The 56,913-nt window shown below is 39.6% G+C and overlaps 2 protein-coding genes across 3 annotated transcripts; one reads left to right on the forward strand and one right to left on the reverse strand.

Moving 5' to 3' along the window:
* Nucleotides 1-17,939: 17,939 nt before the first annotated feature.
* Nucleotides 17,940-41,490, forward strand: LOC125466100 (uncharacterized). 2 transcript variants are annotated; one of them, XM_048560238.1, is made up of 6 exons: nucleotides 17,940-18,197; nucleotides 20,458-20,573; nucleotides 32,647-32,746; nucleotides 37,703-37,821; nucleotides 40,758-40,869; nucleotides 41,345-41,490. In XM_048560238.1, the coding sequence occupies exons 1-6, from the start codon at nucleotides 18,075-18,077 to the stop codon at nucleotides 41,399-41,401; spliced, it is 627 nt and encodes a 208-aa protein (XP_048416195.1). In that variant the 5' UTR covers nucleotides 17,940-18,074; the 3' UTR covers nucleotides 41,402-41,490. The 2 variants fall into 2 exon arrangements, with proteins under 2 accessions (XP_048416195.1, XP_059494828.1); XM_059638845.1 differs by lacking the exon at nucleotides 41,345-41,490 and having other exon boundaries at nucleotides 37,703-37,768; nucleotides 40,758-40,868.
* Nucleotides 41,491-56,095: 14,605 nt separating this feature from the next.
* Nucleotides 56,096-56,598, reverse strand: LOC125466361 (10 kDa heat shock protein, mitochondrial). Its single transcript, XM_048560762.2, has one exon. The coding sequence runs from the start codon at nucleotides 56,507-56,509 to the stop codon at nucleotides 56,201-56,203; it is 309 nt and encodes a 102-aa protein (XP_048416719.1). The 5' UTR covers nucleotides 56,510-56,598; the 3' UTR covers nucleotides 56,096-56,200.
* Nucleotides 56,599-56,913: the final 315 nt, after the last annotated feature.

The raw sequence follows: 56,913 nt of genomic DNA on the forward strand, positions 1-56,913 counted from the left end.
AATTCGATCAAGCTCATTTTGGCAAGAAATGAATGCTATCAGGTTAACCTGGCAGGTATAGCTCTCCTCTGGTATCATACATTCAGTAACATCTTATCAATTTTTCATTGCTAGCCCTGTGAAACCTTTGCTCCCTTTTTTTGTAATGCCCTCTTAAACAATGAATAAAGATCAGATCATGGCTTCATGATTGAGTTCTGTCAGCAATCATATTAATTATGAGACTGCTGTACAACTACATGTGTGCTGTCTTATTTTTAACATAGATCTCCATGCACTCCCTGAACCATGGCTTCTATTAACCCGCCTGCCACTTGATATATATTGTGATGAAGTAATGTCTTCTGTGTGATACGTGTGGGGAAATCATGTGGTTCTTTCAAAAGATTTAACAGTTATGCTGCACAGAGTACACTAAAGACATTTTCTCCCACATGGCTTTCTCATGCTGACACCTTTATTGTCTGTTTTGTCCCAACTATGTTTATACGCTTCACGGTATAAAATTCTCTGGAATAGACTGTCACAGTACTGTACTGTTATTTCTTGAATTGTTTGACCAGGTAACTCATTTCTTATAGTTCAAAAAGGGTCAAACAGCAGAACACAATGTCCAGGCGTTCTGAATCTAATCAGATTGTACCCCAGCCAAGGTCTACAAACAGGAATAAAGCACCAACAATTAAGCAGCAGGTAGGATTCATTTCAACAACAAAAAAATTTTGACTTTTATGAAACAACGTACCCTTTTATGTGTCGCTCTTAGTGTGGAAATTTTTCTTTTGTATGTTACAATCAGAGCCCTTGTTATATGACATATGAGTGATGTTATTGCAGTGGACCAAATTCTACCATTGTCAGGTACACCTTTTTGCAATGAATACATGAGTCAAACTGTATTTTTCTTGCATTGCATTTGAAATTCTGCCATTATATTTCGGGGGCTAAGTAGGGATAGGGTTTAGGAGGAGGTAGTGGTAGTATTCACATTTACAGATCCACATATTCATTCATTTGGGGCGACATGGTGGCTCAGTGGTCAGCGCTGCAGCCTCACAGCACCAGGGACTCGGGTTCAATTCTAGCCTCAAGGCGACTGTCTGTGCGGAGTTTGCACATTCTCCCCTTGTCTACGTGGGTTTCCTCCGGGTGCTCCGGTTTCCTCCCACGGTCCAAAGATGTGCAGGCTAGGTGGATCGGCCATGCTACATTGCCTGTAGTGTGCAGGGGTATGTGGGTTATAGGGGGATGGGTCTGGGTGGGATGCTTCAAGGGGCAGTGTGGACTTGTTGGGCCAAAGGGCCTGTTTCCACACTGTAGGAATCTGATCTAATCATACAGTTCTCAAGCCATGTGTCTTGATCATTCTGTAATATATCATATTGCATGTATTTTACAGCATCTTGTAATACATGGGGTGTTGCACTGGGTTTGCAACTCAAAGGTGGAGGTTTGACCTCAAGCTGGCAATTTGTGGAATTTACTTTAAACAATCTGCTATTTTACATTGTGGGCTAGCACCCAAAATAAAGCCCAACTGAAAAGTTACACAATAAATTGAACTGATCAATCTCAAGGAAGGATTATTTGTCCTGAATTGAAATATAACTTCATGAACCCATCCTGCAAATTGTGCTGTGAACAACTGACCATAGAATCATTACATTACAGAACATAGGAACAGGAGTAGGCCATTCAGCCCATCAAATCTCATCTACCATTCAGTTAAATTGTAGGTGATCATGTACATAAATGCCACTTTGCCAATCCCTCTCCATATGATTTGGTGTCACTAGTCTCCAGAAATCCATTGATTCCTGTCTTGAACATTCTCATAATTGATCTTCCACAGCCTTCTGCAGTAGAGAATGCCAAAGATTCTGCACCCAAAAAGAAATTTCTCCTCGATAGGGAATGTTATTCAACCCATCATGTTTGTGCTGACCCTCCTAAGAACAATTCCTGTGCTATCACGTACCCATTCTTCCCCACATCCCTGTACTTTCCTTCTTTTTACATAACTAGAAATTTAGGTGACCACTATGGCTGTTGTATTTGCGCCTAAATAAACTGATCAGCAATTTTCAGAGTGGCAATTTAAAGCAGATCCTTGGTTCCATTAAGTTGAGGATTGGATCTGCTAGTCTGCCTTTGGTGTCCAGCACTAGGACTACTCTGCCCCACTTCTTGCAAGAGTTTACCATGCTTCAATATTTATGCCTTTGGCTCATTCCAAATCACCTCTGAGAACATCGAAAACATGGTCATTTGAATCACTAATTTTTTTTATGAAATATCACCAGTTCATTACAGAGGCTGATCAGGATGCAATAACACTGGGATTTCTCACTGTTGCTGGATCTTTGCAGTTGCAGGATATTGTAGACTTCATACATACATAGTTCTGCTTCTTCCCCATCAGGAGGCAGCCTGATTTCTAAACAGGAAGGTTTCAGCGGGCTAGATAAAAACTGAAAGAACTATGGATGCCATTAATCAGAGACAAAAATTGAAATTGCTGGAAAAGCTCAGCAAGTCTGGAAGCATCTGTGGAGAGAAATCAGAGTTAACATTTCAGGTTCAGTGACCCTTCCTCAGGCCCTTCTGTCATTGGTGTGGTTTCATCTTATCACAACCTTTTTGAATGTTCCTTTCTATTTGTAACATGAAGTTTGAATGTATAGATGACCCAAAAGATCATGAAGCAGTGATTCCTTACTTTCTTTACATCCGACCATTATAAACATGAAGGGAAATGAACATTGAACCAGAATGTATTTACATGGAATTAAGCTTGTGGTTTACATTGCATTGAGGAATCCTTTGTTTTCCTGCTCCTGCTTTCTATGATCCTTTCTTCCCCAGAAGTACTTTTCTTTTCAGACTTCTGCCACAGTAGGCTGAGCCAGAAAAAGTCACCTTGTGATTGGAGTTTGTAGCATATCCAGATTAGTTTCTAGCAACCTAGACTGCCACTTTAGTGGGAGGGTCCAAATATAACATGTTTGACATTTCCCAGGCAGGCAATATTGAATTGTTTATAAGGAATGTTCACAAGTAATGAGACGTACTGATTTTAATGATGATGTACAAGTTTATAAAATCTAATACTTTTTAAAAATCCCATGCATTTGTAGTTGGCTCCTGTCTGATTGCGAAGTCAATTGAAAGACACTTTACTCCTCTCATAAGAAATATTCCGTAAATTAGCACAAATAATTTGGTTACAACAGGATAGCAGAAAGTATTTAATGTGCAAAATCTACATGATTATGCAGAAGGCACATTGTGCCGCACATTCTGCTGTAACTGTGACTTATGCTACAGTAAAAGATGGAATATGGACTGGCGTAGTTACTCGGTGACTTTTACAGTTCCATACAAAGCAAAGAAAGAAATGTTTGGGAAATTGAAGAAATTTTTCATTTTTACTGATGTTCTCAATTCATTTCTTTACTTGTGGATTGATTTTTAACAGGAAGATGCAAGGGTACGCCGAGAAATTGAAAGAGACAATATCAGCCTTCTGGAAAGGCTTGCCAAGATAATGAGCCCTCCAAAAGGTGGAATTATTTCAAGTGCCTATAACTTGAAAAGGTAGAACATTTGTTTTGTTTTCCGAATGTCTTTTTTTTGTGCCCCAGTCTTTTTAGTTAAGGAAGCATCTCAATATTTCATGGATAAAAGCAATTCTTTTTGTTGCTGGAGCAGTGGACTATGAATATGCTTACCTTTTGAGTGTTGTATTATCGTGAGTGACAGGTTTTTTCCAATTGCAGATAATTTTGCCAAATGCCGAATGAGATACAAAAGCATCAGTGCCCGATGCAATGAGTCTGTTATCAATAACAATGGGCTTCCAGTTGCCAGTTAATGTTTAAAATGGCAACACTATCTCTTTGAATTAATCAGAAAAACAATGACTCAAGCCAGATACCAAAATTGCACTGCTTCTTATGAGGAATTAGGTGGGCTGCACACATTACCGACAATATGAGCTCAAATTTGTTCACTAGTTTACTAAATTCACAACATAGTAGTATGACATTTCATTTACTGTTGGCTGCCATCATTAAAAAGGAGGACAAATGGGAGGTCAGGGAAGTAGGATTGCAAGTCATTTAAATAAAGAACTTTCTATGCCATGAATGTCATAGATAACAGAGCACAAAAAACTGATCAAATTTGACAATCCAGCATCCACAGAGCATTTGCACATATCTGACAAAGCCTTATTTCATTTTGATACACTTAGATATCAATTGTGAATTCCTATGTACAGGAAAAATATACATTTGCTATGCAAATGGTTCGAACTGTAACTGTGCTTCTCCTTTAAATGAGTCATGCAGTATTTCAATTTTTCAATTACCATATCCTCATCCTTTACTGCAGGGAAATTTCTACACTATAGAATCACAGAATTATAGAATTTCTACAGTGTGGAAGCAGGCCATTCAGTGCATTTCATCCACACCAACCCTTCGAAGAGCATCCCACCCTAACCTAAATGTGCATCTCTGACAAATAACCTCTTCCCCTTTCACCACTTTAAAAACCCGTTCTTGCCTTTGATTCACAGTGTGCAATAATATTGACTAGTTTATGAATCTAGATATCATTAGGTTGATCTGTAGTTCTGATTTCAACAAAACTGAATAAATAAAGCCAGGTGTCTGGAGACAGTGTGAATTCAGATGGAGGTTGCTCCGTGAGTTTTTTTATTCAAGGGACATAGGGCCGTAAATGTATTTAACTTATTTTTTACATGATCCAAGGTTTAAATTTCAAACAAATTTATTTTTAGAAAGCAATTATTAGGGGAAATCTTTTCCGATTAGGCTTCATTTTTTTGTGCAGTTTAGTTCAGATGTTGATATTTTCAGAGCTTCGGTGCTACCTTTATCTTCAACATTTTTTCCCACTATAATGCATATTCACCATTTCTGAAGTGGCTGCAATAATGTAGTACATGACTGAATTATTCATTCACTCTCCAAGGCCAAATTTCTGAAAATGCAAGCATCTGGATCTGAAGGAAGAAGCCTTGTTTAAAAGAGCTACTTTGAGTCCATTTGGAATGAAACCACTCTATTAAAAATCTGAAATTGTCGCAGCAGCTATGAAGCAGCTACTTGTATTCAAACATTTTTATTAAGCAATAATGTTTGGGCTAGCAAAATAAATGGAATACATATGCCATGCCTGTTCTGGTATGTTGCTTTGCAAACTTTCACTTTTTCTATAATTGATACTACTTAATTTTCCAGAGGTTAATACTGGAGGCCACATTGGGAGAAATGAATATTGTCTATCAATCCCAGTCTACTATTTTGGAACACTCAATGTATCATACTCTAGACAAATTGCTTAAAGCTCCTGAGGGAACACCTGTTGGGGGTTCCTCCTTTATTTTTATACTAAAGTGGCTTAGTTGCATTGCATGAGTAGGTCAGTCTTTACGTAAGGAGAGCCACAGGAGGGAGTTAACAATATCTTAAATGAGCTTTGTCTTATGAGTATACTGTAGATACTTCACCTGCAATGGTGAGAGGATACAGGTCAATAAGGTAGGCACTATTTCCTATCATTAATTTGAAGACTTTGACAATCTAACTATTTTATCAAACTTTGCTGTACAATATGTGGACTTCAGTAAGATGTTCAACACGGTTCCGCATTGTAGACCGGTTAGCAAGGTTAGATCATATAGAATACCGAGCAGACTAGCCATTTGGATACAGAGCTGGCTTGAAAGTAGGAGACAGAGGGTGGCAGTGGAGGGTTGCTTTCAAACTGGAGGCCTGTGACCAGCAGTGTGTCACAAGGATCGGTGCTGGGATACTGCTTTTTGTCATTTACATAAATTTGGATGTGAATACAGGACGTATGATTAGTAAGTTTGCAGGTGACACCAAAACTGGTGGTGTAGGGGACAACCAAGAAGGTTATTTCAGAGTACAACTTGATCAGGTGGGCCGTTGGACCAAGGAGTGGCAGATGGAGTTTAATTTGGAGAAATGTGAGGTGCTGCAAGTTTGATAAAGTAATTAGATTGTCAAAGTCTTCAATTTGATGATAGGATATAGTGCCTACCTTATTGACCTGTATCCTCCCACCATTAAAGATAGAGTATTTACAGTATCCTCATAAGACAAGGCTCATTTAAGATATTGTTAACTCCTTCCTGGCTCTCCTTACGTAAAGACTGCCCTACCCATGCAATTCAAATAAGCCACTTTAGTATAAAAGTAAAGGATAGGCATATCAGGGCACTTATACACTTAATGATAAGGCCCTGGGAAGTGTTGCCGAACAAAGAGACCCTGAACTGCACTCCAGGGTTCATGATTCCTTGAAAGTGAAGTCACAGGTAGATACGATAGTGAAGAAGGCATTTGGTATGCTTGCGTTTATTAGTTATGCATTGAGTATCGGAGTTGGGTGTCATGTTGTGGTTATACAGGACATTGGTTAGGCTACATTTGGAATATTATGTTCAGTGCTGGTATCCCTGCAATAGGAAGGTTATTGTGAAACTTGAAAAGGTTCAGAAAAGATTTACAAAAGATGTTTCCAGGGTTGGAGGGTTTGAGCTATCTGGAGAAGCTGAATGGGCTGGGGCTACTTTCCCTGGAGTGTCAGAGGCTGAGGGGTGGTCTTACAGAAGTTTATAAAATCATGAGGGTCATATATGGGGTGAATGGACAAGGTTTTGTACCCAGAGTAGCAGAATCCTAAACTAGAGAGGATAGATTTAATGTGAGAGGAAAGATTTAACAGGGTCCTAATAGTCAACGTTTTCACATAGAGTGTGGTGCGTATATAGAATGAGCTGCCACATGAAGTGCTGGAGGGTGGTACAGTTACAACATTTAAAAGGCATCTGGATGCCTGTATGAATAGGAGGAGCTTAGAGGGATATGGCCCAAATGCTGGCAAATGGGACTAGATTAGTTTAGGATATCTGGTTGCCATGGACGAATTGGGCCAAAAGGTCGGTTTCTGTGCTGTACAGCTCTATGACTGTATACGCACACTTCCTTTCAATCTCTGGTGGGGTCTTGTTGTGCAACCTACTATCTACCAGTAGGAACAATTCTAAGGAAAGAAAAGTAAACAGTAAATTTCTTCTGGAGTAAGTATGCTAATTCATAATTTCTTCACAAATTTGTATCCAATTGCTTTCTTTTTTCTGACTCACTTTGTGACTGTTCTTCCTTTTCTGTTATTCTTAGGTATTTTTGTCTTTGCTTTTTCTTTAATTCCTTAATTAACTTGTACTTTTATTTTTATTTTACATTTGCTATCCTTTTCATTCCATTTTATCTCCCTTAAACTTTCTTTCCTTTGAATTTGTTTTACTTTCTTTTTTCACCTTTGAGTTTCTGTGATTGTCCAAAACAGTTGTGCTACATTAAAATAGCCACCAAGAAAATCTGCAATATTGTATAAGCCTGCTTCATCATTTAGTAAGGTCATGCTAATCTGATTATGGCTTCAACTCCACTTTCTTGTCTGTCCCCATAATCCTGTAACAAAACTGGAAGTTACTGGAAAAGCTCAGCAGATCTGGCAGCATCTGTGAAGAGAAATTAGAGTTGTTGTTTCATGTCTGGCGACCCTTCCTCAGAATTTCCATAATCCTGTGCTCCCTTGTTGCTTAAAAATATCTCTAACCCAGCATTGAACATGTTCTATGACCTAGCCTCCACTGCTTTCTGGGGAAGTGAATCTATATTTCAATAATCCTCAGAAGGAAAATGCACTTCATCTTAGTCTTAAATGAAAGACCCTCATTTTAAAACATGAACTCCAGTTCTAGACTCTCCCACAAGGGAAATGCCCTCATCATTCACTGTGTCAAGTTCCCTCAGAATCATGTATGTTTTAATAGGATCATCTCTCATTCTTCAAAACATCTATGAGTATAAACCAAATCTCTTCAACCTTTCCTCGTAAGATAATCATCTCAACCCAGGAATCAGTCAAGTGATCTTTCCCAGACTGCTTCTAATCCAATTATATTCTTTTTTAAGTGGAGAGAGTAGGAGTAATAGGCTGGGGCTAATTTCCCTGGAGGGTCAGAGGCTGAGAGGTAACCTTACAGAGGTTTATAAAATCATGAGGGGCATGCATAGAGTGAATAGCCAATGGCTTTTCCCTCGGATAGAGAATTCCCAAACTAGAGGACATAGGTTTAAGGTGAGTGGGGTAAGATGTAAAAAGGACTTGAAGGGCAACTTTTTTCATGCAGAGGGTGTTGCATGTATTCAATGAATGCCAGAAGAAGTGATGAAGGCTGATACAGTTACAGTATTTAAAAGGCATCTGGATGGGTACTTGAATACTAAGGGTTTGAAGGAGTATGGGCCAAATGCTGGCAAACGGGACTAGGTCACTTTATGATATCTGGTTGACATAGACGAGTTGGACTGAAGGGTCTGTTGCTGTGCTGTACAACTCTATAACTTTATGACTGTAAGAGTTTGCCATCTCTCTTCACTCGTGTACTGTATAGCCATACTATTTCTCCAAACAAAGTGGTCAAGTTACTACCTTGTCTGCCAAATATTTGACTATTCTCTAAACCTGTCTAAACCTTTGTAGACTTATTTATGTCATTTTGACAGCTTATTTTCTTACCCATTTCTGTGTCATCAAATTTGGCCTCCATACAGTTGGTTCCTTCTCCAAGTCATTGACGCAAATTCTAAAGGGTTGAGGCCCCAGAACTGTTCCCTGAGGCAGTCCACTGGTAATGTTTTGCCAACCTGAAAATGATCCTTTTATTTCTACTGTTTGCTTCCTGTTAACTAACCAACCCTCTGTCCACTTTACATATTGCCATGAGTTCTTACTATATGTAATAGTCTTTGACGTGGCACTCTTTACACCTGTTTATAGATTTGATTGTTTAGTGTGATCCCATGTTGAATAATGATTAATGATTATTTTGGTGAGCTTAATTAGGAAAGCCTTTCTTCAAAAGAAATCCTTTAGAACTGTCTTCAGTATGTTATTTTTAAAGAAGTTTTCCTTTTTCCTGGGAAAATAACTAAAGGGCATGGTACTTGTAAATCAAGCTGCCAGTCAATGACTCCTAATTCACTCTGCAATTTTTTTTCTTTGCATATTTTTGGATGTCTGGCTCTGTAGGAAGTGTCCATAATTCTCCTAAATGTTTCCTGGAAGATGTCCTTAAACATAAGATCTAAACTAGTATAGATATTATGCAAATTGCATTATAATTTAGTACTTGAATTCTTTGTTATTTATCTTTCATCTTTCTTTTTAAGACCACCAAAACATGAACGAGAAGAAGCCAAGCTCAGACAACAGGTAAGATACAAACAACTGAGGCTTCTGAAAATGTTTTGACCCAGTTTTGACCTAATTGCTCAATCTGTTCAGCTCTGGAGCCACCTTAAGGTCATAGGTCATAAAGCTCTCTGCTGGATTGGAGTTTCTCTGTGAGGACGAGCAGGAAACTCTTCAACTAAGTTGCCTCTGATTCAGAACCAAGACCACCGTCAACCTCTTTCATTGAGCTGCAGTATACCGATGATGCTTCTGAGTGTGCACTTTAAGATACCACGCTCAAAATCATTTTTGATGCATTCACAGAGGTGTATGAGTGAAAGGGCCTTAGACAAATCATACAGAAAGGTTCTCTACTATCTTGTTCCCATCATGCAACACTGCTCCTTTACGACTAAGGTCCATGGTGTGCTGTTGGACAACACAGCACAGCCTCTGCATACCTGAGGAATAAAGTATTTGATGACAAAGACCTCAAACCAAGCAACAAATTCATGGTTCGCAGAATAGTAGTAAAACGTATCCTCCTGTGTGCATTGTTGACATGGAGGATGTACAGCAAACCGTTCAAATCCCGAAAGGAATATTATGGCTGATACCTCTGCAAGACACTACAATACCATGGCATGACTGGCATTCCAGAATCAGTGTTTTACCTCTCAGGCCAACATCTCCAGTATCAAGTCACGAGTTACTGTCAGTCAGCTACTTGGATGGCCACATCATCAGCATTTTGATCAAAGTCTCCCAAAACAAGCTTTCTACTTTGAACTTTAACATTGCAAAAAGTTACCAGGTGGGCAGTGGAAACATTTCAAGGATGCCCTCAAAGTCTCCTTGAAAAAGTGCAACATCCCCACTGACTCTGGGAATATCTTACCTGAAGGGGCCAGACAAATTAAATAGTCAGAATCTGCAAACATGTCAACCATTTCAGGAATCTCCAATTTGAGGCTAATTGCAAACAGTGAAATAAATGTGTTTAAACCTGAGCATCCCACCCACTCACATCTTTAAATGTTTTAACATCATCTGCCCCACCTGTGTGCAGTTCCATTCTGACTCATCTCAGAACTCTCAACTCTGGTGTGGAATAAATTCATCCTCAGCCCTGAGGGATTGCCTAAGAAAAGATGGTAAAGCACCATTGACCCCAGACCATCTAAGGTCACATAATCCCCAACAGTAGACAGTTTCAGTTATTGAAGTAAACTAGTTAGCACCCATAGTAATGTACCAACATTTTATATATGCAGTGCAGTGGGTAAAAAAAGTATAAAATTAACAAATAGGTTGTCTTCCCTTTGAAATAGGATAACTACTGTTCAACGTAATTAATGAGTGACCTTGAGTTTTCCTCTAATGGCTGAAGTTTTACTGGCATTTTGAATGAAAGAAATACTTTTAGGCAGTGCCTCATCACATTTCTGAGAAATTACTTCAATGCTTCCTAATCTGCAGTTCTGGTCATTGTGGTTTAAGAAGGATGTGAAGGCATTAGAGAGTGTGCAGAAAAGATTCATGAGAATATTCCAGAGATGATAAACTTCTGCTATGAAGATAGATTGAAGAGGTTAGGGCTACTTAGACAACAAAAGAGATGAGATTTAATGGAGGTATTCAAAATAATGAGGATGCTGGGTAGAATTGATAGAGAGAAAGTGTTCTCATTCATGACCCTGTCAGGAACGCAAGAGCATAGATTTATAATAACAACTTGGCAAAGGAAACAATAGCCAGAAAAGAAGAAACTATTTCACGCTGAGTGGTTAAGACTTGCAATGCACTGCCTGGAAGTGCTGGACTATTATCTGCATAAGAAAAAATGTGCAGGATTTTTGGGAGACTGCAGAAAAATGGCACAAAATGAAATACATATTTTGAGAACAAATTCTGATACGATGGACAGAACGGCTTCCTTCACTGCTGTAACAATTGCGTGAATACCATGAATTACTTTGACATGCAGTTGCTGTGGTTATGTAAGTGAATTTAGGAAAATGCCGCAATGTTTTCAACAATTGAATGAGAAACTAATATGGCTAAGAAATGAGGAGACTTTCTTTTTGCTGTGTTTTTAAATAGTGCCAAGTGATTATTAATGTCTGAATAAGTCCAATGAATTTTCATTGAATGTCTCATTGGGCATGTCTCTGACAGTATAATGTTCCCTCAGTATGATATTAAAGTGTCAGTCTCTGTTATTAGGTCCACAAGTTTTAGCTCTGAGACTAGAGTACTAACAAGCCAAAGCAAAATTTGAGGTGACGTGGACCGGTGTAGAATTTAAAGACAATATTCTGGTATTGAATATGTAATTTATTCTTGTCAATTTCTGATTCTTTGATTGCCAGGAAAACAAGAAACTCAAATTGATTTTGAGCAAATCATTATTCAGTCTCAGATCTGAGCAAATAATTGAAGAGAAAAACTTCAAAGTTATTGCTGTATAAAATTATAAGAATGTAAGATCATGGTCTTGGCAATGAAGGAATTAAAATTTGTTTGAATGTCTGAAATTGTTCAATGGTGATTCCAAATGATTTGGATAGCATACAAAATTAGCAGATAAAAAGCTAATTTAGTTTGTCAATGTATAATTTAAGAGGAATTCTTCAAATTTAAATTGTAGTGTGACTTCATTTGTTCTTATAGAAGCTTGAGTTCCAACGTGCACAGATTGAAAATGAAAATATTGTAATGTTGGAGAGGTTAGCTGATATAATGGCTCCCCGTGTAGGAGGACCCAGCTGGAATGATTACAAGAAAGGAAAGTAGGTTGTTATTTTTGTGCTATTTCTCTTTATTTTTTCTGGATTGTTTATATCACCCTTCTAGGTACTAACTCTTTCTTGCTTGCTTTCAGTTATCAAGTTCTTGCTTGGCTGTTAAATTAGCCACTTCTTTCAAAGTTCTCTCCTTGCTTGATTGTCAGTATGGTTCTTGGAATGGCCTCACAAAGCTGTTTATTTTTAAATACATTTCCCACCTTTGGATCGCTGTTTTAAATTAAATTATTTACGTTGTGCTGGATAGTTTTAAAATGTTCATGAAAATTTGATTCTATTTTCACTTTTCAGTGATTTACACAATAATATAGCTTTGATTACACTTTGTAATGGATAGTAAAAGCAGAAAATGCTGGAGAAACTCAGCTGGTCTGGAAGCATCTGTAGAGAGAAAAAAACAGCATTAATGTTTTAAAACGTATATGACTCTTGGTCAGAATTGTTTGTGAGTGGATCCCAAAGTGAAGTCATTTCGGATCAAAACATTAACTGCGTTTCTGTCTTCACCTGTGCTGTCAGACCTCTTCACATTTCCAGCATTTACATTATTCTGGTTTTGTTCTATTTTAATAATGTTTGCTTCCTTCAAAGTTCCATGCTTTGCTTAATGGTTCATTTGCTCTTATCAATTCATACATTATCCAAGAATTTGGCCCGTCTCTTTCCAGATTAGTCGTCACCTCTGATACAATATTATCCATTATTCTGATGACACTTCCATTCTAAGGTCATGGAGTTCCTTCTGATTTCATGTTCTTATTTCTTTCTATGGTTTAATGACTAATTGTTTTTAGCCTCTACAATGCAATAGGCCTTGGGGATGGTGAATTAGCTATTGTAACTGTGGAATGAGATGCCTGCTTTTTTTTAAGCGTGGCAGCCTTTGAGTCTGTCTGAGTTGCTGAAGTTCAGGAACATATCCTGATGTATCAGCATTGGTACAGTAGGGGCAACCATTATGTAGGCTTCAAGGATGGTGTAACTTCCCGCAAGAAATAGACAGTGGTAAGTTTCACAAACTCTCTGAAGTCCAATTTTAAATGCCTGCAGCAAATTCCTCAGGGCTAAATCAAAATTGGGATTATTACTGCATTCAAAACCCAGCAGAATAGTTCGTAATACACATTTACATACACATGCATTCAAGGACAAAGGAGAAGTGAATATTTACAAATTACATAAAGCCAAAGATATCAGAATTGCTTCACATGAATTAAAATGTCGAATAAGTCATTGTTCCAGCTGTGTTCTATTCAGTTGACTGTACAGAGCAATCTTTGTCATAAGAGCTGCGATGTGATCGCATTTCTGATAAAAGTGTAGTAGTTGTAAGCAGGTAAATTGGTTCACTTTGCAGGCAAAGCAAGTTTTTTCTTGAAATCAGATTTTGAGGGATGTTGAGATCAAAGACAAATGTACAACAAAGCCTATGGCTGCTTACTGTTTTGGTGTTACCAGCAGACTGATGAACAATAGACAAAGCTAAATGAAAGCCAAAAGAACTGCGGATGCTGTAAACCAGGAACAAAAACAAAGTTGCTGGAGAAGGTCAGCAGGCCTGGCAGCATCTGTGAAGGGAAAAACAGAGTTAATGTTTTGGGTCCAGTGACCCTTCTTCAGGGTCCTATTTGTTCCGAATAGACAAAGCTATTCTAGTTAAGGGTGATCCAGAATAGCAGCTGTTTCAGTAATGTGACTGGGGCTTCCTGCAGATGCACTCAGCTAACAAGGTGATTTGATATTCCTTCATCAGAAACCTATCTGACTGTGGAGACATTTGTACCAGGTCAAACAGTAACCTGTTTCGATCGTCTCCTTGGTTCAGAATTGGCTGAAGAAAGTGGGCTGTCTACTGGACTTTTATGTTAGCTTGGGCTGGAATTTTCTTCCAGGGAGTGACATTCAAGAACAACGGAACCATTTGTCATCTGGTTACTGCTGGGCAGCACTTGTGGTCAACTAACATAATGAAATCAGTAGCATCCAAGTTGTCATCGAGAAAAGTGTTAATTTTTAAGAAAATCTAAGGAAGAGAATGTAGTTTTAATTAAATCGATGTAGACCTCTGGCTTCTTACAATCAATGTTAATTTTAGCAGCATGTATTCCTACTTCTTCAAGATGTCTCAATTTAGCTGAAGTAAAGTGGATACTTGGGATAGCTGACCTGAAATAGCTTCAATTTCAGTGTTTCAAAGATGTGATTTGTTTATCTTTTTTGCAACTCCAGTATATATCTTTCTATATTTATCTCTTCAGTTATCTATATTATTAGTTTCACTGTCTCCTATTATTTTAAGTGCTGTTTCAATGTCAACTCTGTTGCTAAAGCTTTCAGCTTGGAAGTCAATTTCCTTGTTTGTGGCATATATTTTCCTGCAATACCTTTTAGTTGTCTGTAACACCTTTCTTCCACATTATCATGCATTATGAGATGAGATTTATTGTTCGTAGTAACCACACAAGACTTTGAACTTTTCTATGATAACTTCTGGTCTCACTTAGATGGATTCTTCCATGATCAGTAATGATCCAAACTTCCCTTACTTCCTTCTAAGGTACAAATCTATTAAGTTACATGTGCCTCTTCCTTCTAGTACATGAGGAAAAGCAAGGATTGGATTCCTGAACCTGGAACTCCTGTGCACCCCCATGACTGAATTGGTCTTCCTAATCTCTTGACATGCTGTACCATTTAAGTGCACATACACTTTCTCAAATCTGGTAACATCAGAGCCAAGACCATGCCAGATTTCAGTACTTGCCAGTTTACAACGGGTGAGGGAAATAATTGAAATGCCTTAATTCAATTGGAAAGTTTTAATTCAAATTTAAACACCAGAATTCTAATAAGAATGTGTTAATTCGATGAATGGAGGATACAGGAAAACCAAATGTAATACAATTGTGAAACACCTTAGATTTGTGGCTGTGTCACACTGAAATTTAATTTACTTCTTGCACCCTGGATTTAAAAACATTTTCATGCCCCCTCCACCTCCCTACATCAGTGGAAACTATTTGAAAGGAAAAGAAAATCAAAAATTGTATTTTTTTTAGACAATGCTGAATTTTGAGTAGTGCGAATTTGAGAGAATGTACCTGCAATTAACATGTTCCCTTCGCATTGCCTATGAGCACAAGGAGCCTGCAGTAGGTTAAGAATCCAAGATCTTGACAGCGAAGTCTTCTTTACTGGCCCTCAGCTGCTTTATCTCAGTGAATCCACAACAAGGACTCCTGCTTCTAGTGACAAGAACCTGTTCATACTTCTGGACAATTATAGTGCAGGAAGTGGCAATATTTAATGCTGATGGGAACTCTCCCATTTGTCAGAATGGCAGGAGGTGGCAAGCCACGTGAGTGTAGTTTCTGATGCACGTCAAGCATCTGAACAAATTCATTATCTTTTCAGTTGAAAACTGTCAACCTAAGTGTGGCTAAAGAGTGCTTACTCAAAGGAAAGAACTATAACTAAGCACCAATAATTGAAAGCATAAAATGTCAGCTATGCAACCCAGAAAGCACTGGACACTATCTTGCAACATTTCACTAACTAACTGTCATGTCTTTCAAAGGAAAATGTCTTCCTTGTTTTAGAGAATTGCTGCATCTTCTTGCTTGCTGTGTCATGGCAAATCGAGTGTTCACTGTTTATTCTTTTTCCACCAGTTAAGCTCCAGGCTGGAACATTGATGCATCATGTTTTACATTTTAATGTCAAAGGAATGGTGTGAAAGAACTTGATGACCTCTTACCAACTCAACATGGTAAAAGTTCTCTTAAGCCTCCTCATCTTCCTAGCTCTTTTACACTCAATCAGTGAACTCAGGTAGACACATTTTTAAAAAATATTAATTCACAGGATGATCGTGTCACTGCCTGGGCTGGCATTTATTGCTCATCCCCAATTGCCCAGAGGGAAGTTAAGAGTCAGGTACATTGCTGTTGGTCCAGAGTCACATGTAGGCCAGTTCACAGTTTTTCCAAGTTTGTATTATTTGCCAAATGTGAAACTGTCCCCAGCATATCAAGATCTAGACTATACAGGGTTTTAATCCTTTCATGGACCTGTTACTTCCTATATCTGTAATCCCCTCCAGCTTTAAAATCCTTTGATATATTTTCAATCCACTAATTCCTGTTTCTTGACCAATCTCAATCTTAATCCCTCCACCAATGGTGTCTGCACCTTCAATTTTCCAAGCCCCATGCTTGGGAATACCCTTTGTAAAACTTCATTTTGCTATCTTGCTTTCCTCCTTTAGTTATTTCTTAAAGCCTACCTCTTTGCAACCTTCAGGGGAAGCTGAAACAAATGACCAAGTTTGTCATAATTTGTTTTATAATGCTCATGCGAAAGCGCTATCTCATGCTTTATTATGTTAAAGAGGCTGTGTGAATATAATTTGGTTTAGGGAGCAGAGTCCTTGTGTATGTTTAAGGCTGAGATAGACTCTTGGCCAATGAGGGAATTGAGGATTTCACAGAAAAGGCAGCAAAGTGGATGTAAGGAATGGCAGATCAGCCATGATCCTATTGAGTGGTGAAGCAAGCTTCAGAGGGCAAATGGCTTATTCCTGCACTTAGTTCTTACGGCCTTTTCAGAAAGCAACTTTGGTAAATTATGCACAAATGTTGTCATTTTAGCTCATTGATAAGCCATCTACATGTGGTTAACACATAAGACATATTGTACTTTCTGCAATTTCTAATTGCTTGTCTTTTAATCTTTTGTCTTTCTGTAAGTTTTAATCACTTTAAAATCCATTTGTGTATATGATACTTGATAACTGAATGCTTTTCTGTTCACCATTGACATCACATTATATTAATGATGCAAGTTGATGAAATGTTAATTTGTTAAGGATGCACCTGGACCTTGTGAACACAGTCCAATGGTTTTATCTCCTTGACCAATGAAAGAATGTGACAGGAAGACATCAAGTGAAACAGAAACCGGAATAGAGAGATGAGAGTTGAATGAAAAGGAAAAAGCAGACAAAACAGCAAAAAATGAAATAATAAAACAGAAAAACAGGAGATTGTGAGCTTGTTTTCTTTAGAAATTGTTGTATTTGTGGAGGTCATAAGTGAATGTGTATCGTATAACATTTACCAACATTTTTGACCTCAGATGATAAAAAGTTAAGATCTATTTAGCTTGCATTGTAACGTGCTGATAATGGGGCTGTTGCCTGACAATTTCCGTGTTTTGATTTACAGTGGACCTAGAAATAGCACAAAGGAAGCCTCAGTAGTTTTGAGCTTTGGGAGTGAAAGATATGGGGTTGCTATTCAACATGTCATTTCTCAAATTATTAATATTTGTGTCCAACCTAGAATGTTATTTTCTGAAAGCAACTGATCTAATTTCTATTTCTAAATGCTGCAACAACTTTGCCTCCCTAAACTGACATGAGTGTAGATGGCAGCACCAAAGACTACCAAAGCACAGCTAAAAAGCAAAAGCCTTCTTAGACTCCGACTACCTCCTGAAAACACACACTGCAAATTTTTTGGTCCCTTTATGAACCTCCAGGTGATTGTCTCATTAGAGCACTCTAATTGTCACAGTTCTTCAAGAATTACTTGTCTTATATGGCTGCAGCAAGAATGATACTAATATTGTTAAAAATCTTGCAACTTTACAAAAACTCAGTGAGGCCAATTGCGGAGTGACCCAAAATCATCCAGCAATTTGTGCAAAATCCGAATTTACGAATTAGCTGATTTAACTGTGTGTTGGATTAATTTTTTTTTCAATGGTGGAACTACCAGGCCTGTGATTCCTGGCCTATTATTTATTCGGCAAAAATTTGGACCATGATGTGAGTATAATTTTCTCTGTGCTATAATACGGAAGCCTGTTACTGTGTATAGATTGTACTCTGGGATTAGCAGAAATGAAATAAACGTCTTCAATAACAACAGATCATTACTCCCATTTCAATCCGTGCATTGTATGACTGAGAAACTGATTTCTTACAGATGGAGTACCATATCAACGACGGAAGAGAAACTGCCACTAATTACACAAGAACCAAGGAGTGTAATGTCCAGAAAACCAATGCCAAAAGAGCAGAAGGTATGCTGAAACCACTTTCAACTGAAACAAAAATTGGGCCAATTCATCTAGTCTCTGGATTTTTAGAGAACAGAGATATGACAGACATGTTTGGATCCTGTGGAAGTCTTAAACCTCAGACCTACATGGAAATTGCTTAGCATGCTCCAACTTTGGAATGATAATTCCCTTTTTTCCCATGTGAGATGTCATTATTATTATGTGATTATACTATGTGGTTATTCAGTATAACTCTTGGGGACTGCACTGGTTCAAGGTGGCAGCTCACCAGCTTCTCAAGGGCAACTAGGGATGGACAATAAAATGCTGGCACAGCCAGCAATGTCCACGTCCCACAACTGAAAAAAAAGGTAAACATAAATCATATTTACTAAGCATAGCAATTAAAAAGTTAATTAATCTTTATAACAAAAATATTTTTTGATGTTTCAATTCGCAAGTAAATAGTCACTTGACTTGACATCCAATGGCATTTTCACAGGAAAATTGTTGGAGTTTCTTTTCCTGAGTTGACATTGCGCAAATCTATTATGAATTATTCAACATGGAGTTATCGATCCTTTCTTGTTGTAAAATTATGCAGTGGACAGCTTACAGGATTTTTTTAAAAAGATGCACTATTTAGCCTTATGCTTCCAGCCTTATGCTGCATTGTAAAAATGTGCTGTAAACTAACCAACGTTTGCCTGCCCCTGGATGTGTATCTGCAGTTCTCTGTGGATCTAATCTAACTGTCATAGATCAGAGCTTCAACCTATAGCCTTTGTTATCCAAAGACAAGACTCGAAATATTCATCCAAATAGAACTCATTACGTTGTCAATCCACGGTCTCATTTCATTGTGAAATGTGGAAATGTCTTCTCATCCATATCATGGTCAGAGGTTTATTTATTTATTTAACAATGTGATGGGTACAAATTTCTTTTTCGCCATGAGTGGATATGAAACTTTAAAGTATTTAAGGCTTAAGAACCCAGTTTCAACATCTGGTCTAAACCAATCAGAATTTGTCCTTGAGAATTAGTTGCAATGTAGAAAATTGGAATATAAAAGCAATTAAAACAAAATCTTGCATGTCTGTTTTTCAGACAAAATTTATCTGGACATAGTTAACAATTATTTAATTTCTAAATATGTAACAGCTGGATGTTATGAACACTATTCTTGCAAAAATAAACATCTCTATAGAAAAAAAAACACATTGCCTATATCTCTTTTCATGACCATTACGTGTTTCAAGGAGCTTTTTAGCCAATTGACATGTAGTCATGGTTGTAATGGAGGAAAAACAGCAGTCAATGCTCCTGTGGAAAGCAATGTGACAACAATGAGATAATCTGATAGTATTACATTAATTGAGGGAATAAATATTACCCAAGACTTGGAAGTTAATTCCCCTTTTCCGCTTTGATTTAGAACTGTGGGATATTCTATCCTGAGAGGACTAATGGGGACTCAGTTTAATCTCAGCTGAAAGACAGCTGCTCTGATAGTGCAGCGTTTCCCCTGTACTAGACTGGAGAGTTAACTTTGACTGTTATGCTCAAGTCCTGGACTGGAACATAAACCCACAACTGAACTAGCATTGATTCCTAGATTGCATTTCTCAGCCAAATAGATATTTTAAAATGTTGTCAGATATTTTAACTGTGCTGCATCCTCGGCAAATGCAAAGAATGTGAACAGAGTTAAGTCATAGAAATACACAGCATGGAAACAGACCCTTCGGTTCAACTCGTCCAAGCTGATAAGATATCCTAAATTAACCTACTCCCATTTGCCAGCATTTGGCCAATTTCTGTCTCAACCCTTTTTATTTATGTACCCATCCAGATGCCTTTTAAATGTTGAAATTGTACCAGTCTGTACTACTTCCTATGGTAGCTCATTCCATAAACCCACACCCTTTATATGAAAAAGATTCTCCTTAGGTCCCTTTTAAACCTAGTTTTGGAAACCCCCCTCCCCTAGGGAAAAGGCCTTCACTATTCACCCTATCTATGCCCCTTATGTTTTTATAAACCTCTGTAAGGTCATCTCTCAGCCTCTGACTTTACAGGAAAAATAGCTTGAATAATGTTTACTATAATAAACACAATCACTTTATCATAGCTAAGTTTTATCTGAACGTAAAATAGCGATGGAGTATGTGAAACTGCAAAGTAAATCTTTAATTAAGAGATTTTTTTAGTCTTCAATGTTTGAAACACTGCAGTTTGACTGCATGAATTTATGTTTTTTGTGTATGGATCGACACAGGCGGCGAGGGACATTGCCAAAATTGAGGCAGGAAATATTGCCATTCTAGAAAAACTGGCTTCAATAATGACTCCACGTGTAGGTGGTGCCACATGGAACAGCTATAACTTGAAGAGGTAGGGAGATTTGACTTTTATATTATTCCTAATATGTATGGATCTTGTTAGTGGAATTAATTTGTTACAGTATTTTTCGTTGTGTAACCTTTAAACGTTCAATGATGACAAATGCCAGTTCGTAAGGAAATAACTTGTAATAAAATCCTCAAGTCTTGTCTGTGTATTGCTCACTGAAAGTAGTTTGCCTTCATTTGATACTGGGCTGAGTGATGTAATGATAATGTTACAGGCCGGTGGCCCAGAGTAACACTCTGGGAGCATGAGTTCAATTCTCACAATAGCAGTTGGTGGAATTTAAATCCAATTTAGTGGTAAATATGGAATTAAAAGCTAACCTTAGTACTGGTGATACTGAAACTATTGGATTTACAAAAAAATCTGTTTCAGTCATATCCTGTAGGGCAAGAAATCTACTCTATTTGCATGTTCAGGCCTATGTGTCTCTGTAGACTCTCAAAATGTGATTAAGAATCATAGAATCCCTACAGTGTGGAAATAGGTCCTTTGGCCCAAAAATCCTACCCAGACCCATCCCCCAATAACCCACCTAATCTACACATCCCTGAACACTGGGCAATTTAGCATGGCCAATCCATCTAGCCTGCACATCTTTGTACTGTGGGAGGAAACTGGAGCACCTGAATGAAATCCACATAGACACAGGGAGAATGTGCAAACTCCACACGGAGAGTTGCCCAAGGGTGGAATTGAACCTGGGTCTCTGGCACTGCTAGGCAGCAGTTTTAGCCACTAAGCCACCATGCCACCCTAGATGCATTGGCTGGGAAATGAACCCAGGCATCCAGCGTGGCAAACGAGAATTCTATCACTGAATCAAACTCTTAACTGCTCTGTGAAATGGATTAGCATGCCATTCAGTTGTGCTAAAACACTATGTTAAAAAACAAAAAGGAGTCATCCTAAATGGATCACCTGGCATCAGCCTAAGCACCAGAAATGACAATGGCACAACTTGTCTGGCTGACCCTGCAGAGCGTGCCCCACTGATATCTGAGGGCTAGTATCAAAATTGGGAGAGCTATCAAACAGAATAGTTGTGCAACAACTTGACATAATTGTACTCACCAAAGTCATAACCTACAGCTAATTTAACCATCATCAGTCCTGGGTGTATGGCAGTACTACAGAGCTTTGATCAGATGTGTTGGTTATGAAATTCCTTAACTCTTATTTATTGTGTTCTGCTGCTATTGTTTGGAATGAATATAGTCAGGCTGGAAACAGCAGAGATAGTAACACAGTTTAGAGTTGAAGGAAATTGTCCTGGGAGTCCTCAATATTGGTTCTAGATCCCATGAATTCTCGTAGCATCAGGCCAAACATGGACAATGAAAATTCCTGCCTGCCTCCCTCAGCAGATGAATCAGTCCTCTTCAATATTGGAATATTCACTGAGGACAGCAAGGGCACCAAGCGTAATTCACCAGAACCACAGCTGACAATGCTGGTTGAATGCTGAGAGATGTAGTTATCAGATTGGGCTCGTGACAGGTTGTAGGGGAACAAAGAACAGGAAAAGTCCCATTTGACCTCACCCTCGCCAGTCTACCTGTCACAGACGCATTAATTCATGACCATAATGGTAAGAGTAGCCATCACACAGTCCTGTTGGATACGAAGTCTGATCTTCACACTGAGGACTCTGTACAGCACACATTATGACATGACCCTGTGCTAAATGGCGTAGATTTAGAACAAGCCTAGTGGCTCAAAACTAATTATCGATGAGGCTCTTTGGGCCATCCGCAATAGCAGAACTGTATCCAACCACAACCTAACCTTGTGACGTTGTGCATCCCTCACTCTACCATTACTATCAAGCCAGGGATCAATTGTGGCAGCACTAGGTGTACCTAAAAATGCTGTGAAGCTCTAAAACAGGTTGAAATGCATGCAAAACAATGGCTGCAGAATGCTAGGTAGAACTAAATTATCTCACAGTCAGCACATTGGAAAGCTCTGCTATGGTGCCACATTAATCATGAATGGTGATGAATAATTAAAAACGCTGACTGAAAGAGGAGACTTTGCTAATATCCCTATCCTCACGATGAGGGAACCCAGCCCCTCACTGAAAAAGACAATGATGAATCATTTGCATCCATTTTCAGCCAGAAGTAGTAAGTGGATGATCCATCTCATTTTCTCCTAAGATCCATTACGTCACCAATATAAGTCTCCAACCAATTTACTTTGGCCCACATGATATTATGCACTGATGAAGGCACTGTATACTGCAAAGACTATGGGCATTGACCACATTCTGCTAGTAGTACTGTCAAACTTGTGGTCCAGAACCAGCCAAGCCCCTAGTCAAGGTGTAGAGCTGGATGAATGCAGCCAGCTGAACAGCATCAGAGGAGCAGGAAAACTGACATTTCGGGCCTAGACCCTTCTTCAGAAACGGGGGAGGATTAGTGGGTTCTGAAATAAATAGGGAGAGAGAGGAGGGTGGATTGAAGATGGATAATGGAGAAGATAAGTGGAGAGGAGACAGACAGGTCAAAGAGGCGGGGATGGAGCCAGTAAAGGTGAGTGTAGGTGGGGAGTTAAGGAGGGGATAGATCAGCCCAGGAAGGACAGACAGGTCAAGGGAGCGGGATGAGACTAGAAGGTAGGAGTTGGGGGTGGAGCTTGAGATGGGAGGAGGGGATAGGTGGGAGGAAGGACAGGTTAGGGAGACGGGGAAAAGCTAGACTGATTTTGGGATGCGGTAGTGGGAGGGGAGATTTTGAAGCTTGTGAAGTCCTTCAAATTCCATCAAAAATGTTTCTCCCTGCGATTACTGAAACACACACTCGCAGTAATGTGCTGGCATCTCCTGGCACTACAATCAAGCCTACTCCAGATCAGAGCCTCCATCTCCCAGACCTGCAAAGGACTTGTCCTGTTTTTTATTCTTTGTAGGATCCACGACCTGAGCTTACAATTCTACTCCGCTTCATTGGACACTAAAAACTGTAAGTACGGTAAACTTACTGGGGCCTGCCAGCCAAAACGGATTTCCTCCACCCCCCAAATCCCCAACCCAAACCAGGACCTTCCCCGCCGTGTGCCCACCGCCATCAGCCATGTGACCACTTTCAGAGCACCCGCGAATGACGTCACGTCCGCTGCCGCCGGGTACACCACTTCCAGGACAGCGAACACCATCGGCACTGCTGCTGATGCTACCACCTCCATTTCCGAGGTCAACACCAGAAGCACTGAGGGTATACCTGCCGACAACGGGGCTCTGCTCTGCACCCTCCCCCCAACCCGCTGACGCCGATGCAACTCCACCCAACACCAACGCAACTCTGCCCACTGCTGACGTCATTCCACCCACCCATGTTGACATCAGTCTGCCCACCACTGATGCCAACATCGCTCCACCCACCGCCAACATCATTCCGCCCACCACCTCCACAGCCAGCAGCTTCAGAGGAGACAGCAACACCCTGCCCTGCCGAGCCTTCACCATTCCCCCAGGCCTCCCCCTTACTGAGGACGAACGGTTACTCCTCAATTAAGGATACACCTTTGTCCCCCTCCACCCACACATTAACCAAATACCGGTCACATTTGGACATTGAGCAGTTTTTCTGCTGCCTCGGCCTCCGTGCTTACTTCTTTAACCGTGAGACTAACCCTGCCCCCTACTGACCCATTCTCCTGCCTCCAACACACCCCCTCCTCCTGGACAACACCCCAAGGCCTCCTGCCCTCCCTCGATGTCTTCATCTCCAACTGCCATTGTGAAATCAATCACCTCAACCTCTCCACCTCTCAACCACTCCAATCTCTCCGTCACAGAATGTGCAACCCTCTGGTCCCTCCGCTCCAATCCCAACTTCACCATAAAAGCCGTGGATAACGGAGGCACAGTTGTAGAATGGCGCACTGACCTCTACATCACTGAGGCCAGGCGGCAGCTCTCCTATGCCTTCTCCTACTGCCCCCTTGATCATGACCCCACCCCCGACAATCTAGTCAAGCTCTTCTGATACAGTTTCAGCATTGGCATTAATCCAACTATTTAAAAATTGCTCAAATGTATCCTGTCTACAAAAATAAAGCCAAAAAGTCATTACCCTTGTTAGATTTACTTCCAATCATTAACAAAGTGATGGAAGGAGCTTTGACAGTGTTATCAAGTGGCACGTGTAAAGCAGTAATCTTGCTGACTGATTGAATCAGTTTGGGTTTCATTCAAGCCACTTGGTTTCTGACTACATGACAGCCTTGATCCCAAACATGGATTAAAAAAATGAACTGCTGAGGTGAGCTAAGAGTGGTTGACCAAGAGGGCTTCAGGGAACTTGAACAAAATTGAAGTTAATGGGAATCAGGTGGCAACTTCCACTAGCCAATTTCATACTTCGCACAAAGAAATATGGTTCTGAATGTTAAAGGTTAATTGTCTCAGGCATGGCACATCATTCTCAGAGTTCCTCAGTATAATGTTGTAACCATATTGTTTTCAGCTGCTTCACCAGTAGCCTTCTCTTGATCGTAGGGTCAGAAGTGAGGATGTTCACTCATGATTGCACAGTGTTCAGTGTCATTTGTGACTCCAGATTCAGAAGCATTCACAATCCATATTTCAAAGACTTGGACAATATTTGGCCTTGGGCTAGGAAGTAGCAAACAGCATTCATGCTACACAAGTGCCAGGCAATGATAATCTCCAGCAAAAGAGAATATAACTTTCTCCCTTTAATATTCAAAAGGATTGCCATCACTGAATCTCTCACTGTCAGCACCCTAAAGTGCCATGAATGTTGAAGATCTAAAATAAAAACAAAGTGCTGGAGAAACTCAGCAGGCCTGGCAGCATCTGTTGAGAGAGCAATGGAGTTAATGTTTTGAGTCCAACATGACTTCTTCAGAAATTTGGTGTTCTGGAAAAGTCATATTGGACCTGCAATGTTAACTTTCTTTCTTTGTCCATAGATGCTGCCAGATATGCAGCCATATACTTGCGAGTTTTGAGAAGATTTGCAGCTCAGATTGAGGTTCTGGATGTGAGTTTGCTCGCTGAGCTGGAAGGTTAGTTTTCAGACGTTTCGTCACCATTCTAGGTAACATCATCAGTGAGCCTCCGATGAAGCGCTGGTGTTATTTCCCGCTTTCTATTTATCTAGTTAGGTTTCCTTGGGTTGGTGATGTCATTTTCTGTTCTTTTTCTCAGGGGATGGTAGATTGGCTCCAAGTCAATGTGTTTGTTGATGGAATTCCGGTTGGAATGCCATGCTTCTAGGAATTCTCGTGCATGTCTCTGTTTGGCTCGTCCTAGGATGGATGTGTTGTCCCAATCAAAGTGGTGTCCTTCCTTATCTGTATGTAGGGATACGAGTGATAGTGGGTCATGTCGTTTTGTGGCTAGTTGATGTTCATATGATGTGCAATGAACATCAACTAACCACAAAACAACATGACCCACTATCACTCGTATCCTTACATACAGATAAGGAAGGACACCACTTTGATTGGGACAACACATCCATCCTAGGACAAGCCAAACAGAGACATGCACGAGAATTCCTAGAAGCATGGCATTCCAACCGGAATTCCATCAACAAACACATTGACTTGGAGCCAATCTACCATCCCCTGAGAAAAAGAACAGGAAATGACATCACCAACCCAAGGAAACCTAACCGGATAAATAGAAAGCGGGATGTAACACCAGCGCTTCGTCGGAGGCTCACTGATGATGTTACCTAGAATGGTGACGAAACGTCTGAAAACTAACCTTCCAGCTCAGCGAGCAAACTCACATCCAGAGCCATATACTTCTTGTTATAACAGCAAGTCAGAGGCTTCTTTGGTAATTTACTCACTTCCTGACTCCCCAAACCTATTCATTATTTACAACACACAAGTCAAGAATGTAATGTGATACACACACTTGGCTGGATGAGCATGGCTCCAACAATGCTGATTTCACACATCCTCCACATTGAACATTCACTCTTCCTACACAGCCAGTGTATAGTGGCAGCAGTGTGCCTGATCTATCAGGAGCACGGGAACAACTCACCAAGGTTTCTTTGTAAGCCTCTTCTAAACCCACGAGCTGTGCCACCTAGCAGGACAAAAGTAGCACATGTAAAAGTCCATCTGCATGCTCCCCTCAACAAGACACACGATATTGCCATTCCTTCATTGTTACTGGGTCAAAATCCTGGAACTCTGTAACAATACCATGAGTGTTCTGGCAACACATGACCAGATGAATTGCAGTGATACAGAAAACAAAGAAACAAGGAAACCTACAGCACAGGAACAGGCCTTTCGGCCCTCCAAGCCTGCGCCGATCGAGATCCTCTGTCTAACCTGTCATCTATTTTCTAACGGTCTGTGTTCATTTGCTCCCTGCCCATCCATGTACCTGTCCAAATATATCTCAAAAGACGCTAACGTGTCTGCGTCTACCACCTCCGCTGGCAACGCGTTCCAGGCGCCCACCACCCTCTGTGTAAAGAACTTTCCACGCATATCTCCCTTAAACTTTCCTCCTGTCACTTTGAACTCATGACCCCTAGTAGCAGTGGCTCACTGCTACGTCCTCAAGGGCTTTATGAATGCAGAGCAAATCTTAACCTGCTCACCACCACTTCTCCAAGGGGCATTCATGGATAGTCATCAAATGCAGGCAGTGACACCCACATAAGAATTTTTATGAAAAAGTCAGCTGATTTAACTTGAAACATACTTGATTCCTGAAATGTGAACGGGTTCAGAAAAGATTTAAAAGGATGTTGCCAGGTTTAGAGGGTTTGAGCTATAAGGATAGGCTGAATAGGCTGAGGCTATTTTCCCTGGAGTGTCAGATGCTGAGGGGTGACCTTATGCATGTTTATAAAATCATGAGGGGCACAGATGGGGTGAACAGCCAAGGTCTTTTCACCAGGGTAGGGGAGTCCAAAACTACAGGACATAGGCTTAAGGTGAGAGGGGAAAGATTTGAAGGGGACCTAAGGGGCAACATTTTCATATAGAGGGTGGTGCATGTATGGAATAAGCTGCCAGAGGAAGTGATGAGGGCTGGTACAATTACAATGTTTAAAAGACATCTGGATGGGTATATAAATAAGAAGGGTTTAGAGGGATATGGGCCAAATGTTGGCAAATGGGACTAGATTTATTTGGAATATCTGGTCAGCATGATTGAGTTGGACCGAAGGGTTTGTTTTTATGCTGTACATCTCTTTGACTCTACGACTCTTAAGGTTATTTGGAATATTATATATTTTACTGTGCACACTTTAACTAACTGGCTCATATTCTAACTATGGTGATGTTTTACACTAATTAAGACTTTGTTGACCTTCTCATTCCCAGCAGATCTAGACCTATATCTAATGGTTCTGAATGTACTCTGAAAAGCAGCTTTCTCTAAAATATCCATGTCTGTTAAAATGCTTGCTGTTAGCTACAGGAATTTACATTTTTCTGCTATGCTGAAAAACACGGGGAGGCAATGGCCGAGTGGTATTATCACTGGACTGTTAATCCAGAGACCCAGATAATGTTTTGGGGACCTGGGTTCGAATCACGTGGCAGATAGCAGAATTTGAATTCAGTAAATATCTGGAAATAAGAATCTAATGATGACCATAGTCCATTGTTTACTGTCATTTAAAACCCATCTGGTTCACTAATGTCCCTTAGAGAAGGAAACTGCCTTCCTCACCTGGTCTGGAATACATGTGACTCCAGACCCACAGCAATCTGGTTGACTCTTAACAGCCCTCTGGGCAATTAGGGATGGGTGATAAAAGCTGCCAAGCCAGCGATGCCCACATCCTGTGAATGAATAAAGGCAAAAAAAGAAATTCTCTTCATAACTAAAATAGAGAAAGGACCATTGGTTGAAGTGGTGATATACGAACTCTGATCAAAATGATCATTGGTCCTCCTTCCAGAAGTCTATCTACCACCAACAAAAGGAAAATTGTACCAAATGATAAAGGGCATCAAGGCTAAGTACTCTGAAAGGGCAATCACGAACACAGGGTCACAACAATAACAATTTATACAGCACCCTTAGGATGATAGATTTCAAGATGCCTCACAGCAGCATTATCATTCAAAACTAGTGCCAAGCCATACAAAGAGATGTTCGGTCAGATGTCAAAAGAGGTAGATTTTACATCGTGACCTCAGGGAGAAAAAGAATTGGAAAGGTGACCGCAAACAGTGAAGGGAATAAAACTAGAGATGTTCAAGTGGCAGGGTCATAGGATGGAGGAGGTTACAGATATGGATGGTTTTAAATATAAGAATGAGAATTTTAAAATTGAGCATCACAGGAATTGGAAGCTAAGTTATATCATTGCATAGGAGGATGACAAGTGAATGAAATGGAGTGTGTTAGAAAGCAGATGACAGAGATTTGGGTGAACTGAAGTTTCCAGAGGGTGGTCAGCGGAGGGCCAGACGGTACAGCATTGAAGCAATCAATGAAAGGAACAAAGCATGAAGATAACAAACTCCATTTCATTCATTTGTCATCCTCCTATGCAACGATATGCACCTCAGGAGCACAAAATAGTTCTGAATGTACTCTGAAAAGCAGCTTTCTCTAAAATATCCATGTCTGTTAAAATGTTTGCTGTTAGCTACAGGAATTTACATTTTTCTCCTTTGCTGAAAAACACAGGGAGGCAATGGCTGAGTGGTATTACCACTGGACTCTTAATCCAGAGACCCAGATAATGTTCTGGGGACCTGGGTTCGAATCACGTGGCAGATAGCGGAATTTGAATTCAATAAATATCTGGAAATAAGAATCTAAGGATGACCATAGTCCAGTGTTTATCATCATTTAAAACCCATCTGGTTCACTAATGTCCCTTAGAGAAGGAAACTGCCTTCCTAACCTGGTCTGGAATACATGTGACTCCAGACCCACAGCAATCTGGTTGACTCTTAACAGCCCTCTGGGCAATTAGGGATGGGTGATAAAAGCTGCCAAGCCAGCGATGCCCACATCCTGTGAATGAATAAAGGCAAAAAAAAAGAAATTCTCTTCATAACTAAAATAGAGAAAGGACCATTGGTTGAAGTGGTGATATACGAACTCTGATCAAAATGATCATTGGTCTATTGTGCTCCTGAGATGCTGCTTGGCCTGCTGTGTTCATCCAGCTCCACACTTTGTTGTCTTGGATTCTCCAGCATCTGCAGTTCCCATTACCTCTGAACAAAGCATGAATTCAGGTTAAGTATCAGGTGAGCTAAGGCAGCGGTGACCACTGGCAATTTTAAATGCACAAAAGTAGGCACAGTTAATAATAGTGAACATGTGAAGTTATAAGCTCAGTTCAGGCTCAGATTGGATGGCTCATTACAATTTGGGTCAGTCTTAGACTGTTGCTGAAGGAGGAAAGAGAGTTCATAGTTGGAGCCAAAATCAATGTGTTCAATCTTCTGAATATTTATTTGTCAAAGGGTTTTCCACTTAGCTTTCACATGGACAGGATCTTGCTATTCCATTGGCAATTATCAAAGAACCTTGGGCTATGAATAGTAAATCAGTTCTCAGCATGTGACAATTGTATCACTAATCTTTGTGTTTTGGTATGTTCTCTTGGATTTACCTATAGTATGATCCGAGGAAAATATTATTTTTCAAATTACTGTTAAAGCAAGTACTTTTTTACATTTTTCATACACGTACCTTAAAGTTTAATCCAGGAAGACCTTCTTTTCCTTTCAGTTCTCTAGGTGTTATGGTGGACATCCTGTGTACATATTAGGAATGCATTATAACTTAATAATTTTTGCTGTGTTGTTGATCTGGTAATTAAGAGTTTTGAGAAAGCCATAGTATAATATTTTAAGATGAGAAAACACCAAAGAACGCTTGTTTGTCCTGTGCAGGAAAGAGTCCAACAGAAGACCTGATGATATTATCTAAAATATAAATTTCTTCAAATGATTTTTCCCTTCCTTTTTTCTCCTCAAGACAATGACTGTTTGCTGAGGCACACTTTCCGAGCCATTATTTGTTCTCTGATACCTTTTCCTTGGAACATTATTCGTATGTAAGCAACGATCACATTGTTTATAGCTGAGTGCTGTTCTGAGGAAGGTCATGGAACCCAAAACGTCAACTCTGATTTCTCTCCACAAATGCTGTGGAGCTTTTTCAGCAATTTCTGTTTTTTTTTGTTATCAAATGTACGCTCTGGTACACACTTAATATATGCCAATACATGTTGGCTCATGTGAGAATTGTGTTGAATTTATTTATTCCCCAGCGCCAAGTATTGAGGACAATTGTAGTGCATTCTTAAGCTCCAAGGAAGTGATGTCATAATTAAAACCTCACCGTCAAACAGCAGACAGTGCTCAAAGGGGTTTAGTCATCGAAAGGTGAAGTCTTAACAGAAAACACAAATGTAATGGAGAAATTAAACAAGATTTCAAAATGATACTCTGAAGGAAGAGGAGAAAATTTAAGCAAGATCTAGAGAGATTTGGAGTGGACTGTAAAGGTTGCCTAAATGAGCCAGACATTTACCTAGACAGGCTCTTCATTATTAGAGTTAGTGCTTTCTGTGCTGATGAGCTTCATACAGCTACAAGGCCTATTAACGTTTTTGCAGGGTAGCACTTCAAGAATAATTCCTCCTATAAGAAAGAGCCTCATACCTAACCCCAGACTAAAATATTTAGATCAACGCCAGGCACTGTGGCCACACTGATGGAAAATCAGGACATAAGAGCTGATTTGACAGGGCCCCACTACAGGTTGGAAAGGGCACTTCCATCTTTCACTCTCTCCTGACTTTGTCTGGAATGTTCTGTCTCAAACTCTGCTTCCCACTTCTCTTTCTCCTTTTAAGGTGCTTCTCAAAGCCCACCTTTCTAAACAAACTTTTGGTTACCTCTCCTAAAGCCTGCTCCTTCATTTTAGGTTTAAATTGTAATCAATGAGTTTATCATAAAGATTGATAAGTGTATCACTAAAAGCCTATCAATCTTTATGACTAGGAGACAGTAAGGACTGCAGATGCCGGAAGCTATCCTGACTAAGGGCTTTGGCCTGAAACATTGACTTTTCTGTTCCACTGATGCTGTCTGACCTGCTGTGTTTGTTCAGCTCCACATTTATCAAAATCAATCTTTAAATTGCTTCTTGTACTGATCCAGATCTTCACAGTAAAAATTGTGGTTATGTTAAATACTGACTAACATGTCCAATATTAGATTATGTTAACCAAGCATTGATAAATGTAAAGACCTTTTCTTAACAGAAGCTTAAAACAAAATGTATTCCTCTTTGTTCTGCTCACTTGAAATAACTATTTTAGATGAAGGAGGTACACATATTGCAATATCAGAGGAAAGGATTATGTTTCCTTGTCAATTTGGGAGATTATAGTTTAATTTCTAGATATTCCCCACGTAGGAATTACCTATGACATGTTAGAAACAAATGCAGCTCTTTTCCATGAAACAACAGTTTAATATGTGTTCGAAGAATGAAAAGGAGCTATGGTTGTAATTTCAAAAACAGTCAAAAATGGAAAGTTTCAGTCGGATCCAAACAATGTATATTAAGCAGAAATAAATCCAGTCATAGGTCAGCAAAATATTTTGCTTTTCAGTATGTCATGGTGGTTAGAAGCAATTACCTTCATACTGAAAGTACCTTTATGGGATTACTTCCCATACTTTAGAGCTACCAGGTGTTGCCCAAATGTGTTTTAATGTATTATTTACTTAGAAATGTTTTTTTAAATTGTGGTTTGAGAAAACATTTTAACAAGAGGGCAATTTTTGTACTTTTAATATTTTAAAAATCTGTAAGATTACGTTGTGATCATTTGTAAGTATAGGATGGAAATTGAGAATTGTCTAGTCAAAAGAAAAAAGTCACCCATATCTGTGCTGCTCAAAAGTGTCTTTTGCCTGTAGAAAACAAAACTCCTGATCACTTGTCACTTTCCTTATATTCGATGTTAGTGTATAATTAAAATATTCGGCTAACTACATAAATAGAACCAATTTCAGTATTTTAATTGTTAACTGAAGGATTGATTTCTTTTAGCCTGAGTGCATCTAAATACCCTACCAGGATGCCAAAAATTGCACCGACTAGGAATGTAGTAAATCAGAGTAGCAACCGTCCAAGGGACTTGAAGCTGAAGGTAAGGCCTTCCCCATTATAATGTGGAACAGAATTTTGGAGTGGTGCAAAGATGAAACTCTTACCTAATGGCCCAGACGTTACAGTGGTGATGAAAGTGAAATTTGTCGGCATTACCGTCATTACTCTGCTAGAAGAACAGCACTATTTGATGTATGCACATGCGCAGAACCGCATGCAAATCCAAAAGTTGCTGTCAGTAATTCTACACTAGTCCAGAGGATGCATTTTTGTGGTACCATCCCCAAACCACTCCTCATTCAGCTCCCAGAACCCTATCTCCCTTTGTCGAATTGACAAGAACTACCAGTCATATATTTGTGCCTTTGATGTAAAAGCCCTTGAGAAAGTTACACCTTCTTAAAGGAGGCTTAACTTCGTTTTATATACATATTGTGTTAACTTCACAATCACTGGCGAACATTTTCACAGTCCCCAGGAAGGTATTTTTGTATTGGTGGAGTACTGCGTTTCTCCATTATGTTTAATATCATTCTAATCATAAGATCTAAAATCAAAATTGAAGAATATTGAGTGCTTTCAACCTCCTTGTTTGCTGAATGTGGATATTTTGATATGATGGATTGCTTAACTATTTGCTTATATCACTGCTATTGTACAAATTGTTGACTTGGTGCCTGTTTTTAACCCGCCATTGGAGAAGGGAAATCTATGCCACAGAGACCAGTATTTTTTTCTTCGAGGTCAATAGCACATGCCTTTGCTTTGCCACTGACAGCAGAATCTAGGCCTTTGTCCATTAGATTACATGCTCGGTGTCAGTCAATCTTTATGAGATTTTTGCTATCATTAGTGAATGGATGAAACAAAACTGGTATTGTAATGCTGTGTGTTTCTGTTTTTGCCATCTTTAATTGTTTCTACTTTATTATATCTCTCACAGTCTGCCATCTTCCTTCCTTCTGTGGGCCACTGTTGCGCCTTGGTTTGTTTAGATGTTGGTTTCAAGATTTCAGTTCTATTCCTCCCTTTCTCACTCCGCAGAGGAAGGAAATGCAAAACAATCAAACTACTAGTTCTAACTGCGCAAATCAGTGCTTCTAATAGAGGATACACTCTTACCTAACTTTTTACTTGTACAATTGACCACGTTACATCCAAAAATCTTACATGAGTCTGAGAATAGTTTCTAACGTATTTTACACACTGAATGTGTACATAGCTCCATGATCCCACAGAAAAGTTGACAGCAAATCAAAATGTATTATGCTTTTAATTAAAAAAAGCAATTCCTAAGTAAGATTTACAGAAGATACTCAACAGTAAAAATGTTTTTTGTAAATAGTACCAATTGTGCAGCAGAGACTGAGGGACTACAGTGATGTAGCAAGTGCTAATTTATTTAATGTGTGACAACTGTTCCTGCTTAAAAAACAGGTAGGGTGTGATGGTTTGATGTCTTGTCCTGTTGCAGTGGTGCTGTACTCAATATAAAGCAAAGAAGTGTGGATGCTGGGGATCTGAATCCAATGTTGGCTGTGCTTACAAAGTAACAGCTGACACAACCAAATTCTATGAGGCCAGCAAATTTAAATACAAAGTATTGGACTTCCCATTTGGTCTCAAGATGTTGACACTTGGTAGAATAAACTGAACAGATTAGATGCAGGATTTAAAACAAAAATGAATTACAACCAGAGTCATTTATGACTGAATTATCACATGAGTTTAGACAGGCTCATAGGTCAGTCAAAATTGACCATTAGGTGGGCATGCCAGGTATAAGCTGATTGCACCTAATCTGAAGCAATCCAAATTTTGTATGGACACATTTCTGTAGCCGCATTAATGTACTGTTAATAACCTAGAAATGCAGTGACCAGCAGTGAATTAAATTATTATCAGGTCTATTTTTCATTTATCTGTTTAAACTTTTATTGTCAGATGTACTCAAGTACAGGAGTACAGTGAGAAAGTGTACAATGTCACCACACATGGCGCCAGCTTAGCTACAAAGACTCCTAGGTGCAAAACTTATGTGCAAGCCAGTAACAAGAGAGAAAAGTTAAAAGTAAGACATTACTGTGGTCCTTAGCATGTGGAAAAATAAAGAAATAAAGTTAAAAGGTAACATTATAGTCTGTCCTAGTTTTAAGTGGAAAATAAAGAAAAAAGGTAAAAGCTCAGTCTGCTGCTTTAATGATATTGACATCCTTTACAGTCATATAAATGAGTTTACATTTGAAAATTGTCTTTGGTACATGGGGCATACGGTAAACGGTTAGTCAAAACACTTGCTCTTTGTGTTCATTTTAATCAATCATTTGAAGAATTTTTCAGTTGAAGTTTGTTTAGTTCAGCAACCTTGAGGCCCTGCTAACTATATCCAGAAGGTAAATGATGGCAGTGTTGATTACACCAATTTGTGGGAAATTTTACATTTGGACTTATGAGATTAGATTGTGAAAACTTCCTTCTTGTTCATGAGGTGAGTGTCACTGACAAGACAGGATGTATTGTCCATTCCTAATTGCCCTTGGGAAGGTGGTGGTGAGCTGCTTTTGTAAACTAATGCACTCCATGCTCTGTGGGTACACTGTAACGTGCTGTCAGGAAACAAATTCCAATTTTTTGACTGAACAACAGTGAAGAATTAGCAGTAGTTCCAAGTCAGGATAGTGTATGATTTTTGATGTTAAGTTCCTAGTGTTGAAATTTCAATGCATCTGCTGTCGTTGTATTTGTAGGTGACAAAGGTGCGTGTTTAAGATGCTGTTTAAAGAGCATTGCAGAATTTCGGCAGTGCATTTTGTTAATGGAACATACAATTGCAAACTGTATGCCAGTGGTGGAGGGAGCGAGTGCTTAAGATGTAAGATGAAGCACTGATCAAGTGGGCTACTTTGTACTGGATGGTATTCTAGATGACCATTGTTGGAGTTACATTCACTCAGGCCAATAGCAATTATTCCATCGCACTCATGACTTTTGCCTTCTAGAGTTGACAGCCTTTGGGGAGTTGTGAGGTGAATTACTCACGACAAAATTCCCAGGATCAGATGTTCTATTTTAGCCATAGTATTTATTTGGCTCGTCTAGTTCGATTTTTGTTCATAGCGGCGCCTTCAATTACGTTAAAATCATTAAATGTTAAGGAGGGGTGGTTAGATCCTCTTTTGTTGGCTTTGGCTATTGCCATATATTTGCGTAGCGTACGTGTTAGTTGCCAGTTATCTGTCCATGCCTGAAGATAATCTAGACTTTCACTTGAGGGATTGATTCAAGATCTGAAGTATCTCAAACAGGACTGAACACTGAAATTATCAGCAATTATCTCCACTTCTAAGCTTCAGTTCAGTTTTGGTCAAAGTCACTTGGCTACTTATTCAATTTGGAAAAGCCCTTCACAGTTTCTGGACTGTTCGAGAGCATTTCCCTTTTTTGTTTGCCCTAGGCTAAAATATTCATACAATACTCAGACTGTCTAGCACATGATACCCTAAGAGAGTACTGAGATCAAGGGATAGTTATCGGGTATGGGAGTCGTTAAATATTTGCTGACTAAACTTAAAGTTTTGTCTGTATTTGAATGAAGTTTAGGGGCAGAATTGACCAATTTAATAGTTTAGATTTTAGCAGCTGTCCAACAACAGATCCTTCAAAGTGTAGCCATATTTTGTGGAGACTGCAATCCAGCAGTTTCTCATCAGATTTCAACTAGACACTGAGAATTTAGAATGTACTTTAGGGACTATCTGGATTTATTATTAAGAACATAAAATACAAGAATTTTATGAGCCTTGAGCACTATGTTTGCAGAGGGCCAATCTGCTCAACATGCATATGCACTGTGATGTCAATGATGGAAGAGCGATGCAGAGCAAATCTTGGACTTCCACACCTGATGGACTCAAGTATGTAAAGTGCTGACACCCAAATTCTGTCTTGCTCAGAATTATACTGGGAGTCATCATCAGTCACAAGAAGACCAAAGAAGCAGATATTTTATACTAATGATGGATTAAGTAAACTTAATACTGTTATATGATTCCATACAAAGGGGAGGTTAGTTGAGAAAAGCAACGGCTCTGCATCCCCATCCTTTGTTACTTAGACTGTTACTTAATTTGAGACCTGTTGGTATTCACTTTTTGATGACTGTGTGCGGTTTTTAATTCGTGTTTCGTTGACTGACCTTTCCTGACCTATTCTTTTCACTCGGTCATCCAAAAACGGCATTCTTTGTGAATACCAAAGTGATAAAGGCTTCTGTCTGAGAGATTTTTGTTGCTACTGTGTACATTGTTTACTTTCTGGCTTTAGTAATGAATTTGGAGGGAAGTCAAAGATCCTCCACTTTGCCTTTAAGTGCTTTAGAAAAGGATTTAATAAACTAAATCTGGCTTCTTTAATGTTTGTAATGATTAAACAAACAGAATCAGGAAACCCGAGAATATTAATTCATTCATGGAATGTGGATAAAACTGGCAAAGCCAACATTTATTGTTTGACCATAAATGCCCTTGAGAAGATGGTGGTGAGCTCCCTTCCTAAATTGCTGCAGTTAAAAAAATCTCACAGTGCTACTAGCAGTGAACTCCAGGATTTTAAGCAAGCGATGATAAGGGAGCAGGGAACATTTACCAGGATGTTGGTGTGGGACATGGAGGGGAACTTGAAGATGATAGTGTTCCTTTCTGCCTTGACCTTTTGAATCACTCACCACAGAATATCCAGCCTCTGGCCAGCTCTTTCAGCTGCAGATTAATGTGATGGCTCCAGTTATGTTTCTAGTGAGTGGTATCCCCTGAGAAATTCTTGAAGGTAATGCCATAAGTACATAAAAGTTGCAGTAGGTCTAATATGAAGATTATTCATGACCACAAAAGCTGTAACTGATGCAATGAGAATTGTCATTCCTTTGATGTATTTATTTCATGGAAACAGTTGTTTACCAAGTGTTCACTTACTGATTTAATGATGTTTATTTTAACAGGAAGTCCCTATGAGAAAGGAGAGCATTGAAGCAGCCAATCTTCTCATGCTAGAAAGACTAGCTAAGGTAATGGCTCCTACTCCAGGTGGACCAAGTTGGAAGGACTATGAATCAAAAATGTAGGACATTGTTTTACATTGCTTCTCTCATGTTAAATTAGCAGAGCAATACTATTGTGTTCATTCTTTAATATTTAAAATCTTAAAGAAGTTCAATGAATCACTGACTTTTCCTTATGTCTGATTCATTACCCTACACGTTGGTGATTGTAAGAAAATGCAATTTTTACAAAAGCACGATTCATTCACAGAATGTAGGCATTACTGGCAAAGCCAGTATTCATGACTTATCTCTAATCACCCTTAAGATGATGTTGTATTGCCTTCTGAAACTACTGAAGTCCATGTGGTCTAGGTGCACCCAAAATGCTGCAGTGGGGTGCACTGGGATTATGACCTAACAGCGATGAAGAGCAATAGCATATTTATAAGTTAGAATGGCGAGTGGTTTGGAGTGCAGCTTGCTGCCTTCTTCCCTGTGGAGGTGAAAGTTGTAGATTTTGCAAGTCATAGTGATGTAGAGCACAGAAAAAGACTCTGGTCCAACTTTTCCATGCCAACCAGATATCCTAAATTAATCTAGCCCCATTTGCCAGCATTTAGACCATATCTCTCTAAACCCTTCCTATTCATATACCCATCCAATTGCCTTTTACATGTTGTAATTGTAATAGCCTCCACCACTTCCTTTGGCTGTTCATTCCATACGTGCAACACCTTCTGCGTGAAAATGTTCCTCTTTAGGTCACTTGTAAATCTTTCCCTTCTCACCTTAAATGAATGTCATCTAGTTTTGGACTCAATTACCCTGGGAAAAAGACCTTGGTTATTCACCTTGGTTGTGCCCCTTATGATTTTATAAACTTCCATAAGGTCACCCCTCAGCCTACAACGTTCCAGGGAAAATAGCCCCAGCTTATTCAGCTTCTCCCTATAGCTCGAACCCGCTAACCGTGGCAAATTCTTGTAAATCTTTCAGACCCTTTAAAGTTAAACAACTTCTTTCCTATCACAAGGAGACCAGAACTGAGAACAGTATTCCAAAAATGGCTTATCCAATGTTCTGTATAGACCTGTAAAGGCATGTATGCTAAATGTCTTCTTCACTGCCCTGTCTAACTGTGACACTTCTTTCAAGGAACTATGAACCTACACTCCAAGGCCTCTTTGTGTGGCAACTCTTCCCAGGATCTTACCATTGCTAAGATGTATTTAATTGCTGCACTATATCTTATAGATGGTACATACTACACTTCCATTTGGTATGTGGAGAGGGAAGTGAATATGATGACAGTCAAGCATACTGCTTTGCCCTTGTAGGTGTTGTTCTTCTTCATTGTTAGGGCTAGGCAAATTGTAAGCATTCTGTCGTACTCATAACCTGCATTTCATAGGTGATGGAAATCTTTGGAGTAAGTCATTCTTTGCAATATTGATGGGCCTAATCTGATTAATGTTCTGGTCAGTGGTGGCCCCAGAATATTGATAATTGGAGATAATACCCCTAAATGCCAAGGTGAGATGATTAGACTCCCTCTTCTTGGAAAAAGCCATTGTCTGAAACTTGTGCATATGTTACTTCTCACATATCAGGCCAAATCTGGATATTGATGAAATCTCACTATGTGTGGGCACGAAATTATTGAAACAACAAGTTTTAATATTCACCTGTTAAATACTTGGAACCTTTCTAAATAGCCAATTCAAATACCTGAATCATAGAATCCCTGCAGTGTGGAAACAGGCCCTTTGGCCCAACAAGTCCATACTGACCCTCAGAGCATCCTACCCAGACCCATGCCCCTATAACCCACCTAATCTACACACCCCTGAACACTATGGGCAATTTAGCACAGACAGCCCAACTAGCCTGCACATCTTTGGACTGCGGAAGGAAACCTGAGCACTCAGAGGAAACCCACACAGACACAGATAGAATGTGCAAACTCCACACTGACAGTCGCCCGAGGGTGGAATTGAACCCAGGTCCCTGGTACTGTGAGGTTGCAGTGCCAATCACTGAGCTACTGTGCCACCTGAAAAATCTCTGGTGCAGAGTTACAAAAGTGTAATTGTTAGCCTTATCCTTTGTTATTCTCATTCATCTCACAGATTAAAGTGCAAACGTCAGTAGTCTCCATGTAGACCAATTCAGGTTCTGATGGAAGGTCATTGAGAGAAGGCATTAACTCTGTTTCTGTCCCCACGGATGTTGCCCAGAGCTGCCCAGTATTTCCACCTTCATCAATTTTTATTTTATATTATTTATTGTACTGAAATAAAGCTTGAATTGTAACATTGTTGTCATGATACACCAAAAAGACTGACAAAAAACTTCATTAATGAATTTTGAGTTGATTTGTTATTTTGAACAAATATACTAATAGCTCATTCGTACATTGATCTTTAAAAATTGATAAAGGTTTGATTCTACAAAAGTCTGTTGGTAAACCAAGATTGTTTTCAATTTATGATTTGCAAGCATTGTACTTTGCAAATTACAAAGCTATCAAGATTGGCCATTGTGAGGTAGCAACATTAATGTGTAACAAATTATGCATCTGATTCTGGCGGAGATATTAACTGTACTACTATGTGTCTGAACTCTGACAACAAAGGCATATACTCAGGAGTTGCTTTGATTGTGATCTGATTGATGCCATGCCATTTGTTAATCAGATTAAACGCTCTGATGTATAGTTAGGATATTTGAAAATTGACTATTTTAATAGATAACCATGATTTGAACTGATTTTTAGATCACTGAAAATTATTCATTGTATCTTGATACATTAATACCATCAACAGGCAAGCTATTAAGAGAACATAAACCACCCGTTATAAGATTAGTAACAGTGTTTTATTCATAAACATTTTTGGTAAAACATTTTCATTTTTAAAAGCTGCATGTTGATCAATATAGTGCACCCAACAGGACTACATATTCCTGTTAGCACTGAGTTGTGATAATTAACCACAAACCTCTTTTCCTTTAGTTATGGAGCAAATCACCGATCAACAGGGCTTCCTAGCATTCCCAAGGACAAGGGTGGAATGAAACAGAAGAAACAGAAATATAGCACAAGCGACCAGAATGATAACTGGAAGGTTGGATCCACTTCCCAACATATTTTGCATGTAGCCTAGATCATAAAATGTGAGGCTGGATGAACACAGCAGGCCAAGCAGCATCTCAGGAGCACATGTAGCCTATTTGTTTTCATTTTTCCTTAACTGAAGCTAGTAGCCGGGTGTAATTCCCTAGATATATAATGCTCTTTGCAGTTTTGACTATTGGTTTGTGAGCCTATGAGTTGTGTGTCATAGGTTCAACAACTTATCTTGTTTTTTCCAAATGTGTGCATTTTGTAACTGTTGTCTCTGAAGCAGGAGCAAAAGCCATAGAGAAGATGAAAAGGTTTTTTTTTCAAACTGATGGGGAACTAAATAAGAGTTTGAAGTGCAAATGGAAGTGCCATTGATACTTTACAATTGCATTTCCACTGATGACTTCTATACAATGAACTTGCTATTCTCAGACCTAGACTTTCTTTTGTTAATCAAGCCCAATATTCTTTTACAGGACATAAACCAAAAGCTTCCTCCTGTCTCTTCAAACAATAAGAAAAATGAGAACTGAGAGACCACCATTAAGGATTTGATAAGAAGCTGGAGTGATAGTTCAGTGACATCTGCTATTTGAAGTGCTCTGTTGATAAACTGTGTTGATCATTGTGCTCTGTTTCTATACGGGGTAAATAAACTGCAGTTAATAAAACTGTTCGTTGTCATGATTAAGTCATCTTTGGTTCTATAAATGGCACTGGACACAGTTTAGCTAATGTTCCTTCTCCATTCACTTCAATTGAAAAGACACCTTTTTCCCAGATTGGGAGACTCAATTACTAGGGGTCATGAGTTCAAAGTGAGAGGAGGAAAGTTTAAGGGAGACATGCGTGGAAAATTCTTGACATGCGTGGAAAGTTCTTTACGCAGAGGGTGGTGGGTGCCTGGAATGTGTTGCCTGCGGAGGTGGTCGACGCAGACATGTTAGTGTCTTTTAAGATGCATCTGGACAGGTACATGGATGGGCGGGGAGCAAGGGGATACAGACCCTTAGAAAATAGATGATAGGCTTAGACTGAGGAGCTCGATCGGCGCAGCCTTGGAGGGCCGAAGGGCCTGTTCCTGTGCTGTAATTTTCTTTGTTCTTTGTTCTTTGTTCTTCTTTGTTCAAATACAATTGGACACAAGCAAATACGATAGCTGCTGGAGATTTTAAATACAAACAGAAACTGTGGGAAATATTCAGGTCGAGCAGTGTATGTGGAAATGAAACAATTAACGTTATGACTATGGAAAGTTAGAAATGGAGTAAATCTTTCTTAACTGTAAGTGGTATTGGGGCAGCAGAGGATGAATGAAGAACAAATGGAAAACAGGAGAGATTAATTGACAAAAACATTGATGGTGAATGGCTAACAGGCAGTGGTAATTTTTAAAGCATTTATTCTTATGTCATTGGTGTGTACATTGTTAGAGGGGATTTTGAGGGACAAGATTTACATGCATATGGAAATGCAAGGACGGATTAGGGATGATCAACGTAGCGTTGTGTATAGGAAATCGTGTCTCACTAACTTGATTGAGTTTTTTTGAGGATGTGACAAACAATGCTGTTGAAGGCAGAGAAGTAGGTAAATATATGGATTCAGCAACATGTTCAATAAGATTCCGCAAAGTTAGTAAGGTTAGATCACATGAGTTTCAATTGGAGCTATCCAAATGGATGCAAAATTGGCTTGAAGGTAGGAGACAGAGGGACGTGGTAGAGGGTTGCTTTTCAGACTAGAAGCCTATGGCCAGCAATGCGCCACAAAGATCAGTGCTAGGTCCACTGCTTTTCATAATTCATATAAATGATTTGGATGCAAATATATGAGGCATTGTTAATAAGTTTGCAAATGACATCAAATAGCCGGTGTAGTGGACAATGAAAAACTTATTTCTGAGTATAATGGGACCTTGATCAAATGGGCCAATGGGCTGAGGAGTGGCAGACAGAGATTTAATTTTGATAAATGTGAGGTGTTGCATTTTGGTAAAGCAAACCAGGGCAGGACTTATTCAGTTAAAGAAAGGGCCCTGGAGAGTGTTGCCAAACAAAGAGACCTAGGGGTGCAGGTGCATAGTTCCTTGAAAATGGAGTCGCAGGTAGACAGGATGGTGAAGAAGGCATTTGGTATGCTTGCCTTCATTGGTCAGAACATTGAATATAGGAGTTAGGATGTCATGTTGCAGCTATACAGTACATTGGTGAGGCCACTTTTAGAGTACTATGTACAAATTCTGGAGTCTCTTCTATAGGAAGGATGTTGTGAAATCTGACAGGGTGCTGAAAAGTATGTTGCAGGAACTGGAGGGTTTGAGTTATGGGGAGAGGCTGTCTAAGGTGAGGGATTTTTCCATGGAGTAGAGAAGCTCAGGGGTGACCTTATGGAGGTTTATAAACTCATGAGGGGCATGGATAGGGTAAGTAGATAAGACCTTTTTCCTAAGGCAGGGCCATCCAAAACTAGAGGGCATAGGTTTTAGGTGAAAGGCGAAAAATTTTACAAAAGGACCTGAAGGATAACTTTTTCACGCAGAACATGGTTAGCATATGAAACAAGCTACTAGAGGAAGTGGTGGAGGCAGGTACAAATGCAACTCAAAAGACATCTGGATGGATATATGAAAAGGAAGGGTTTAGAGGGATATGGGCCACATGCTGGCAAATGATATTAGGTCACATTGGGATGTCTGGTCGGCTTGGATGATTTGGACTGAAGGGTTTGATTCTGTGCTGTATGACTTTCACAGGAAGGCAACGTCACTGCCAGGACTAGCATTTGATTCCTATCACTAACTGCTCTTGAGAAAGTGATAATGAGCCACCTTCTTGATCCACTGCAGTTCATGTGGTGTTGATGCACCCTGAAATGCTGTTAGGGAGGGAAGTACAGGATTTTGATGGAGTGATCGTGAAGGGTTGACAATATTGGCCCAAGTCAAATGATGTGTGGCTGGTCGGGGAACTTGTGTTGTTTGGTTTGAGTCAGAGAGAGGTATGATGAAGGGACATCTATCCATGGTTATGATATTTCTTTGATACTCATGCTGACTTTAAGAATGACGATGATTTTTTTCTACTTTGGATTGGAAATTAGATGCAAAAGAGAATTCTTTTAGAAAAGGAGCCATCAAAAGTTGCCAACAGTGCTGAATTGGTAAACCATACTTGTCTCAATGTATAATATTTGATTTTCAAAATTCTATGCCATGTTGATTTACTGAAGAGGGGATACTTATTACATTTTCAGCTCACATAAGGACCAGGCAGAGAAGTTGAGTGGTCACCAGTCTAATGGAAGGAGAGTCAAGAGAGATGGTCTCATGAAAAATGTGAACTCCAGGAGGGCAGGAGGAGGGGGCCATCAGAGTCACAGAAATATTTTCTGATGAAGGGTCTAGGCCCAAAATGTCAGCTTTTGTGCTGCTAAGATGCTGCTTGGCCTGCTGTGTTCACCCAGCTCCACACTTTGTTATCTTGGATTCTTCAGCATCTGCAGTTCCCATTATTTCTGATACTACTTGTGTCATTGTTGGAAAAGCACCTGGGGTGTTTCTTGAGGATGGAGAAAGGTAGAAATGGCAGAGGCATTTGAATCCAGCGTAATTTAGCACAAAGAGGTGATCGTGAAAGGAACAGGAATGAGAGGTTTAAGGTAACGTTTGAAATTAGAGATGTCTGTGGTTTTTTTTTCAAGGATATTCACAGAATTGTTACTAAAATCTGGCAGAGAGATGCAGAGTTTGTTATGGTCTGGCCAGTTTTAATAATAAATGGTTAAACCAGTATTGCACCATTTATGAGCAAATCTGCAATCCTAGGTTGTATTTGAGGCAAAGGTGTAGCTCTATCAGTCCAGCAGCAGGATGGAAAGAATGTAAGAGTGGCTTTGAACAAGGCATTAGACATAGAGGTAAGGAGGTGGTAGAGCACATTGAAAGCAGATGTGAAGAGAGGGTCAAAAGCTAAATACTTGTTAAATTTGAAAGTGCCGTTTAAAGCAATGGAAGAGAATTTTTCTCCACATCCCCCAGAATCAGACGGAGAAGGAAGTGAATTTGAAGTGAATTATGCTTGAGGAGGATTACAAGAAAGACATCAGAGATTCCTATCTGTGATTAAGCTAAATATAGTGTAAACAGAAACCTCAAGAGAAATGGCAAGCATGATGTCCTTGGAAGGAGAGGTTACAAAAGTCAGTGAACCCAGAGCACACAAGGTCAGCTAAGTGTTAAATGATGGCTTATAAATAGATCAACGAATGTATCTGCTCCCGTGTCAGTATGGTCAAAAAAGCAAGTGATGTCATAATGATTTTGTAGCAACCACTGCAAGCTGAAACACTATTCAAACAATTGCTCCTGAAATGAATACTTTATTTATCCTTCCAAAGTGGAGGATGTTTCGCAAATATTGGCTTCAAAAAAATCAAAAATGATCCAATAGCATGGTGATCCTCAAGTTAAACCCACCATCATTTGTTTCTCCCACTCTGTCATGAGAGAACAGCCCTATGGTCTGGAAAGACTGTGGCAATTTTATTCCTACATGTTAATGGAATAGTGTAGGTTAGATGGGCCTCAGATTGGTTTCATAGGTTGGCACAACATCAAGGGCCGAAGGGCCTGTACTGCACTGTAATGTTCTATGTTCTGCATAAATACATGCTACTATTTCTCTACTTTTATTTCTTTTTTGCCAAATCTCTCTGAATTTGAGGTTTTCTACCATTCAGATCAAATCTTGAGCATAGGTGACTGAGATAACATTAAGTGGAAAGAGACACAGTTTTTATTTGGTTATATTTTGAACCATCCTGTTGCTTTTAAATATATGGTTAATCTTGATTTTCTGAACACACCATGTAGCAGTTCATTCCTTGCAAATAGTTGTACGTGGTATCATTTAGACTCTGACGCAGTGGGTCAGTGCAGGTCAGGAGGTGACCATTGTTGTTGAAATATAAAAGAATTGTTTGATACTTTCAAGTAAGTGGTTACAGAGATTTTAAGAATTAATTTATTTGCAGATTTATTTGGTTTTTATATACTGAAGAGAATTTGAAAGCGCATGTACTTGCTGCTGTATGTTTGAAACTTGAGTCTACAATTTTGGTTGTCTCTGTGCTGGGTAAAATAGTTACAATTTCCTTTTAGCCAGCTGCTAAATGCATGCGCCTCCAAGTCGCCATCCGGAAATTGGTGGGCTGCTTGGGAGGGTCATCTGTTGTGTTGCGATTTCACTAATCTCATGTTAATGTAAAGGTGACCTGGAAAGTCACATGCACCCTTTTGGAATTTCTTTGGCCGGCTGTTGCCCTCAACCATTCAAGGGTCGACAAATTGTTCTTTCCAGCGTTCCAGAAATACAATAAGGAAACTCCTTCCAAGAATTCTTTAAAGGAGAACATTACATGCAACATAGCATAGTAATACAACCATGGCATGCCACTTGTAACATATTGGTGGGAGTTTCTTTGAAAATACTCCAGTTATAGGAAGTTAGATTTATTTGAAAGAAAGTATGCGGGAGCATTTGGCAGGTACCAGAGTCAGGATGCCTTTAATCATGATTTGCCACTACATCCTCATGGAATAATACACTTAGCTGACAATAATTGAGGGAAGGAGTCACTTGTCCATCTTTGCCAGCTGCTGCAAAAGCACACACACAGCTAGCATAATACGTCTGCATGGAAATGATCGGGAAACTTAAATATAAAGATATCATGGTTTTATTCCTTCATTCCATGCAGGATCTAATTTCTGATCTACCCTCAAATTCAGATTTTTTTGTATTCTGTAGTTTTAAAATGTAACCATGGATAGCATTCAGATGTTCTAAATCAGGAAACATTTTCATTCATTCATGTGCCCAGCCTTAAGTGCATTCTTCATGTAGTGAAGTGACAATGCAGCTAAATGAGAAAGGGTTATAGTATTATTGCATTTGACTGCATTGTCAAAATATCCCAGAGTACTTCACAACTAATTAATTATCCTTGAAGTCACTGTTAGGTAAGTAAATGGGACAATTAACTTGCATGTTTTGTGTAAAAAGTGCATGCCATAGATGAGCTATTAATTAGTTCTGAGGGCTAGAACAAAGTTAACTACCCACTCATTGAATACTCCAATGGGAAGATTTATATATTTTGCAATAGATGTGCATAACCTTTGATTGTGTGGCAGTTTCCTCAGTACTGTCCTGTAATGTTATATAAGCCCTGAAGTGCAACTAGATACACAATATTCTGTCTGAGAGATGAACGCATGAATGAATGATGTAATCCTGAAATAAAAATAACTTTGTGTTTTTGTCACCAGACTTAATCTCGTTGTAGCTAAAACCCACATGTCAAGGACACGTGTGTTGCCCATTATCAATATGCCTTGGCACTGAAATGTAGTCAGCTTATCTAAATATGTCTCAACTGTGTCACAGATATATTTATGACACCTCTATTTCACGTACAGGCAAACTGCATGCTAGATATGCATATTGTCTAACAAATAAAATATATGTAAACGAGACAGCAAGCAGTAAGGGTAAGTACTTTTCCATGCAACATAGCCTACTCTAGATATTTGATAATAGCTTACTAACCTTATAGAAATCGTCTCCTTTTAATAAGACCGCAATAAAGCCATTTCATTTAACAGATGTAGACTCAACATTCTTCAAGTAGTTTATATTTAAAGAGTGACTGTCTTGGCTTGCCATCAATCAACCTATTTCCAGATTAGCTCTTGAAGCTTTCCCGTGAGTTTTCTTTCTCATCGTCCGCCTATCCAGCTGTTGACTTCTTTTGGGACCTTATTCCAAACAGACAATTCTCAATCTGGTTGAGGGGAAACTATTGGAGAACAATGGGAATGATATACAAGAGTGATCTTTTCACAAGAGCAGGTCCTGTTCTCACTTAACATTCCCACGTACACATTTCTAGAGGGATTAATTGATGAGTAATCAAGAGCAGGAAAACTTCCTGATTTACCCTGCATTCCAAAATGTTCTGGATCAATGTTTCTTTTCCCATTCGGAGGTAGGGAGGAGATAAGTCAGTCCAGGGAGGATGGACAGGTCAAGGGGGGTGGGATGAGGTTAGTAGGTAGGAAATACGGATGCGGCTTGAGGTGGGAGTAGAGGATAGGTGAGAGGAAGAACAGGTTAGGGAGGTAGGGACGAGTTCGACTGGTTTAGGGATGTGGTTGGGGGAGGGGAGATTTCGAAGCTTGTGAAATCCACATTGATAGCACTGGGCTGCAGGGTTCCCAAGCAGAATATGAGTTGCTGCTCCTGCAACCTTCGGGTGGCATCAACATTTTGTGATCAATGTTTGATGTTTGAATTTAGCATCATCGTCATTCTCTTATGAAAATTCTCTTTTTTTTGAGTGAAAAGAGAGGTCAAAGAGGTGGGTATGGAGCCAGTAAAGGTTAGTGTAGGTGGGGAGTTAGGGAGGGGATAGGTCGGTCCAGGGAGGACAGGCAGGTCAAGGAGGTGGGATGAGGTTACTGGGTAGGAGATGGAGATGGGGCTTGAGGTGGGAGGAATGGTTTGCGAGGCGGGGACAAGCTGGGCTGGTTTTAAGATGAGGTCGGGGAGGGGAAATTTTAAACCTTGTGAAGTTCACATTGATACCCTTGGGCTGCAGGGTTCCCAAGTGAAATATGAGATGCTGTTCCTGCAGCTGTCAGGTGGCATCACATTTTGTGATCAATATTTGATGTTTGAATTTAGCATGATCGTCATTCTCTTATTGAAAATTCTCTTCATTGTGTGTCATTTTGAGAACACTGAAGATTTAGTTGAATGGATGGAACAATGATAAATGGAATTCAGCCTGGCGAAGTGTGAAGTAGTTTCTTTTTGAGAGGGAACACAAAGCTAGGGAGCAAACAATAAACTTGAATACTGAGGTGTAGAGTAAGTGAGAGATCTTGGAGTGCATGTCACAAGTACCTGAAGGTGCTAGGACAGGTAAATAATGTCCATAAAGCATATGGAATGCTTTCCTTCATTGGATAAAGTACAGTATAAGAGATGTATTGCCGAAACTTTAGGAAACCCTGATTATGCCAAGGTTGGAATTTTGTGTACAGTTCTGGTCATTGCATTACAGGAAGGACATAATTGCCCTGGAGATGGTACAAAGGAGGTTTACAAGACTGTGCTGTTTCAGCTTGAAAATTTCATCTACGAGAAAAGGTTGGCTAGGATTGTTTTCCCTTGTACACAAGATGCTGACTTAATCAAGGCATGCAAAATCATGAGCTTAGGGTGGACCCTAAGTTGGAAGTCCTATTTCCCCAGGCAGAGAATATGGATAAGCATATGGACGTACATGGAATAGTGTAGGTTAGATGGGCTTGAGATCGGTATGACAGGTCGGCACAACGTCGAGGGCCGAAGGGCCTGTACTGTGCTGTAATGTTCTATGTTCTATGTTCTATGTTCTAAAACCAAAAGAGTTGCGGATGCTGTAAATAAGGAACAAAAACAAAGTTGATGGAAAAGCTCAGCAGGTCTGGCAGCATCTATGAAGGAGAAAACAGAGTTAACGTTTCGGGTCCAGTGACCCTTCCTCAGAACTGTTCTGCGGAAGGGCCACCGGACCCGAAACGTTAACTCTGTTTCCCCTTCACAGATGCTGCCAGACCTGCTGAGATTTGCCAGCATCTTTGTTTTTGTTACTATTCCCATTATTGCCTCAGTGTTATTCAACTTGTTATCAATAGGGGGTGCTGCAATTGGTTTCAATGCCAGTAGGTTAAGGAGGAAACGATGGCCAAAAGTATTAGTTATGATTGGTATGTTGCGGACTTTGATGTTAGGGCTGTTGCTTTTTATCTAACAATCTAGATGATGCCATTGTGGAAACTGGCTGAAGGATGATGAAAAATTTGTGTGAACTTAAGGACATCAAGAAAAATAGAATGAAGGCACATCTAGGTTCAATAGAATTGAACATCGGTCCATTCTTGGGTTGCATTCTGCAGCCAAAGCTGCTCTAATAACACTCAAACAACTTGACATCATCCCGGACAAAGCAGTCTGCTTGATTGACACCACAACCTCAAACTTTGCTGCTTGTACCACTGAGGTTCAGTAGCAACAGGGTGTATCAGCTATATGAAGCAGTGTAGAAATTCACCAAGGTTCTATGGAAATGCTTCCAAACCCAGGACCACTTCCATCTAGAGGGCAAGGGCAGCAGATGCATGGGAACACCACTACCTGCACTTCCCCTCCAAGCCACACGAAATCCTCACCTGGAAATATATTGCCATTTCTGTTCCAACAGAAACTAACAGGAGCAAGGGAAGCCACAATCATCCCCTACTTTAATGGTGGGAGAGCCCAGTAAGTGATTTCACAAGACAAGTCTGAAGGTGTGCAAATATTGCCAGTCAAAAGTGTTGAATGGATGATAAATTTTGATCTCTCGCTAAGGCCTGCAGCATCTTGGGTGTCAATCTTCAGCCAATTTAATTCACTCGTGCTTCAGGACTAGCTCTACTCTTAACTAAAATGTTTCAATGTAGCATTAGCATCTACTTGATAAACTGGCAGATTGCCCAGGTATATCTTAGCCTAGGAAAAGCAGAACAAATCCAATCCATCAATCCACTCTCAATGTAATCAACATGTTGCAAGGTGTCATTAGCAGCACTGTCAACTTGGCACTAAACAGTAACCTACTCAGGCACTCAGTCTGGACTGCGCTTAACAACCCTGGGCCTTGCATGGAACAAAATACTGAATTCCACACGTGAGAGGGAGTTTTTGCTCCTGATTTCAAAAAGCACTTGACCGAGTGTGGCATTGTGGGGCTGAGTAAAGTTGAAATTGCTGGGAATCGAGGTGGAAACTCTGTGCTTGCTGGCGACATATCGAGCAGAAGAGAAAATTGTTGGTGGTGTGCAATCACCTCAGTTCCAGATATCACTGCAGGGGTGGCTCAGGTGGTGTGCTTGATCCAGCTATTTTCAAGTGCTTTTTTTTTATTCATTCATAAGGTACAAACATCCCATGGTGGGCCCAGCATTTATTGTCCTTCCTTGTTGCTTTATCTTCATTAATGAATTTTTCTGTGTTGCCTGTGGCTCAGTAGGTAACTTTCTTAGCTCTGTGTCAGAAAGCTATGGGCACAAATCACACTTCAGAGGCTGCAGTGCAAAACTCTATCCTGACACTCCCATGTAGCATTAATGGAATGCTGTGCTGTCAGAGGAACTGTCATTAAGGCTAATATGTTAGAATGATACCCCGTCTGTCCATGGTATTGTGCAATGTGCAGACCTGTGTTGCTGTAGCAGAAGCATTAGAAGTGTAACAGGTCAAGCTATGCGTTCAGATCCTGAAGATGCTGAGCAGAGACAGTATACTATCAGTGGGGGGAAGAACATTATCAGTGGTGTTACATGATAATAGGTCCCTGACTGGTTGGTGAGTATTGCTGATGTCTTTACTGGTTCACACAAGGGCAATAGATGAAATTAAAATTGATAAAATTTATAAATCTGAAAAGATTTTTAAGTTTGCTAAATTTAAGTTTTGTACATTTAATTAGGCTTTTTTCCAGATAATTTGTGCATTGTCTTGAATTAAGTCCCTTAAAAATGAAGTAACATTTACACTAAGGGAAGCAGTTGATTGGTGAGCCACTGGTAAGTATATGTTAATATAAGTCTTAAGTTAATTTCTGATAAATCAGTTAATAGCTGGAAGGCTTTTCTTGACCTGGATAGCCACACAAGTAGGACATGTTATCAGTTGGAGAGGTTTGAGCTCCAGATTTCAAAGTTTGAATGTCATAATATTTCCCTGAACAAAGCTTGAGCAGCTGCGATGTTACATTTGTGTGCGTGACAATTATGTGCTATTCATGTTCTGAATGTGGTCATCTACAGCTTAAGGGTGAGCTAATAGAGAGAATGCCCTTATGTTCCAGGTGGACCATGTAATGTAGGAGTTCCTTAGTAGCATCCCCTTCTCCGATTAGTACTCAGTTCTGAATACTGGTGAGAGGCTGCGGACTGCAGCCAGACCCAATTCAATAGTTTTGTAGAGATAGTAGGAACTGCCATGTTTTGCAGTGGGTCTTGACCCGAAACATCAAACTTTTCTGCTCCTCTGATGCTGCTTGGCCTGCTATGTTCATCCAGCTTCACACCATGTTATCTCAATAGTGTTGTATATTTCCTGGATAAAATGCATAAGCCAGAAGATGAGGAAAACCGTGGTGGTAAGAGATCCTATCATAAGGGAAGCAAATAGGCTTTTCTGCAGTCACAAACAAGAAGCCAGATAGTATGCTGCCTCTCTGGTATCAGGGTCAAAGATTTCACTGAGCAGCTGCAAAGCACTCTGAGGGGGGTCAAGTGCACAGCCTATGGCCGTGGCCCCACATCATCAGTAGAAAGAACAACATGGCCCTGGCAGGCAGGTTATGGGAAGTGAAGAAACAAAATAGTAAGCAGGACGTCAGAGGGAATAACCTCTGGATAGCTCCCAGTGCCCAAAAACAAAGGATGTAGAAATGGGAGGCTAGAGCTGATTAATGTGGACACACAGAAACACTGCTAGACAGAAGATGGCTCTTGATTTCTGGGACATTTTGGCTAGTTCTGGTTCTACTAATGCTAGATAGGTTGAATGTGAAAATAGCTAGAGTCAATGATCTTGCCAGATGGCTTGCTCGTGCAGTTAGGGAAGGTTTAAATTAACTTGACAAGCAAGTGCAAACCTGCATGTAATATTAAAGAGAAAATTATATTAATAAGACATAGAAGTAAAATTAGCCTTGGGATTTAGGATATGTCCATCTCATGCTTTCAATATACATAATAACCCAACTTCTGTGGTGAATGATCCTCAGATTTCTTGCCTGGCAAACAACTTCTCTGCATTTACCCCTAAATCGCCTAAAGTCGTATGCTTCAATAACATCTCCTCTCATTATCTTAAATTCCAATGAATACAAAGCCACCCTTATTGGAAAATCTCAACATACTCTGGATCAACCAACTGAACCTTCTCTGGACTGCCTCCAGTGTTGAATCTATTTCTTTAGGTAAGGGAACCAGGACTGCTTATATTTGTGGTCTGACCAGCAACTTATCAAGATTTAGCAAGACCTCCTTATTTTTTATACAGTGTTCCCTTTAAATAATTTTCAATTTGTCTTTCCTATTGCTTTGCTGCATCTGGATGCTATCATTTTGTGATTTTCAGAACTAGGATACCCAAATTCCCTGTGCTGTGACATTCTGCTGACTTAAATAATGTTCAGCTCTCCAACTTGCCAAAGTACAAATTCCCCCACATTATATGCCATTTGCCAAGGTTTTGCCCAGTCACTTAACCTGTCTGTGTCTCCCTGTGGACACTTTATGTCATTCTCACCTATTTTTGTGTCATTTTCAAACTTGGCAATAGTACATTCACTTCCGTCACCCAAGTATTTAATATATATTTTCATGAATTCCAGCACTGATCCTTGTGGCACTCCACTCTTACAAGTCTCCATTCTGAGAGTGTCCCTTTATGTCCAATCTGTTTTCTATTAGTTAATCAACTCTCTAGCCAGGCACACATCCAACTCCATGTTCTGAGGAATGGTCACTGGACCCAAAACATTAACTCTGATTTTCTCTTCACAGATGCTGCCAAACCTGCCGAGCTTTTCCAGCAACTTTTGTTTTTGCCCCCTCCAACACTCTTACCTTATTAAATAAACCTATGCACGGTATCTTATTTAATGCCTTTTGGAAATCTGAGCGTGTTGCATCTGCTTGTTACTCATTAGTTGCACAAAAAATTGGAATAGAAAGATAGCACCAGAGTAAGAAATTGTATTAGATGAAGTCAGTGTAGGAGAAAATGCAATAAGGTCCAAACTGGGTTTTTGAAGTATGGATTACACCAGACTGGATGGATGTTACAAATTTCTAACTTGGAACTTAAAATGTCTTTTGTTGTCCCTAACAGAATTGCTCAGCAACCCTTCAAGGGGATTTTACAACACCTTAACAACAAGGATATTCCAGAACCTCAGAAATCTCAAAGTGACTGCCAATTTGGATTCAAGCCAGTCAGTGAGACAGAAAACTAAGACATGTTTCAATGTGGATAGTTAATTAAACACACAATCTTACACCTGCTTCCACACATCACTCCCATCTGTTCCCTCTTCATAACTAATCACAATCACCTCAACTTTTTATTGTGTTAACAGTGACTGTATTTTTGGTGTTTGGTTGACAATTCAATACAGGGGTATATTACTAAAAAATTCAGATTGGCCATACTGCAATCCTAAAACTATAATGAGTTTGACCATCACCTTGACTTCATTGCAAGGAAACCATTTTTGGTGATGCATCAGTGCAATACCAGAGTGCATACTCTCACAATTAGGGGTTGCGCATTTAAGACAAAAGTGAGGAGGAATTTCTTGGCTCAGTGTTTCTTTACTCCAAAGAGCTGGAATTCTTCATTGTAGAGGGCTGCAGATGCTGGATCATTCAGTACATTCAAAGCTGAGTTGGGCAGATTTTTAATCAGTAAGGACTATGGGGAAAGTGTTGGAAAGTGGAGTTGAAGATTATCAAATCAACCATTATCTCATTGAACGGCGGAACAGACTCATTGGACGGAATGGACTTCTTCTGCTATATGTCTAATGCCTTATATGTCATGATTATTTTCCTGAAAGCCAGAATTTTCACCACCTCACTCAGACTAATGGCTTGAAACAACAGAATTGTAACAGTATAGAATGTAGCCATTCATACCTGTATTGTCGCTGTGCAAGAAATATCCATGATCTCATTTCCCTTTCTCCGTAAACTTTTAAATATTTAATTTGCAAATATTTTCAATGAAATCCTCTCCCGTCCAGTTGTTAGTTGTTATCCTACATTTCTTCAGCTTCTAATTTCCTCCTCATGGCTTGCAAACCAAACTACATTTGAGTCATCACTGGACTTAAGTATTTTACCACTGGTCTCTTTCTGGAAATCTTTAATCTAGATTATGTTGTGATATCTGCAGAGGCTGATTACAAACACCTAAAAAAGAGGTAACCTTCCTTGTGACTGAAGGAAATAACCCATAGACTTAACAGGCAATTAATACTGCAATTTAAAGAAAAGGTACTTTCATGTTAACTCGCTGATGCATCCGAAATATACCTTGTCAAACGTTGCACTTCGTGCCTTGATACTGGTTGATATACAACATTAAGGATCAAGATCTTTGTCCCTCCCAGCTATCAGGTAGACTTGTTATTTCTTTGTTGTACAAGGTCAGATATCACAGCCTCCACCAAAAATTGTCCCTCTTAGCTTGAGTATTCCAGGACTAATTTCCAACAACAAGGCCCAACAACTTGTTCCAACAACTTGTTGTTTCTTAAAATTCCAAACATCATGTCAGTTTTCTTCTCTTTGAACAGAGAACCAGTTCACATCCACATCCTGCTTGGTGGCTAACACAATAACAGCTATAGTATTATAGAGTTAATACAGCACAGAAACAGACTCTTCGGTCCAACAGTCCATGCCAACCATAAACAGAAGCTGAGGTAGAGCATAGAACATAGAACACTACAACGCAGTACAGGCCCTTCGGCCCTCGATGTTGCGCCGACCTGTGAAACCAAACTGAAGCCCATCTAACCTACACTATTCCATTATCATCCATATGTTTATCCAGTGACCACTTAATTGTCCTTAAACTTAATTTCACTTGTCTGCTTCTGTCCTATATCTGCCGAAACCTTTCAGATGCTTGTACTTATTCAAATGTATTTTAAACATTGCAATTGTATTTACATCTACCACCTCCTTGGGAAGTTCATTCCACGCACAAACCACCCTCTATGTAAAACATTTGCCCCTCATTTTTAAAAAAATCTCTCTTCTCTCACCTGAAAAATGTACCCCTTAATCTTGAAATCCCCCATTGCAGGGAAAAGACACCCACCATTAATTCTTAACAACACCCCTCATCCCCTCACTATTTTATAAACTTCTACAAGGCCACATCTCAGCCTCCTATGCTCCAATGAAAAAAGTCCCAGCCTAATCAGCCCTATCAAGCTGGCTCAAGAGAAGCTACTTCTATTTTTCTTTCCCTGGCCTTGGGTAGAGAAAGCAGTTTTCCCTTTTCTACCATGTCAAGATGTGAAAACTCATTTCCTCTTGAATAGGACTTATTGTACCAAAGCTGGAAAAAGTGGTATTTACAGACTAAGACAAAAAGACAGCAACTTCATGGAATGGCCAGTTTCTTAAAACTGAAAGAAACATCCAACATTCATGCTGTGTATTTTCCAAGAATATCTCCATCTCTAAACAAGTAGTAGTCCTTATCATCCAAGACAACTTTAGTCCCTCCATATTCTGGGAGTAGAACTGTTTCACCAACTTTTACATTAACGGGGTGAATATCACCATTCTTTACTCGGCTGCCAGGTCCAACTGCTACAACTGTTGCTTGAAGTACTTTACCCTGGGATTTTTCTGGAAGCATGATGCCACCTTTTGTTACCTTCTCTGCTGCCACCCTTTCCACCAAAACACGGTCAAAAAGGGGCAGAAACTTTTTAAATGCCTGTCCTGCCATGCCTGCTACCACTTCCAGAAAGCACTAGAAATAAGACACCTCCCTGCAGCAGCAATTATGGCAGTCTCTCCACGTGAGGAAATACCTTCGAACCCCTCTGATGAAGGGTCTAGGCCCGAAACGTCAGCTTTTGCGCTCCTGAGATGCTGCTTGGCCTGCTGTGTTCATCCAGCCTCACATTTTATTATCTTTATCCTCTTGAATAGGTTTTGGTTTGGTTTTCTTTCCCTTTCCTGGGGTGAATTTGTACTTGCACAAAAAAAATGCACAATTTTTAAACAGTCAGTTAATGTGACATTTTATAAATTCCTACTTTATAAGTAAAACCAATCTGACTCTAAACCAAAACACAGATTCTAAACAAGGCCTCGTACCTAATGTACATTTGTTTGACCTAAAATTTC

The sequence above is a fragment of the Stegostoma tigrinum genome, chromosome 31 (genome assembly GCF_030684315.1).
Source record: "Stegostoma tigrinum isolate sSteTig4 chromosome 31, sSteTig4.hap1, whole genome shotgun sequence".
NCBI lineage: Eukaryota > Metazoa > Chordata > Chondrichthyes > Orectolobiformes > Stegostomatidae > Stegostoma > Stegostoma tigrinum.

Coding starts and splice junctions, on each gene's coding strand:
- LOC125466100 (XM_048560238.1), top strand. CDS start 18,075: ATGACTGAGAAACTGATTTCTTACAGATGGAGTACCATATCAACGACG. Junction 18,198..20,457: donor CAATGCCAAAAGAGCAGAAG/GTATGCTGAAAC, acceptor GGATCGACACAG/GCGGCGAGGGACATTGCCAA. Junction 32,747..37,702: donor CAAGGGACTTGAAGCTGAAG/GTAAGGCCTTCC, acceptor TTATTTTAACAG/GAAGTCCCTATGAGAAAGGA.
- LOC125466361 (XM_048560762.2), bottom strand. CDS start 56,509: ATGGCAGGACAGGCATTTAAAAAGTTTCTGCCCCTTTTTGACCGTGTT.